General features: G+C 33.6%; 1 protein-coding gene, 1 long non-coding RNA gene and 1 pseudogene across 2 annotated transcripts; 2 read left to right on the forward strand and 1 right to left on the reverse strand.

Moving 5' to 3' along the window:
* Positions 1-26,644: 26,644 nt before the first annotated feature.
* Positions 26,645-30,622, forward strand: LOC128209892 (putative nuclease HARBI1; annotated as a pseudogene).
* On the reverse strand, positions 30,451-32,463 carry LOC128209893 (uncharacterized). Its single transcript, XM_052914153.1, has 5 exons — positions 32,171-32,463; positions 31,806-31,945; positions 31,217-31,376; positions 30,927-31,014; positions 30,451-30,750 (listed from the first exon to the last, which is right to left on the reverse strand). Exons 1-5 carry the CDS (start codon positions 32,461-32,463, stop codon positions 30,646-30,648), a joined length of 786 nt encoding a protein of 261 aa, XP_052770113.1. The 3' UTR covers positions 30,451-30,645.
* Positions 32,464-33,332: 869 nt separating this feature from the next.
* LOC128209894 (uncharacterized) lies at positions 33,333-39,496 on the forward strand. The gene is made up of 5 exons (XR_008257073.1): positions 33,333-34,312; positions 34,641-34,703; positions 35,188-35,250; positions 35,462-35,524; positions 39,370-39,496. It is a non-coding gene; the product is annotated as an uncharacterized LOC128209894 (long non-coding RNA).
* Positions 39,497-72,089: the final 32,593 nt, after the last annotated feature.

Raw genomic sequence — 72,089 nt, forward strand, 5'->3', positions numbered from 1 at the left:
ACAACAACAGGAAACAAAACAAACAAACATGTAAAAAGGAAATACAAAGACATATACAGCTCGTCTTGTTTTTGGTGACAATTTATGAATAAAACCATTAGGCATTGTTCTTTCTTATTTCAAAGGCTTTTAGACAAAAATTGCTAATTTAACAAGAAGTGATTTTTTATCAGTTTGCAGTAGAGAGATAAACTTAGCCATACTAGGATGTTCTAAATAGTATCTGGGTATAAAGTTTCTACGAACATCAGCATACATTGGACATTTTAAGACAAAATGGTACTCGTCTTCCAGATCGTTTAAATTACAAAATGTACACTTTCTTTCATTTCTTACAATGTTACTATGTCTCCCAACTTCAATATTTAATCTATGGGACGATAGTCTTAATTTTGCTAGTACCTGCCTGTACTTAATGTTGTCTAATTTATAAATATAGCTTGAGACTTCGAATGTGTCTTTTAGTTCTTTATATATAAATAGTGAGCTACAACTTTCCATACCAACTCTCCAGTCTGAAATATAAATATCTCGTAGCCTATTTCTAATCAAAGGTACAAATACAGTCATATTAACTGATTCTGGATAAAGCCACACGTCATGAAATCCCGAATGTTGTAAAACATCTCGAACATTTGAGGCCCAATTTCTAACAGCACGGATTGCAATTAAAATTAAGTTTAATGTTCACAGTAAATCAGTATGACGAATTTTGTCAAATGCATTATTCCGAACACTTATTGGAAATAATGTCCGGTTTTTGATCTGTTACGCTCAGCGACCACAGTCGAGTACATATTTTCAAGACGGTACTACGATACATACATTTTCTCAGTAAGCCACTGGCTCATTTTTTTACCGCATATGTAATTACATGTACAATGTGTGTAAACCCTCATTTAAAGTCTTGTTCATTTGGGCTGTTTTTGTAAAAGTAACTATCTATTTCACTATGTTTACTTTACTTATAAATATCACTCCTTTTATATCATTGTCATAACTCTATCTAAAATGCAGGACGATGTGTAATGTAGGGACATGTCATTTATTTCCCATTCTTTGTATTGTTGTGTACCCTGAAATTGTTGCCATGCATATCATTTTCCTATTCATTTCTATGTTATGATTATAAATCAACTGTATATTCATGTATTGTATGTTATTAATATGTAATGCTCTCCATTGTTGGAGGAATAAAATGATCTATCTATCTGTTACCCGCGCGTGATGCTACGTCAAAGGTACGTCATGGATTTTACCGAGATTATAAAAATAAACTGCATATCAGTAAAACTTGTGAATTTCCGGTATTGGCTCTCTAATTTTAATTGGTTCACGGAAAATACCAAGTAAATTTCCAGCACTCAGTCGTCTATATGATCAAGATTACCAGACATAAAGAAATATATATCAGACATAAAGAAACAATTTCCCGTTTGAAGATGTTTCCGAGATTAATCTCAACAATTGAGCTTGAAAAAAGTGACTCTTTAATCAGGTATTAAAACAGTTTTTGCATGGGCATAATAAACAAGTTTGTTTACATATTTCAAGGCGAATTCATACATTTTTATTTAGCTCTAGCTACCTGCAATGCTGAAATATGCCGGAATAATTTCAAAACATAAGATTTATCCGATCAATTTATTCAGTATATAAGTAAAATGCATACTAGATGATATTCCGTCAGAATCTCAATTTTAACGCTCAAAATTTGCTTTCATTTAGAGCGTGACGGAAAACCTTTGTATATGTATGACGTCAGTTCCTGTGTTAGCATATTCATTACATAACGTCTTCAAACCTTTGTACAAAATAAAAAATATCACTTTAAACAAAACAAATGGTATATTATTTTAAATAAATCTTTACCATATACGAAAATGAGATAAAAACGTAACTTGCTGAAATACAGACAATTATGCAAAAGCAGTCCTTTTGGATATTTTATAAAACTTGCGGAGGGATATTCACTATTCTGATCATCAGAAGTAAAAGGAATGTTAAATTATAAATTTTAAAAACAATCTAGCATGGTGGTTATTAGAAATGAGAAATAAGGTATAACATGTGATACGTATATGCATAAATTGGGCCCAAAAGGATTGCGACATGCGTATATAACTAACAAATAGCTGTAGATCTCAAGTCATTTTTTTATGCATTATATCATATAAGAGATGATTCTTAACCAGTGACATATTCAAATAAAGATGATCACAAATAAGATTTACCACAATAAATACAACTGTTCTGGTATATTAAAAAGGGTTGATAAATGTCAAAAATAATGGTTCTTGTGAAGGATACTGAGTTTAATTTGAAAGAAAAGTGCAGAAATATGGTATTTCTACCTTATGGGACTATAGTTGATCAAAATAAATATTTCAGCACTCATCAGTTGATATTTGTTTGCGTTTTCAGCTAATAATTACACGGTTACAATCTTGTTATCAGTAATAGATATTTTCCATCAATGCAATATTTAGTGAATGGTTAATGGTGTGCCACACACAATTTATTTTTGTTATACATGTGTATGTATTGTTTTTGAATAAGAGTGTCACTTTAAACCTAAGCACGTAGGGCCCTTCAAAACAGTCAAGTCTTTATCAAAGAACATTTTAAAGCACACGTTGATCGAACTGTGTTTGCATCATATTAAATAGTATAATTAATACTTGCACCACATGTTTTCTTCAAAGTTTTCTAGATTTAATTCATACAAACATAAAAAATAAATTTAAATAAACACACATGTTCGTTATCAACATAAAACAAAATATATTGTTTATTTCTAACAGTCCATATTGCATAGATGTAATGTTGTGTAGTTGTAAAGCTGAAAAAAATGTTTGTTGTCAAAATGCCACGTCTAAATGTGTCGTTTTATTTGCAATCATATGTCGATTATTTAAAATATAACATTAGACACAACATTAGAACTTATTGAATCATATTTGATGATAGCCACTAGTGCGTGTATGGGATGTGATATAATGTGCAAGAAGCCTAGTAACATGAGGTAATAAATGTATAAACTGTAAAAGTGACATTAATCTCCAGTAAAATTTTAAAGTTGGTTTAAGGACTAGCGTGTGTAACAAGAATTCAGTTGAAACGGCATGGACAAACCGAGTAATCGAAAAATCATTTTGAAAGCCATTCTATAACCTCCTATTGAAAACAACAAAACCAGTACTATTTCAATGATATTATTTTGAAAGACTCAAAGAAGCATTTGAGTAACCGATTAACACATACAGCATGAGCTTGCAACATAAGCAAATTATTTTTAGATAACAACATGCTTAACAAAATTGACCTATATGCAGTAGAGTTACATGATTATTTTTGCGTGAACTTGTTCTTGAACTTGTAGATATCGCAATTTAGTTTATATACGCAAAACCTATTACAATTTACCTATTACTGCCCGTTCTTTTGCTTTCAATGTCATTTTAGCCAAATCATGTATGTTTTTCCGTTATCCCCCGCCTTAATTCTACATTATTGGGAGTATTGTATGACGAAAAGTAAACATTCAGAACATAAATCTCATGAATGCTAAAATTTAAATCAAATTTGTTTGAGTGTATCTGGCAATCAATTTTCCAGTCGAAAAAATGTACGGTATATTTTTTACTTAGTAGTCTATTTCATCACGTCTAACACATCATTTATCTTTCCTACTTGCAGTCGCATCATCCGTCCCCGGGATACCCTTATAAAAGCGGCACGTTCACAGGATATTTGAGTTTAGACACTAAGGGCAAGCTGCTATGTAGAATGTTAAAAGAGGCGTTTAGGAAAAGGCTGATGTTCGTCTTGGACAAGGATGGAGAGATTAATCTGGATTGTATCTCTTTGTATAATGAGTCGGTGTATACCTTATTGAGGTAATAATAATCTTATAATGTATAATAAGAGTCACCTTAGGGTATTCAGGATAGGATTGGTGTTAACTGTTGTTAGGGGGAAATGTTTTGAGTGCCGTTTCGTTAAGGGGGCACATGTATAAACGTTTCGGGATAGTATTTCTTTTTAATATACAGTAATTATATGCATCTCAAATTTATAGCATGTTATAAGTGGTAGTAAGGGTAAGCCATTTTTGATAGCATATACCGGTTTCATATAAGTGGTGGAGTTCAATATAGGTATAATAAGTTAGGTTTAATTGACGTATAACTTATAGCAGTTAGTATTTGATATTTAACTTCAAACTATGGATTGAAAATATAAATTTTTAAAAACTTATATTTAAGCAATTATATCAACTTCCCTTTTTCCCGAATGAATTCTGATAAAATTGATCGTAAAGAAATATTGCAAATGTTTTAATAAGATGGTTTTAGAAACAAACACAACTAATCGCTCAGTGATGGATAAATGCATATCTAACTTAAACTTCGTTTGTGAATCTCAGCGAACAAATGCGGATAGGCATATTTTCACTTTTACAGTTGCCAAAAAATGTACGATTGTGGAACATTGCATCACATTCAAAACCTTTCATAAATAAATAAACTGCAATGTAGCTCATACGTTAAACATATCGTTCATATGTCTCAAAATCATATAACTTAGTACGTGAATAACACTTATTATATTTTAAATATTTGTACACTCAGATTGACTGTTTAATTCAAATAATCATTACACTCTTATAGGAAATGTTAACTATGTGGCATTCAGCAAATTCTGTAATTGTAGAACGTAGACATGATTATAGGTGTATAAAACAACTATGGAACAATTTAATGTGTACAGAAGAATCAGTTTTCTTTGTTGTATTTAAAAGAAAGTTGAAATTCTCATAGAAAACTTTGTAGGTATCACTTGCCCGTCCTTCTGTACAATAAACGAAATTATCCGAAAAGTGTTGCTTGCGAGTCCTTTTTTAATAAGGCGGTCACAATGGTGTGATTTCAAAAGTTTCCTGGTACTATTAAACTCTCTCTGCAAAACAAAAGTTAAACTCCTATGTTTTGAGGACGGAAATACCCTTCGGCGTATCACTTTCGGTTTTCGTTGCATACATGTATAGTTGAAGTTTGCTTCTATTTTTAGTAAGTTGACACAAACGGCATATGATGAATACACAAGGACATTGAAAGAGGAACTGGCAGTCAAAGGCATCACAGCGGCGAACATAAATCTGACGGGGAAGTTGGAAGAGTATTTTACTGTGGATGGTTGGTAAAATTCAGAAGTCTTATGTTGTCGAAATACTCTGTCCAAATGATAATGTCCAATGTTCAAGTATATGCATGCCCATTCGAGGGGTTTCTCCCTATTATCGAACTCGCGTTTGTGCCTTTTACGAATTTAGTTTTCAACTACTTGACTACTATGTAAATAGCAATTGTTAATATATAATATTCATAATAACATTATTTTGTTTCGTACAAACGATACACTTGCTTGTCCAGTTTACACACTTACATGATTTAAAAATCTTGAAATCGTTATTGATAATTATGACTTCACTAGTATTGAATTGTGTTACGTTTTTAAAACATAATGCAACACTTTTCTATTTTCTACCATCTTTACGATATCAATTGAATATATTTTCCTTCGCATCTCCGTGTCACAATAGTTCCTTTATGTTTGAATGTGCACGTTTTATTTGCATGCAATAAATATGTTTTAAAGTGTATTCAAACAGCACGAAAATTGGTATGACAATATACGTAGTAAATTAATATCATCCTATCCTAAATTAATTTATGAGAACGAGTTTTGTTGTCCGTTATATTTTGTTGAATTTTTTAATCGTCAACAGAGTGTTATAACATCGTGTCCGATTATTTCATAATTGCTTTAGTAGCTTCGTTTTCATATCGTTTAGCTGTTTGAGATAATATCATGTGATATTCAATAAGGTGATGCGACGTATTTATGTACATGTGTTTTGCTTTGAATATTATTATACATTTAATATATTTAATTAGTTCAAGTTCAGTACTGCTCGAATCTGCTGAGTTCTTAATGAGATGATAGCGGGATTTGCAGGCAAGGGCATAACAAAATAAAAACAATATTGAGACTGAATGAATCTTAACAACGTCCACGGTCAAATGTCTGTCTGTTTTCCGTGGTCATCTGCTGTGGATATTATTTCTACCAAATACTTTGTGTTTAAAATGCTTTAGCGTGTTGTAAAGGATAAGTTAAGAAATTGATTTATCTATATTTAAAAAGGAGAATGTTAATTGTTGTTTATCGAGGACAAATTACTGCATGATTGTTTTTCTTTGTCGGCAAATACACGCTCATATTAGTACTGTTCCATACGAAGATCAATGGAGGCCATCCATCGGAGTGTTTTGCTAAAGACAGCAGGACGCACACAACCGTGCATATATTGTTTATTATACTTATCACCACCTTTTGAAGACATTCTAGTTTTACAATATTTGAAACTCCAATTGTTATATTTGAATGACAATTAATTACGTAAATGATTATTCTTCTCACCATTGTTATTAATATTGCTTTGTAATTTTGTTGTCCATAATTGTTATGTTCAATACTATTTGGTATTTAACTAAGGACTTTACACTTAGTTTAATTGTAGAATGCCATACTTGTCCATGCATTTAGTGCGTGTATTGTATCATTTCCATTTTAGTATGTATTAAATTAATCAATCATGAATATATATAACAAAATACTGATATCTACCAACGAAGAAGATGTAAATACACACAACAAATCGGACATGCTCAGATTGTCCTCTATAGAATGCTTAAATTGTAAAAAGGCAAACATGTTTCATAAAATGCATACAATACAATTTTAAGGCACATGATAAGCAGTCAATACAATGTCCTTAATTGTTCGAAGGACAATACTCGACACTCGAAAAGTATTAAACGACCTAAACAAAGCGTCACAAAAAGACAAATAAAGATGTTTACATATTATTGTTTGTTAATATCAATAAATGGTGGGTTAACTTCTTTTTAAAGGTCAGTTAAAACAATTTTGCTTTGGGGTTAAGCCAAATTTTGAATGCTCGACCAAAATGATCTCAAACGTAATATGTTAGTTTGTTTTATTAACGGTAGTATTCGGTTGCGGATGGTCCCGGTTCAATGCTCAACCGAGACATACCAAATGGTATTGCGATGATGATATACGATTTTATGTTGTTATAATTGTAATGTTTTGCGCGCATCAAATACTTTATCACTCAGTGACTTGTCATTCACTAATTGTTATAGGGCGATAACCCAATCACGTACTATATATATGGAACCCCAAGTAAATTCGTCAGTCACTTACCGTTCCATGGCGATAACCACAACATGTATTTATATATTGGTATCCAATAAAGTTCGTCGGGCAACAACCGTTCCAGGGCGAAAACCCCAATAGGTAATACTATCTTAAACCCAAGCGGGTTCGTTTGCTACCAACAGTTCTAGGGCGGTTACCCCGACATGTTTGTATAACTTGACCCCGAGTGCCTCGTCTGTCACCAATCGTTTTAGGGCAATTACCCCGACAAGTTAGTATATCTTACCCCCGAGTGCTCGTCTGTCAGCAACCGTAACCCCGACATGAATTTTTATCTTAACCCCCAGTGACTCGTCTGTCACCAACCGTTTCCGGGCAGTAGCCCCGGCAAGTATTTATATCTTAACCCCAGTGACTCGTCTGTCGCTTACCGTTCCAGGGAGGTAGCCCCGACAAGTATTTATATCTTAACCCAGTGACTCGTCTATCGCTTAACGTTCCAGGGCGAAAACCCCAACAGGTATTTTTATCCAGCGGGTTCGTGTGCTACCAACCGTTCCAGGGCGGTAACCCCTACAAGTAATTATATCTTTTTCCAAGTGACTCGTCTGTTACTAACCGTTCCATGACAATTACCCCAACATTTATTTACAAGTATATCCCCAAGTGAACTCATAATTTACAAACCGTTTCAGGATGGAAATCCATATATGTATGTATACAGCTTTTATTTTGCATGTATATTCTAAATGTGTTGTATGTACGTTTTGTGTATCTCGATTGGTGTATTGTTGTCCCTAGCCTTTTGTCTCTTGAGAGAGTGTTTGCTCAAGTGTTTGACTACTGGGCTTTACCGTACAGTCTCTATTGTATAATTACAATTTGATCAAAATCCATTTTTTTGTTTTGTGCAACCTGCATTTGTTTTACCTTCATGCAAAGTCGTTGATCTGTTTTGTAATGAAAAGGCTTAAAACGATATAAGTAGATACTTTTTCAGAAGTAATTTGCTGAACAGAAAGTTTTTTTATCATATATCATTAAAAAACGTTTAAATAGTATTTTAAATGCAGGTATAAACGTGTATATCACTTTTAAATGTGATTGCCTAAGTCAACTCCCTATGTTCTTACTACTTTAATATTAGACCTATATCAAACATACCTTATCGACATCATCATTAAGTCCATCCATAGGACTGCAGTAAAATGTTAAGTTATACAGAAATACTAGTGAATAATTGCAAGGAAAATGTAAATGGAAAGAGAAAACCGACGTTATACCAAAGGTATTGCCACGCGGTTTAATACGATATAGTTTGGATAAAAGAAAAGTATATTATGTTGTGTTATCTTTTCTTGTATTATTAAATTTTACTTTAAACGTACTTTCAGAAGCTACTGCAATCGAATTGTATTAAACTTCGGTATGCAATATATTGTATCTGTTTCATAATGTAATCCCTGAAAAAACTCCTTACTTTGCTTTGTTTGCAAAAATGAATGTGAATTATAAAAGTCCCTTTTATTATCCAATATCATGTCTATATTGCGATATTAAATATTAATCGGAAAATAAAGATGCATATGCTAAAAGGCTTGGGTTCCAATTTGACATTTAATTTCCATAATACACCTGATTGTATTAAAGATATTTGTCTAATGTTTTACTTGATTGATCTTAATCTTTACGGTTTGCCCAGTCCCCACCTTGTTTTCTATTATACACATGTACATGCAACTACCTTCGCCCTAAAAGTAAGGTACAATACAGAAACACATGGTATCAAAATCGCGATATAAAGCACGTCGCTGTATCAGTTACGAACGGTTACGAGGATCTCCAGAATGTTTTTATTTCTACTGCATTTGCACTGCCTGTTCTTATGCAAATGTTATACTTCAAATTATTCGGCCAATTAATCTATAAGCAAGTGTCAACAAAAAATACAGATACCTCTTCAAGTATGTTCATTTCACTTAACATTATATAGTTACCGCCCATATTACAATGCTGACACCATTTGATTAAATATTGGCGATCTATGTACACGGGTTTGATAAACATTGTTGTAAATAATATACTTTTAATCGACTGGTATTTGTTGACTGTTCCTTTAGATAGGTTAAGTGTGATTGTATTGCCTCGCTTGTTCCTGTATTCCAGAAAGGAGACAGTACTCATTTTATGAGGTCAAGGGAGAACATTCTATGATTGAACAGCAAGTCAATCTAACACGCGTTGTATCATCATTATCCGTATACTGTAAGATATAACCTTTTTTAACAGTGAACATAAACGACCAAGTATCAAAAACAGTATCGTCTTATATGTTTTGCCATTAAAATACAAACAAACCTGAAACGCATGCATACCGTTTTCACTCAGAACCGATATTTGATTTAGACGCTGTTGAAGAGCAAGTTTCTAGCTCATGACCTAAACTATATTATCAAGCGGGAGGAGGTGACCCCTAAGAACCACAACTTGCAACTCTAAAGCAAATCGCTGAAAAAAAACACCGTAAAACGTAGTAGCTTGGATAATTGATCACGTTCGACCAATACATTATACGTTAATTATTCGAAGACACGGGATTTACACTTTAGAAAAATCGTAAATATTGCAAGACGAAATGCAACATCAGAATGGAGCGACACGGACGAGCTAATGCTTGAAATATACATATAAGCGAAAAGGGTAAAATAAAAAAAAAAACACTTCTTAATACAGATATTGTTTATATTGTTCCAAATTGTGTGCTTAAACTTCCTCTTTTCGGTCGTTAATTATGCAAGGAACAGACTGAAACACATGCTTAACAAACAAGTAAATTAGAATCAAAATATTAACAAGAGTAGAAATACAGAACACAGGCAGTTGAATGTCTGTTGAGAATGGTGGCATAACGAATGCAGAACGAAGTAAACAGTGACGTCAACGGTCGGACGCGAACATTACCGCTGCAGATCGAAATAATCAATGGCGTTAACTTAGATTTTCGATTTGGACAGAGACTTCTTATTTACACATTGATATGAACAGTGGCGTCACAGATGTAGATCGTTTTAAAGTGTCGCGTTACAGGTGCAGTCTGTCTGAACAGAGACGTTATATGTGTAGGTCAAACTGTAAGGTGGTTTCACAGCTACAAACCAAACTGAAAGGTTGCACCACAGCTACGAATCAAAATGCAAGGTGGCGTCACAGCTAAAAATCAAACTGAACGGTAGCGTCACAGCTACGAATCAAACTGAACGGTGGCGTCACAGCTACCAATCAAACTGAACGGTGGTGTCACAGCTACAACTGAAACTGAGCGGTGGCGACACAGCTACAAATCAAACTGAACGGTGGTGCACAGCTATAAATCAAACTGAGCGGTGGCGTCACAGCTACAAATTAAACTGAGCGGTGGCGTCACAGGTACAAATCAAACTGAACGGTGGTGTCACAGCTACAAATCAAACTGAGCGGTGGCGACACAGCTACAAATCAAACTTAAAAGTGGCATCACAACTTCGAAGTGATCTGAACGGTGGCGTCACTGATACATATCGCAATGAACGAGGGCATAATCCCTACTGTACTATAACATACTATTTCGGGTCTCTGACCAAAAATTGGGGTCTCTGGCCTAATAGTTGGGGTCTTTGACAAAATAGCTGGGTTCTTTCAATTGTGATCTTATATAATAGTTGAGGTATCTAACATAATATTCGGAAAGTTTTACATAATAGTGTGGGTCTCTCAAATGGTATCTGATATAATAGTGTGGGTCTCTCAAATGTAATCTGATATAATAGTGTGGGTCTCTCAAATGTTATCTGATATAATAGTTTGGGTCTCTCAAATGTTATCTGATATAATAGTGTGGGTCCCTCAAATGTTATCTGATATAATAGTTTGGGTCTCCCAAATGTTATCTGATATAATAGTTTGGGTCTCTCAAATGTTATCTGTTATAATAGTTTGGGTATCTCAAATGTTATCTGATGTAATAGTTTGGGTCTCTCAAATGTTATCTTATATAATAGTTTGGGTATCTTAATGTTAACTGATATAATAGTTTGGGTCTCTCAAATGTTATCTGATATAATAGTTTGGGTCTCTCAATGTTATCTGATATAATAGTGTGGGTCTCTTAATGTTATCTGATATAATAGTTTGGGTCTCTCAAATGTTATCTGATATAATAGTGTGGGTCTCTTAAGTACCGGTTGGCACTGAGTGCAATCAAACTTCAGGAATATTAAATATAATGTTTCTAGATGCCTTGGAAGAATAAGAGTAGCAAGAAGTTATGTAAAAAAATCATATATTATACTTTTTAGCTTATATTTAATGATGTATACAAAATATGTCACCATCTGTCCATATTTTTCACAGTTCAAATACATAGATAAAAGCAAACGAAACTATTTTTCAATTGTCTGATTAATTTATAAAATCGGAAGGCTCGAAATCTAGACATTTTTTGTCGGTTTCGTATTCTAATAAATTTGATGACAAAAGCATGAAAATATAAATGTATGGTGTGTATGCATATTTGCCTAGGTCAAATTTCGATAAATTGTTGTTGTTTTTGTAAAAGCGTAAAAAGTGACAAAACACTTCAGTATGTTTAATTTCAAACGGTTTACGTATCATTAAGAGAGCATTGTGATGGACTATCGGAATATGTTTTAAGTAAAAAACGAACAAATCAGATGAAACGCTTGTCTTAAATTAACTTTATCGATTCAAACACATTTATGTAAAGAATCATATAAGCCCAACAATGCAGGTGCTTTTAAACGTTTTACAATAAACGTACATTTATACATGTAAAGTACAATCATATGATGACGATATGTATACCTTTATGACGTCATTGGAATGGTATTACGCGATCAGATGGTAGCGCTTAAATATGCAAGACCCCCAATTTCTCGAAGTTTCGCTGTTTTTTGTTTGGCATATTTTGAGTAATTTGCAAATATGTTTTGGACGTTAAAAGGACACTCACTTTATGGTAACTTGATCAACCTTTTTCATTTAGTAAACTTAAAAAAAGCAGCTTAAATAATATTTTTGCCTCTGTTAAGCCTAACGTGTTTGTAAGAATTGAGGCAAATATTAGTAAATAGAGAAAAGTGCCGTGAATGGAGGAGTTTATCGGGTGAGCAGAATGACTTTTAAATGATTAAGTTTATTGAAGAAAAGGGGGACAACTGTTTTTCCCTGACGACGTTATCACACTCGGTATCCATTTTTAAATCGGCCCCGAAATAGTTCTCAAAACTATTAAACTTTTGTTTCAATACGCTTGCAGTCAAAGTCATTGCAATTGAATACGTCAATAGCAATTCAAAACACAAAGTGCATGAACATGAATCAGTCACCAAACATTATCTGATGATGTAACTATTATTCCGCAAGACACAGTGTACAGTACATAGGTCATGATTCAAGTTCACACATTCGTGTTGGATGTCTCGAGCAGAGCCGGCGAAGAGATAATTCATTTCTGTTGTAAGTGAGATTTTGGCATTCGCCACAGAAATGGATTTTACCATCGTTTATTGCTGCACAGTTTTCACAATTTTCGGGTGGGGTAAGATTTTCATATCAAATGTAGATATTATGGTCGATTGTTTTACCAGGGTCAATATTATGCACAGTGATGGGACTTTATGGGCGAGTGATTGATGAGGTCGGTAGTTGGCGGACTATTGGTACGGTACTAGACAATATGTGTGCGTTTTCTTTTAGAATTGAAAAAAAGTCCATTTTCGCGGTCACATGACAAACTGACTGTAGATAAACATCACGTGATCTACTATCCTAATAAACTAAAATGTACACTGCACCTTGTTATTTGACCGATTTGTATGCAAGTGACAAGATAAATGACATTTTGTTGTCAATGTAGCATGAATGGTGAAAAGAAATAGTAATAAGAATGACCTGTTAAATATATGCAGGAAATGTTATCAGTAGTCAATGTGGCAGACTCCGCCTCTGAAATCGTAAAGAGATCTTTAAGCGACTTAAGTTGTATAAACAACTTTTAAGTGCTGTGCTGCCGTTATGAATGTACAAGTCAGAAATAAAGTGTCAGTCAGTATATCTATGTTTATTAGGGTAAACGAACGCGATGATAATACACAAACTTACAATACCTCGATAACGGTACTTCTGATACATACTCGAACGTGAGAATCGTAACTAATAATATTGAACTAATTATAAGGCATACAACTCAACATATCAATTCAATAACAAACACTCTTGTTTCCTCACATGATCTCATTTCTAACCTAGTTACACGCACTCTATCGAATTCATATGATAATGTTACCCCTGAGTCATAACTTTACCCGCTTATCCAGTGCAAATATGGAAGATGAAAGCAATAGGAAAATATTTATATTATTTGTACATTTAGCATTCGAAGTTTGGTTCTGGAATGGTCCTTTTTATGTTATTATGCTTTAACTTCGGTACGACCTTTTTAAGTTAGGTTATACATTATAGGAGTTTTGTTACAAACGGTGTCTTAAATCTTAAACTGACTTTGACAAACCCTTTATGTAATATATTCAGTATTAGATAAGTAATCATGTACCTAATTAGTATAATTGCTTACATTTGTTTTGTTTAGACGGTTAATGAATTATTCAACTATATAACGCCATATCGGTTTTTGTACTGTATTAGGGCATACAGACTTACCTTGTGTTTTTATGTCGGTAATAGAACTGTATTAGACCATACCGACTTACCTTAGTTTTGTAATGTTAATTATAGAACTGTATTAGGCCATATATACTTACCTTAGTTTGTTATTTCAGCAAATAAACTGTATTAGACCATAACAGCTAATCTTAGATTTGTAATGTGTGTAATTGAACTGTTTTAGGCCATATAGACTTACCTTAGCTTTGTTGTGTCGGTAATTAAATGTATTATGTCATACCGATGTCATGGTATGTTAAGCGTAAGGTCCTAATTTAAACCGCTCAACCGTGTAAAAAAGGAAACAAATGTCCAGCTAATAACAAACATGATATACCGCGCCGGGAAGAGACAAATATACAGACAATATTACGCATTTTATTTAATCAAACTTCTCTTATCTATGTACAGATCAAGCGGTATTGTAACATAAAGACATATAGAGACAAAAGTAACACAATTGCCATATACAACTTGGGGTAGCAGCTATTAATTAGAGAAAAATGAATAACTGCACCATGCAGTTGAATGATTAATTAGTCGGCACGCTGTTTTAAGCTTAAACGTCGAAAATAAAATTTAAAAAAGGGGAAAAGTAAGTTAAAGCTTCGGAGTTAGAAAGTAGAAGTCTAATTTCCGTACATTTATCAACTTGGATTATACGGTAGATTGATTCATGAACTGATATGTTTAAAATTTATTTAATCATAATATAACGACTATTAATAACAGTTCATTATGGTATTTTATTAATTAAAACGCGATACATTCAATTTTTTCAAATATACTTTCTAGCATAGATTTCAAATAATTTAATAATAAGGAATATCCCCAGGTCTGCAATTGTAATCAGAAATATATAAATATTATATCTAACCAAATGTAATTTACTTGTAATTACATGTGTGATAAATATACAAAATCTTTAATATTCTATGTTATAAAATATAATAATTATTTTTCATTTTTATAATGTAAAAATGTTTATTATATATCTATATGTTACTATATGCCATCTAATTAATTGTCTTTATTCTCGATTTTGTATGTTTTTGCATTAAATATTTAGTGAATACCTCTCATACCGGTCACATTGACATAAATCAAAGAAATAAGCCCGGTGGTTATTTACCTTATTCTTTTAATGATATTATCTTCTGAGTCGAAAAGTGTATCTGTATGACACCTTTTAATTAAATCCATTGTATCAAGATCAATCAACATTGTAAATATACCCGTCAGGTATTTTATCATTATATTTTTGATTGTAGTTTACACAAAATGATAAGATCTTGATAGGAAGTGTGTGTTACATGCGCTTAGAAAGAACGGTATAATGTTACATAAGTATTGTTCACAACCGTCTGCTCTCCCGTTTACCTGAGATTTTGACATAGAGAATGGCACGAGTGTTTTCAATATCGTTTAAATTAATAAATCGGAGAATTTCAATGTCAGTAGAAATATGTTGCTAAGTATAAAGTAATAGGAATTAAGGAAATATTTGTCATGGATTACGGGTAATCTTGACGCAATTAAAGACTTGACGCTGTAAGTAATCTTGATGTTAACAAATTGTTGAGCGATTTGCTTTTGTACTTTATATTGTACCCTGACTATGTATTTTAAAGAATATTTGTCGTCATTTTTTGAGTGAAATCTCGATTAAACCGAGAGTGCATATATTGGATGACGTCTCGATCCAACCGTATTTATAATGTGTATATATTAGTTGAATTATCGATCAAACCAAGAGTGTAACATGCATACATTGTATGAAGTCTCGAACAAACCGAGAGTGTAATATTAATACATTGGATGAAGTCTCGAACAAACTGAGAATAGTACGTGCATACACTTGGTGAAATATCGAACAAATTGAGTGTAATATGCATACATTGGATGAAGTCTCAATCCAACCAAGAGGGTAATATGCGTACATAAGAAGAGGTCTAGATTAAACCGATAAGGTAATGTGCATACATTTGATGATATTTCCATCCAACCGAGAGTGAAATATGCGTACATTTGAAAAGGTCTAGATCACACCGAGAGTATTATATGCGTACATTGGAAAAGGTCTAGATTAAACCGAGAGTGTAATATGCATACATTCGACGAAATCTCGATAATACAGAGAGTGCAATATGCATACATTGAATAATGTCTCTATCCAACCGAGAGTGCAATATGCATACAATGGATAAAGTCTTGATCATACGGAGAGTGTAATATGCATACGTTGGATAAAGTCACCAACCAACCGAGAGTGTAATATACATACATTGGAAGAGGTGTAGATCATCAGGAAAGTGTAATATGCATATATTGAATATAAACTCGAGCATACGGAGAGTGTAATATGCATACATTGGATAAAGTCTCAATCCAACCGATAGAGTGGTATGCATACATTTGATGAAGTGTCGATCATACGGAGAGTGTAATACGCATACAGTTGGTGAAGTTTTGAACTAACCGAGGGTGTTATGTACATATATTGGATGAAGTATCGATCAAACCGAGAGTGTCATATGCGTACATTGGATGAAGTTTCGATCATATGGAAAGTGTAAAATGCATACATTGGATATGTCTCGATCATACCGAGAGTGAAATATGCATACATTGGATGAAATCTCGATCATACGTAGAGTGTAATATGCATACATTGGATGATGTCTCCATTCAACCGAAAGTGTATTATGCATTCATTGGATAAAGACTCGATCATACGTAGAGTGTAATATGCATACTTTAGAAGAGATAGAGATCATACCGATAGTGTAATATGCTTTCATTGGATGAAGTCTCGGTCATACGGGGAATGTAATATGCATACATTTGATGAAGTCTCCATCCAACTGAGAGTGTAATATGCATACATTGGATGAAGTCTCAATCCAACCGAGAGAGTGATATGAATACATTGGATGAAGTCTCCATCCACTTGAGAGTGGAATATGCATACATTGGATGAAGTCTCAATCCAACCGATAGAGTGATGTGCATACATTGGATGAAGTCTCCATCCAACTGAGAGTGTAATATGCATACATTGGATGAAGTCTCCATTCAACAGAGAGTGTAATATGCATACATTGGATGAAGTCTCAATCCAACCGAGAGAGTGGTATGCATACATTGGATGAAGTCTCCATTCAACAGAGAGTGTAATATGCATACATTGGATGAAGTCTCCATTCAACAGAGAGTGTAATATGCATACATTGGATGAAGTCTCCATCCAACTGAGAGTGTAATATGCATACATTGGATGAAGTCTCAATCCAACAGAGAGAGTGATGTGCATACATTGGATGAAGTCTCAATCCAACCGAGAGAGTACTATGCATACATTGGATGAAGTCTCCATTCAACAGAGAGTGTAATATGCATACATTGGATGAAGTCTCCATTCAACAGAGAGTGTAATATGCATACATTGGATGAAGTCTCCATTCAACAGAGAGTGTAATATGCATACATTGGATGAAGTCTCAATCCAACCGAGAGAGTGATGTGCATACATTGGATGAAGTATCCATCCAACTGAGAGTGTAATATGCATACATTGGATGAAGTCTCCATTCAACAGAGAGTGTAATATGCATACATTGGATGAAGTCTCAATCCAACCGAGAGAGTGGTATGCATACATTGGATGAAGTCTCCATTCAACAGAGAGTGTAATATGCATACATTGGATGAAGTCTCCATTCAACAGAGAGTGTAATATGCATACATTGGATGAAGTCTCCATTCAACAGAGAGTGTAATATGCATACATTGGATGAAGTCTCCATTCAACAGAGAGTGTAATATGCATACATTGGATGAAGTCTCCATCCAACTGAGAGTGTAATATGCATACATTGGATGAAGTCTCCATTCAACAGAGAGTGTAATATGCATACATTGGATGAAGTCTCAATCCAACCGAGAGAGTGGTATGCATACATTTGTCGAAGTCTCGAACAAACCGAGAGTGTTATGTGATTACATTGGATGAAGTATCGAGCAAACCGAAATGAATTGTCATCGTATATATTTAATACAGAAATGCATTCTTAATATTCCTTTCTTTGTTTAATAAATTTTTTGTTATACGTATGCCTAATAAAATGTATAGATATTAACCATACTGACATGTGGTTTTATCATATCAAAAAGCTTTTTCGTTGTGTCCGTGCTTTTTTTATTTAATCATCAGTAAGGTTACCAGTAGGTAAAGCTATTATTGTAAAAGAAGCAGCGTGCGGAAATATAACAACGATATTTCAATAAATGCGCTCTACTTCTGTTCTTGTCAATATAGAATAAGCGATTACTATACACTGATATTTAATCTCCAGAAATATAAACAAACGGTATCAAACATATTTTAACTCAATATTAAGTTATTCCGGTATCCAATGCTCAAAATGTGCATGTTTTGTTATGCGTAACATTGTGTAATGATACTAATTAACCTTAAGATATTGCAATTTGGTCGGATGAATGTCAGATGAATGTGTTTTTGTTTTTTTGTAATTCTTCAAATCAATTATGAACTTCATAAAAAGTTATTTCAGTGTATGATTGCAAATAATTTGTTCGTACAATGCAGATGAATCGTTGTTTGTTCATGTCAAACAAATGTTTAGCAGTTGCCTTTGAAATTACACTACTTTCTTCCAACACAATTAATATGAATATACTAGCAACTAAAACAACCTAGACGTAGACATTACCGTGTTAAGAGGAACATAATACAAACACAAAACAGAGTGCAAACAACATACAACACAAACTTACTTAGACCTAACACTTTTGCATAAACAAGATCAATTTCATATGAAGCACGTAACGAGATACATAAACAAAAATTACAACCTTATTTAGACTCAACCTTAAACAAAGACAGGATCATTCCATATCAAAAACGCGATTTATACAAAACAACAAAGCGATACCACACATGCATCAATACATCTTTGATAATACAAGTGGCAATCCTTTTGAACGGAAGAGGAAATGGAAATAGCAGTCGTGGGTTTAAACAAAATGATGAGCATTCAACTTTAAACTTATTCTGACTAAATAGCATGGTCTTCAAGTACACCAATTACAAAGCACATATTATGTTAAGATAATACTGCTGATTGCCTCGAATGTTTCCTTTATATTTCCACTTAAAAAATAAAGCAAAGTCAGATATCAAACCGAAGCAAGGGATATTGTAGAATTGCAATATGATTAAAGAAAAAGGCGTACGCAAATATAAATACAAAGTGTAAAACGTAAATGTAGTTTTAGTAGTAAAAACTGTGTTATCCCAAACACAATTAAACATTGGATTATACTATACCGTTAAGTTAATGATGATGATACGTTACAGTAAAAGACAAAATGAGTACAAACGAAAATATACATGGAACAATAATTCGCCTTTTATAGATTATGGTTGAATTTTAAACCTGTAAGCAAAACATTTGCTGGTGAATATTATATACTGTATCAAATATTATGATCCACTACAGATTTATGTCCATGCAATATTTATATTGTTTTAAGTGTATAGAAATGCGTTATGATTTTTGCATTTAATCAGGGTGCTACCAATGTTTACGTTGCAGTTCGACATTAAATTGGCAATTGCAATTCAATTTTGCGACTTATGTGATATCACAAATGTTGACCAATATCAACATACTTACTCTTCATTCAAATGGTATCACGATTCTGTAATCCATTCGGAATGTGCACATGTACCTACAAGTAAATCAAATCAGAACGCGCCGCCGATATGGGCGATAAATCGGTGGTAGAATATCCGATAGGGTATATTCAACGTTTAAACCCCCTTGATACTGGATTTATACAATGGGCATATCATTTATCGAATCGGCTTACTTGAAACGAACAATCGTATTCACACAGATACTTAATTATATGATACTATCGGTCCTTTGTATTTGAAGTAAAATAATCTCTTTAACATCAAACATTATGTTAACAGATCTCTGTACCTTAAGAAAGTTTTAATTTAAGCAAAGGCGTTATTTGTTTCATAATATAATAAAGGTTAGACGCCCTCGGTGTAAAGTGCCATATTCAAGAAACGATATGAAATCCACATTATTCATTATCTAAATTTGATTGTTTGAACATTTAAAATTCTGATGTTAAATAAGTTTCAAGCGAACAGTTTAAAATGTCATCAAAACAAGTTATGTGTGAGATGTGTTGTAAGGAACAGGCAGTTGGATACTGCAACATATGTAGGAATATAGGTGAATCGTGTTTTGAAATTCATAAAACAGGAAGAGCATTTAAAATCCACACCCTTAACATGTATGGAGAGGATGGTTGCAGTCCAAGGCGAATTATATGTGATATCAAACAGGAGATGTGTAAACACCATCCAACTGAAAGGACGTTTATACGTAAAACACATGAATCTTTGATCTGCGGTAGATGTCTACAATCCGATCATTTTTCACATGGTGAGGATGATTTTGATTTGTGTAAAGGGGCCACACAGCTTGATTGTGATCAGGTCATAGATACGTCCGCAGCTTTATATATAATAAGGGAGATTACAGGTGACTTTAGCGCCTAAAGGGAAAAGTCCATCAAAGAAACAAAACAAATAATACCAACGTGGTAAAAGTCAATAAAGAACTTGATTCTTTCGAAATTAAACTAAAAGGAAAAGTGGGAGATTTCAAAAGAGGTTTCAGTCAAGAAACATGTACGACTAACGACAAAAACCTAGACTCAAACTCAATGGGGGGTGCTAGTCAAGAAATGCAAATGGTATGTTATGATATTGATTATATCATCGTAACGTAAATACGTTGCATCATGCAATGACGATATTCTATTTACCAAAGAGCAATGTACTGGAGATGAATTATAGTAATCGTCTTAAAAGTAATTGTATCCGTCGTCCGTTGCGCACCGTCTGTCTACGTCCACACTACTCAAAGCATTTATTGACAATAAATATCAGTGGAACTCTTCTCTTCAAAAACAGTAACAAAAATATATACAATAAGTGTGTTCCAATGCTTCTTAAAACTGCCATTGATCAATCTGCCGTTTTTGACAACAACGATCACAAATCAATGTTATACTTGATATCCAAACACGTACCTAAACCAATTGTTCACACTATATATTCCTCAACAAGCACATTTTTTTACAATAATTTCTGTTTTCTCAATTAGCACATTTTTCACAAATTTGATATAAACTTTCACAGAAATATTTTAATTTGCCTTAGATTACTGGTGATTTTTACATATAATTAAGTATTTCGAACCTTAAATCAAACCTTAAATGTGAACTTGATCTTAAGGAATGCGAATATGTTTTGAACGCAAAATACCACTTTATTTCTACTTTATGTCCAACATTTACAAATGGGCAGCCATTGTTAAAATAATGGGCATATTGTTTTATGTAGCGTTGTCTATATGTTACCATGTTTTAACTATTGATTGGTCATATCATTATACAGACACGTAAGGAACCTATCGAAGCATTGATTCAAGCGAAACTGGACGCAGAAAAAGCAGAAATGGTGAGTTAATTTGAAAACAAGATTTTAACTTTAGAGTTACACATCGCGTAGCCGTTTTGCTAAAGTCACAAAAACATTCTCAGAAATTTGGTATGGATTGTTTTATTATTTTTTTGCCTTGTACCTTTGATATAAGTGTAATATGTCACAAAGTTTGGTAACATCAAAAGCATGTATATATGTTTAATCACCTTAGGGCTGTGAGTGGTCTAGTTGCATAATTGTTTGCCTCGCATCAAAAAGGTCGTGATTTCGATCACAACTAGGGTTTCTTTTTCATGGCCTCTCATGACTCGGTACTGGTTTATGCCCAGGAAACGGACTCGAGAATAATTTTATAAGATTTCGTCACATTCGAGCTAAAATTAATTAGTTTATACTAATCACACACGCAATTACATACAAACCATGTACTCCTGTGTAGTCGGTCATCAGATATCTGGTTACAACAATAATCAAAGAACCAAAAGGTCAATGCACTTTTTACTTTTCTTTGTAATAATGTATTTCAGACTGTTTTTCATCTGTACATATGCATACCCGGGCACAGACTATGAACTGATTAATTATTATAAACAACAGTTCAAAGAAACATACATTGATAATTATTATATCATTTCCAGCTTTTTGCCTCTCTGTTTGTCTTTAATCAATTATTATACGTGTAAAGCTAATTTTAAGAATGTCTTGAAATGTTTGATTGCAGGCACGAAAGAGATTCGAGAAAGAATCACTGCAAGCGAAACAGAGCTTAGAAATGACTGAACAGGTAAGATCAATAGTAAAAAGGATGATAAGAAAAATACAATGATCCATTTAAAAATGCTAAATGTCAATTCAATATATGTTTTATCTAATTTAAAGTTGTTATATGTGGTATTTTAAAGTAAATCTAACTAGAAAACAGATATTTTTATATGAATAATATGAAAATATAGCCAACCAATATTTTTGTATGAGTGAAAAAAGCAGCAGCCTAAAGTAATTGGGCGATAACCATTTTTATATTTATGCCGATCCCCCGCCCCACACACCTGCAAAATAATCCCAATCTAGCTCCTATAAACAAACTTCCATTTTCATCCATCAATTCTTACTATAGTTACACCTTGGCCCTAACCCTAAAAAGCAATACAGAGCTTGCTGTTCGCATAAAAAAATATATTCACCGTCTTTCATTACAATACATCCATTCTTACTTAAGGTATTGGGTGGAAACCACTGTTCTATGTTTAGGAACAATGTCCTTGACCTTGCCCAAACCCTGTCAACATCACAATCGCAAAAGCTCGTCATCTCTGCTTCCCATACACCAACTCCATCACTATCCATTAATTATTACTTAAGGTATTCGGCAGAAACCAATTTTATTTGTTTAATTTTCAGTGACTGTGACCTTGAGCCCAATCCCCTTAAAGGCTTTTCAAAGCAAGTTCTTTATATGAGCTTCTAACACTACAACTTTCATTACTAAAGATCACTAGCTTAAGTAATTTGGAGAAAAAACATATTCTTACTTAAGTGACAGCGTCGATGAACCCTCAAAAACATTCCCCTGCTAGTTCTTCTAATAACCTAACTACACACCAATTTTTATCACCATCAACCAATTCTTACTTGAATAATTGCGCGGAAACCGTTTTCCATTTTTAGTAACTGTTACATTAACCACTGCCTTGACCCAGCCCCCTTCAAATGAACTCAAGAAGTTCCACAAAGGCTACACAACAACTAACAACATTATCCATCAATTCAAAACCGCATCCCATCAATAGCAATTAAAAGCTAGCAATTCACATAAGCTACCTACACACAACATTGTTTAATATCCATCAATTCATACTTAAGTCAATAGCTGAAAACATTTTATTACATTATTGGTAACTCTTGACCTTTACATTGACTCAATCCCCCACAAAAGCAATCCAAAGCTAGCGGGAAGAAACCATGTGTCATATTTATAAGTGCCAAGTCGGGGCCCAGCATGGGAGCAGCGGCTGTGTTGGCCCTTCCTCTAAATGCAATAAAGAAACGCATGTAAATGAATCGTAATGCGAAAATCATTAAAATAGTGTCCAAATCCAAAGTTAGGGAAAGGTCAGCAGCATAGAGTTAACGAGAGTCAATGTTTTTGAATGGCAGTTTGAATGGCCCGAATGATATTCTATCTGGTACGAACGTTATTAGATGTGAAGCATATTTCCGTTTAGTGTTTGAAGATAGCGTTACCAAATGTAGAGACAGCATCGTTATCCAGATCCACCTCCTGTGAACTATTTGAACCTGGAATAATAAAACCTTACTTTAGCCATGTTGTCATAAAGACGATTTATGCCATTGTTTTCATGAAGGCGCGAAACATTGTCAGCTAGTAAGTTAAAACGGTCTGGAAGCTGCTCGAATACTAAAATTTGATAAAGCACAGAGCCAGAAAACGCGCCTTAGAGAATCCATCACTGTCGGGGTCCTTCATGAACCTTTATTAATAATCTTGCATGCTGTAATATTGTCACAGTGCACATAGACCAGTTGGTTAGCCCATTGATACGACCAGCGTCTAACCGCTATTTCTAACGAAAGTATTTCAATGTGATTAATAGATAATGATGCAGTTTTGGTAGACCATGGCATGTATATGAAGATGTATTGATTAAACGAACCACATGCCTTTTACAAGCATCGATGCTAACCAAAACCGCCGACCTTTCATCAACTATTTGCATGGTGCCGTTAAACGCTTTCATGAAACTAAGCTACCACAGTATATAGTTTATCTCTGTGTTAACATAAGTTCGGTGTCCACTTGCCAAAAGAGTGTTTGAACGGTCGATTAAGCGCCTCATTTGAAAACGACCGCCATAAATGCATTGAGTTATCCAGTTCATTTTTCTAACTGTTCGTTGAATATGCCGTTTAGTTACTTTCCTAGAATTGAATGTTTTTTTGAAGAAGCAGATGTATTTCACAAAGTTTATGTTCGGGTACACGTATTGTCATATTCACTGAGGTTATCACAAGGCCGAGAAAAGTAAGTTCTTGAAAGGGCCCTTCTAATTTGTTGTAGTTAATGTGGAAGCCAAGCTCGCTGACCAATGCCATTAATTCATGAAGTGATTGTTGGCTTTGCTCGAATGTATTGCCTACTATCAGAAAATCACCGAGTTAGACAATGATAGTTTTGTAGCCTCTTTTATCCATTATCGCTTGCACGGCTTGTGTTATTTTTGTACATATCTCCGGGGACCGTGAAGCCCCGAATGGATGTTTAGTATCAACCATATAGGTAAAATTCTTGCTTTTGTGAAAACGCCATTTTAATTAAGTGGCTTGGTAATTTAATGGGTGAATTGGAACACTTCGGTATGCCCTTTGAAGATCAAGTTTAGCCATATAACTGTAAGGTATAACAAGCTTAATTGCATCCTTGATTGACTGGTTCTTAAAATGGTTCCTATCTGCAAAGTCATTTACGGTAAATCCTAGCGGGCGACTACAATCCTGAATAAGTCTTACTTTCGAAGAATCACGTTTCGGTATAGCTCCGAAAGTGGAGACAATTAGCGGCTTATCATCGACAATTTCGTAGTGCCCGTTTTCGAGTTCTGATACGATTTGGGCTTCTGTTTTTGCACGCACATTTTAGTATTTATGGCCGATGAGTAATTTTCCACTTCCACAATGCTTGCCAGGTGATCATTGTCAACTATGTTAAGTCCATATCTGATTCCCGAAAGTAAATATTCACGATCTTGGTATCTCTGTTAGCTTCTATAATCACCAAATGCAATGACATGTTATATCACACGTTATGTTAATGTTATTATATCTATGTTTCTTATTGGCATGTTATTAAGGTAATGTTTACATTTTTCATAGAGAATATTTTAATAAAATTGGCATATATGTCCATTTCCGTAGGTTAAAGTTGTTTAATTCAAAATGCCTAGTCTTATTTTTAAACAATAGACAATTCTCTAACAGAGAATGGTGACAAAGATCCAGTATTTCTATCTTTAACTGTGTGTAGTGCTGAAACAAGTGTAACAAGACCGGAACCAATCAAAACAATTAAAATCCTTTTACAAACATGTTGACGAATCTTATCGCATATATTCAGAATGATAGCAAATATGTTCTGGTATATAACACATGTAAATTATGACAGCATATACAGATTCAACGCATGAATCACTCCTTTTTTGAATAGACGATTTGGGTTTATTTGGAATAGTTCGATATTTAATTTTCGGCTTATCGTTTTCAGAGAAGAATAAAATTCGAAAAAGAGTAACTGCAAGCGAAACAGGTCATAGAACAATCTGAAAAGATAACAGCTGAAGCTGCATAGCAGTGTTTTATGTCATACAAGTAGATTAATTTGAATATAAAGTTAAGTTTAAACTATAATGCATAAGTTTAAAGATTTGATATATATTCTAAATTTGTTTATGTTAAGTGGCATGATCTTTTAATAAAGTTAACTATTAAATCATATTATTGTTTGATATATTATTTTTATATGTAAATATAATCATCGATCTAAATGAATTTTAAATTACTGAAGTTATTTCAAATGGCCTTAATAAGTGTTATACTGATAATATAATGTTATAAAATAGGCTAGTAATTCTACATATGTTTTCACCGAGGCACATAGTAACAAAACAGTCGGTAACACGAAAAACAAAACGACTCTCTTTCAGACAAAACCAGCATATTTCTCATAGTATGGCGAATTCCGACAGCCAATGAAAATGGTCCATTTCTAGTGTTAGTTCTACGATTGTTCCCATATCGCGTCAATTACCTGATAGTTGATTTATACTTAATGATATTTGACACTGTGGGTATGTTCCGTAAATTTAAGACGTATTAAACATCTGTGCAGAGCACGTTAAAAAAACACAATAGTTGCCATTGTACGGTTTATATTTTCAATCGTATATAATGTTTAGTAATCGTCTTTCTCTCTGATATAAAAAGTAATTAAACATTTACAGACCAGGGGCCGGTTGCTCAAAACCTCAGTTAAATTTAACGGCTCATTAAAGTTTTAACGGTCCGTTTAATTTTAACTATTATTGGCATGAGGTTGCTCAAAATAAAGTTAGAATTTAACGGCGGGTTTAACGGTTGAACCAGCCGTTAAATGTAACGGAGGAATAGACCTACGTTAAAACATTAACGGAAGGTTTCCAAGATGGCGGCTCTATTTGTAAATCATAGAAAAGTGAAAGAATTTCGGCACACTGCACATGTACAGAATATGCTAGACAATGAGATGTATGCCAGATACAGATATACGAATGGTGGAATAGATTATCTAGAGGATTTGCTGAAGGAATCGCTGGAAAGAACGACAAGAAGAAACAGAGCACTTACTGTTAGACAGATGATTCTGATTACGTTGCGCTTCTTCGCCACAGGAGCATTTTTTAACATCATTGGTGATAGTATGGGCTACCACAAGCGCACTGTGTCACGTGTTGTAGCCCAAATAACAGAAGCAATTTGTGGTCACATACATCAGTTTGTGATGTGGCCTGATGCCAATTTTTCGAGCATGGAATATGACAGAATTTTTTAAGAAAGCTGGTTTCCCGAATGCTGTTGGATGTGTAGACGGAACACATATCCGAATCCAGGCGCCATCCGAAGACGAACCAGCCTTCGTGAATAGGAAAGGCTTCCATAGCATCAACATGCAGGCTGTATGTGACATCAAAGGTATAAAACTTTGAGTTTTCCACTTTTGTTTTCAGTATTTCCATCTTTTCTTTCGAACGCTTAATATAATAATTATATTGTCAATTCGGCCAAAACACGTCCGGTTAAAGGGCGATACTAAAAGGCTGACTGGAGCGCTGAAAGTATACATAAAGAGGGAAAATGCTTACCAAAAATGTTATTAATGCTGGCCAAAAAGTTATTAAATAGTGATTTTATATTTCTATTAATTAATACAATAATTCAAGTCGACGTACTATATTAGTTATCATTTTTTGTTAAATAAATAACTCTTAGACATAGGTAACATATGGTACCGTACTCAAAAAGATTTTGTATACAGAGTCTATGCATACAGATTGTGAAGAATTTGGAAGGTGCAGGACGAAGTGAACCATTACCCAAGTGAACCACTGCCATTTGCGGATTCAACTCTGATTATTATTGCACAGTTTAATTGTTTAATCATTTTTCAGGAAAATTTACAATTGTAAATGCAAGCTGGCCTGGGTCGTGCCACGACGCACACGTCTTCAGAACGTCGGGATTGGCAGCCAAACTGACGATTGAACATGTGGCGTTTTCAGATGGTGTCCTTTTAGGAGACAGTGGGTATGAACATGAAAAGTTTGCTTGAATCCATTAAATTTCCAACTTTATATATCGCAGTAACTTGAAGCTAAGGGAAATAACCGATACTTTGAGTTTTAACAGTACTTTCATTTAGTTTTTCTTTGCGTTTAAATCGCTTCATGATGGCGGACGGCCAGGGGGGACATCGATCTAAAAATATTAGATTACCCTGGATATCGGTCGTCCAGGTGCTGGAAAAGTGCAAATTATTCCAGCGAAATGGTTAGGGTCATTCAAGCCCATATTCTTATAAAACTAGGCTTGATCGACCCCAGCTGTGCTCACATATTGAAATGAACGTCAAGATCAGTCGATGTAACAACTGTTTGAAGAATGGAAATGTTTACCGTCCAACTCCGAAAATACGTGAGAAAAAAATTGTTTTTTTTTTTAATTTCCAAGTACTCGTTATTTTTTATAGCTAATGCCATCTAAAACCAATGTGTTATGTCTCATTTTTTTTCAATTTATTTTTAAAAACCGGTTTAATAATGCACCAGTCAATTGTAACCAAGCCCCCCCCCCCTCCCCGGTCCGGGAATAGTGGGGACTTTGACTTTCGGTCCAGCCAAGCCGGGCCAAAGTCCTCTACCTGTGGGAAGGAACTGCTCGTGAAACCCCCGCCAAATGCCCCTGAACCCACGGGAATCTTATGTTAGGCCCATTCCCGGGAAGACAAAACCACTGCATTCACTCGGCACTGTGGAGCCACCTAGAAGGTAAAAATACGGCCCATTTCCCTGGCTTTCCCCGGTATACCCCCGGAACTGGGGGCTGTGGTTAAAATTGACTGGTGCATAAGTCATTGACAAATTTGTCCAAATGACAAAACATGTGTATCATACAGGATAAGACATGGTTGAAAAATGCCTCTGGTAATTATTATGCGCACTGGGGCAATTATCAACCAAAAGCTATGGTCAACCATGTATTATCTTTATAATTTACATAATAATGTAATAATTATAAATATATAATATTTTTATAATATTTATTTGTCATCTTAAGTAAACCTCACCATGAAGTGTTCCCTTACTTCATAAACCTTAGAATATTTTTTTAAAATATTTTTTAGAATTATTCAAAATGCCAGAAATAATACCTGTTTTCTGACTGAAGCATAAGAAATGAAATACACATGAAAACAAAGGTCCTTATTGATATATACATCAGAAAATGATGCTTTTGTGATACTGTCGGATTACAGCTGATTAATCGGATAATGGATGGATCAGGGTCTCCGATTAATCGATTATGAAAATCCAAGGTGATTGCCCATCACTACTACATAGATAAGATTGATTCTGTTACAGTAATAAGAATATGTATTAAAGGTTCTTTATTGGATATATTACTTATGAATCAGAGACATCCATCCTTGCCAAGTTGCATTATTATGTCTTATTATATGCAGGTACGCCCTGAAGCCATTCCTCATGACCCCTTTTATTAGGGTTGACAGTGAATCAAAGGAAAGATATCAACAGGCACACACTCGGACAAGGGCCTGCATCGAGAGAGCATTTGGCAGGCTTAAGAGGAGATTTCATATTTTACATTCAGAGGTACTACTTGTGTATATGAATAATGGTTGTATATTAATTAATGTTATTTATTAGTGTTTAAACTACATGTTGTGTGCCTTACTGTTGACTAAATTTAATTTCCACTTAATGTATTGTGCTAGTATTTAAATCATGAACATATTTTATCTTGTAACTTTTAATGTATCTGGTTATTTTTATAATGAAGCCTATAATCTTATTGCAACCTATGCATTTATACTATAACATGTGATATTATGATCTTGAATCTTTCTTGGTCTTTTGTTTATATGTTATTGGATAATCTATTATGTCGGAAATAGCTAGTGTTATTTATGATTATCATAACCGATTTTAAATAAGATTAATTTATCTTATCGTATCGTTTCTTAATAGTTATAGTATTAGTACACGCACTTAAACAAACACCAAACCGATCATGCATGTACGCGCACACGTTCAAATATTCACCTTTTTCAATTAAATTATATTATTTTACAGATACGCCTCAGACCAGAAAAGGCATGCAAGGTAGATGTGGCATGTGTAATCCTACATAATATTGCAGTGGACATGAACATGCCTATGGACGACGATGAGTTCATTCAGCCACAGAATGGGAATGATGGAGTACACCAAGATGGTGGTACTGGCGTTGCCACTAGAGACTTCATTGTGGAAAACTTCTTCTCTGTGTAGTATCGATATATATACCACTGCTATCATAAATGCTCGTTCATCATCACCACTGCTCGTTCTTCATCACCACTGCTCATTCTTCATCACCACTGTTAGTTCACCACTGTTAGTTCATCATCACCACTGTTAGTTAATCATCACCACTGTTAGTTTATCATCATCGCTGTTAGATTATCAACATCTTCATACACCTCTTGAAGTAAAAAATAATAATTCTTACATTGTTTGCTCTTCATTCATAATTGTTTGTGTATTGTGTAAAGGCACTTATTAATGAAAAACAACACCGGTTGGATACGTGGATTTTTCACGTGCTCACTTTATTTTGGCAAGTAAGGTAAATCGCTCAGAATGGCCTAAATATTGCAGACAGACGATTCACATTGAATTAAACACATCATGTAGGTAACTTTACAAGCTCGTACATAAATTGCAAACAGTCAAATAATAAATAAACGCCATGAAAACCAGGATGAAATAAACCACATCACATGTTCATGTTTAACTCTCGAAGAAGGTTGTCCGGATGAATCCGTCTATTTCCTCTGTATCAAGTTTTTTTTCATATTTTTCCATCACTCTCAGCTTCACCCGATTGATTTCCTTCTGTAAAACAAAACAAAACATAAACAACTTTGCCGATTTGGTAATACAATCTTTATTATTTGGCATATATAATTCATCTAACATATAATTGTTGTGGTTGAAACCCCTTTTGCATTGAACTACATGTAAATTTATACTTTATGTAACATCCTCCGTACCCTTAGTCTTTTTCATACCTCTTGCTGTGCCAATTCCACCTGATTTTGAAAGTATAAAATTTGCCAATCAATGAGTTCCTCTGCTTTGGTCTTCCTTCTCTTGACACTATTAACAATAAGGATTATGATAATAAGGATCATAATAATATGATGTTATAACAGTGAACTGAAACTATTGCTAATTGTGACAAAAATTATCAAATAATGTGTGGATTCAAACTGTTAATGTTGAAGTTTACTCAATTGGTGTATATTTCATATATCGTATTTTTACAATGCAGTTGTTTGAATACATGGCAAATACTTACACACGTTCCTGTTTGTGTTCTTGGTAACTGCTCTTTGATGGTCCTGCAGTAGGCTGTGCCGCCATCATGATCTTGGATGGCGGGGGTAACTTTGATGACCTAAGGCTTTCACTCTCCGCATCTTCTTCATCTGTTAAATTTGGTATAAACGAAAGACCATCTGCGAAACAAAATAAATGTTGTAACAATTAAGATAAGGGAGGCAACTGTGTCAACTAGAATTATAATCAGAGTCGATTTTTTTTCGGACGTTTTAGCTTAGACGAAGTATTTGAAGGTGAAGGATGTGAACAACGAGGCACCTCTAATTTACATTGGAATAACGACTTTATAGCAAAATCACCGTTTGGAAATAGATTAAGGTAAGAAATCAATATCGTTTTATGCCTTCTATATATGTATCTTAGCCTGTTACCCGCCTTCTTCAATTATAATCAATGTTTTCCGTTGGAGGATTTTGTTACTAAAAATAGAAACACAATCTGTATACGAGGCTATGATTTGTTTATTTTAACTAAGAGATTCCCTTTCATGTATCAGACGACATTATGTTTTATATATCAACTTATCATGTTTATCACGAAATTACCTGGCTCATCAGAGTCCATTCCACCTATAACTCCATTGAAACTGGCATCAGCATGTATAGATACAATTCTATTGGCTTTATCTGTAGCCTTCTTTAGCGTGTCAGTACCCCGCCCACTCTCTCTCCGCTGGAGCCTTTCACTGTTATGACACAAATTAAACTATCAATAAAGAGTTTGAATAAACAAATTTAGTGTTCCTGGCCTAATTTTAAGCTTTACTCTGAGTAAAAAATAACCTTTTCATTTAAACATGTATATTAAGTTGTTTTATGAATAAAAAATGCATTTAATTCAGTACATCTGTCATGCTGAATATATTTCAAAATATTAACAATAACACTTTTTAAATATAATATCAGACTACCTTGTTATCTCAGCCTTGGCATTTTTTCGCATGTTCTGCCATTTAACACTGATTTCATCGCCAGTCCGAACAGCACACCCCAGGGCAGAACATTTGACACCTATTTCTTCCCATTTTCTTTTCTTTTTCTCATTAGAAATTTTATCTGTAAATTTGTTAGTCAGCATTTCCCTCGTCTCAAAGTCTCCCATACATTCCTCTATAATCAAAGTTTCACTAGCTGTGAAATTAGGTTTTTTTCTCCTTTTCTGTTTTTCAGTCTCATAAGCAGAAGACTTTGTGATGTCGGCCATCTTGGATGCTGAATGATGGTGACAGATGAATTATGGGACAGGAAGTTGGATTTAATTGACTGCTAAGCATTTAACGTTAGCGTTACTAAACGGCAGCGTTAAATAGCTATGAGCAACATTAATTAAACTGACGGTTAAGTAACAGTCAGTTATGGATTTAACGGATGGTTAAGGTAACTTACTGTTAAATTTAATTGAGGTTTTGAGCAACCGGCCCCTGATTGGCACGGCGTTAAGGTCTTATAGGGCCTATACACCAGATTGACACCAAAAAAGTAATTTTTGTAACGAATCTCACGACAATAAATTAATAAAATGTTTTTACTCTTTGATGTCATAATTGTTAAAGAAATACCAAAATGTAAATAAAAAAAAACATGAAGGAGACCGGGTTCGAGCCGGTGTCACCAAAATTGCAGTCTAGTGATGTATCCCCTGTGCTACGAAGGCATACAAAAAAACGTTTGAATATTTAAGCTATATACCTATATCACGTGATTTCATCGACTAGAAAATCACGCATGATAATTAATTCTACTAGGTATACATACCTAGTAATCTTTTTTAATGAAATAATACGAAACAACTGCGAAAATAAATAAAAGTAAACTATGTGATACTTCAGTTAGTTAGTTTGAATGCATTGTACACATCGATACAATTTTTTTCGCTATTTCATCATATCTTTTAGTAATAATTGTGTTCACAGATAACGTAGCTTTCAGTCAGCTTTGTAACAAACTCTTTGAAATAATTTGTATTGATCTTGAGTATCATTTCAATATTCTTATTTTCAGTGATACATGTACTTAAAGGACGATATTGTGATGGCTATGAAACAATAGATCGACCAATAACAATAACTCAAATCAAACCTTTGCATTAAAGAACGTTTTGGTTTAAATCATTATATATTGAACCTTCATAATCATATGACATGGCATCAAAGCAGATTCAGTGTGAAATGTGCGGTAATGAAAATGCAGTTGGAAATTGCAAAAGTTGCGGATACGTTGGTGAAACTTGTGTAGATATTCACAAGACAGTAAATTTTTTTCAAACGCATACTGTCATTATGCACGAGGCTGTTAAAATGCATGAGGATGGTACAGACAATCCAAATGTCATATTGCGGGACATCACAGAAGAAAGATGTGAGCAGCATCCGACTGAAAAGGCGATATTTCTTTGTAAAATTCATGATTCCACGATGTGTGGCCGATGTGTTCATTCGGAACATCGTCCTTGCGGAGAAGAAGTCGTTGACTTGTTGAATGAAGTAGTTAACATTGACTGCGAGAAAGTCAACACAATGAAGTCATTATTGATGGAAATAAAAGATGAGATTCTACTTTTGAAAAATGAAGCAGAACACAGTAAGGAGAATTACAAGAAAAACGCTGATAAATGTGTGCAAGAATGTATGGGATTTGAAAATAAAATTAAACAACGTGTACATGAATTGACAAGTGTCATTAGAGACGGAATAACGAAGAAACATAACGAAAACTTGACCATTCATTCCCATATTACTAAACTGTGTGATGAGAAAACCAAGTGGTGTCGCGATTTAGATAGTAAAATTGATAGTTTTGTTGACAAAAATATGGCTGGACACCTGTATCTAATGAACAGACATTTTGAGAAAGAGGTTTCGGATGCCAGATCCCACCTTAAAGAATTCAAACACAAACATACTTTCAAAGGGTTTGACTTCAAATAAAACAAGGTCATACTAAAATGCGTGTTTGAAGATTTGGAGGAGGTTTGTGAACATCAAGAAGAAGTTACTGGGAGCGACGATGGCAATGCCAATGATTTTGGCGCATCAACCACAAAAATAAACCAGGTATCGAGTGTGGTGTCGTTTGCTTAAGTGCTACAAACTGTAATATTTCTTACCGGCCACATGTCGCTTTTCATCCAAAATGCACGTTGACCATCAACAGCAGTTGTTCTTACTCTTGAATTATTAAGTTATATGCACATAATATTTTATGTATTCATTAATTACAACTATGATTTAGTCTAGATTGTTGATCTTTATAGGACTGCATTTTTTTTTAAAAAACAATATCATAATTCAACCCAGTCTGTCCGATTGGAAAAAAAATGTTAAAACGTGCATCATTTTTAAAAGCCCATATACTGTTCTTTATTTAAATGTTTGATTTTAGACTCGGCGGGAGCTCACTGTACTGTTGAGTCAAATCAAGCAAGACTTAGATCAGTCAGAAAAGGTTTGTAAAATTGTATCCCGCCTTTGTACTTTAACATGTGTCCTTAAACACACAATACATTAGATAGCTAAATACATGATTAGTTTATTCTTAACATGTGATAGGCGGCATTATATCAACGCATGTTTTCTATCGCATTTCGAAGTGTGTCTCATTATATACTTTGTTTTAAATCTACATTGGTATTTGTCAAATTGTGTAAAGTTTTTTATTTATTTTTTATTTTGGCTATTGCATAGCACACGAATACTAGTGTCCAAATCATTTAGGCCGCTTAACTGAAATATGATTAAATCATATTAATTCGTTTACCTTTTCAAATACTACCTAATCGGATTTTAAAATTAAAGACGGGGAAAGACGATCGTCTTAATTGGTTGCTGAAACAAGTATCTGGTAGTTACCTTGATATGTATGTAATATGATGATAGTAAGTGTTGTTAGTACTTAAATTTAATTTAGATAATTATTCACATGTTAACAGGCAATGAATGCACTTTGTGATGAGCTGAAACAAGTGAAACAAGACAAAGATAATTCAGAAAAGGTGAGACCAGTTATTTAAATATTATAAGTCTTCGCGTACAGATTTATTCAGGGAAAGCACGAATATTTAACCGTGCACATTAGTCCTTGCAATGAAACGAATGTATTGAATAAATTATATTTTGTTCAATCATATGAATTTGCAATAAAAGCTATAGTCTATGTGTACTGACAACTCAAATAACAAAAAAAAATCGCTTTCATGATTTCAGAAAAGACAGATACTCGAACAAGAATTACTGAAAGCGAAACAAGGCATAGAGGAATCTGAAAAGGTAAGCTTTTCACAGAAACCTATATTCCTATATATAAGATATTTGACAAATAGAAATTATTCATGACGCTTTTTGACGCTGAGTAGAACGGGATATATCAACCTAATCGAACATATTCAAATATCTATTAAATCGTAAAGAATATGTTAGTAAACCTAACTTGTAATTAGTACATATGATAGAATATTCGAACACGTATCCAGACGAGAAATGAACTATGTAATAAATTGCAACATGTTAAACATAACCAAGATAGTTTTGAAAAGGTGATATTTTAAGAAACAAGTTTTTTTTCAATCGTATCTTACATCTACATGGATTGTTCTTTTAGTAAAACACAATACCCCTAGCAAATAAAACTTCGATATATGTGTAATAATTGGTTTCAATTCACTAAGCATTATTTTAATTATTGTTTCATCTGAAAAACTTGCATTCAATATGCAACAAGTGAAAAATAAATATAAATAATCCGGAAAAGCTTAGAAAAACATGTCGATAAGGGACTGGTTATATGAGCGTCATTCCGCAATTATATTTTTGCTAATTACTTTATCTCATTTACGTTGAATGTTGAACCATCTTCTGGTAATATAGATATCATATAAATTTCCACGTGCAATTCGAAATAAATTTTTAATAAATCCCTCTTTAAAAATCGGCATTTCCATGTCTTGTGATCTTATTTAAGCATAAATACTAGCTGAATTATGTTGCAATTCAAACAAACATTATGAACTCTAATTCGTACGAGTTAAACAAATTGTTATCTATTTGATGAAAAAAAGAACAACAAAATATTTTTTGAGAACTTTGAGGTGGTAATTGCAGAAGTTTTGAATATTCATTGAATAAGCAAATTGATAATTTTTTGTATTTTTAGAAATTGATAACATTTGTTTGGTCAGGTTATGTAACAATTATTTTGGTTGCAAGTAAACCCTTATATTCTTGGTTATACTATAACGAATATATAATATCTGATCAAATTGCTCTTTGTCGATAAACCTGAATGTAATGAATATCAATCGGAGAAGCCAAGAAGCCAAAAATGGAGCACAATCCTTGACTCTACTTTGCACGAAGCGAACGACATATTGCGTACTAGCAAGGGCCCTGTTGAAAAACACAACGCTTAGGCCTTACATACACTAAGCCAGAGACACATAACGTACAAACAAGGGTCCTGTTAACAGGCACAATACCTTGGCCTTCAATACACTAAGCGAGAGCCACATAAAGTACAAACAAGGGTCCTGTTAACAGGCACAATACCTTGGCCTACCATACACTAAGCGAGAGACACATAAAGTACAAACAAGGGTCCTGTTAACAGGCACAATATCTTGGCCTACCATACACTAAGCGAGAGACACATAAAGTACAAACAAGGGTCCTGTTAAAAGGCACAATACTTAAGCCTACCTTACACTAAGCGAAATACAAAAAACGCGCAGGCAAGGGCAAGGGCCCTGTTAAAAGGCACAATACGTAGGCCTACCATTAACTAAGCTAGACACATAACGTACAAACAAGGGTCCTGTTAACAGGCACACTACCTTGGCCTACCATACACTAAGGGAGAGACACATAAAGTACAAACAAGGGTCCTGTTAACAGGCACAATACCTTGGCCTACCATACACTAAGCGAGAGACACATCAAGTACAAACAAGGGTCCTGTTAAAAGGCACAATACTTAAGCCTACCTTACACTAAGCGAGATACAAAAAACGCACAGGCAAGGGCAAGTGCCCTGTTAAAAGGCACAATACCTAGGCCTACCATGCACTAAGCGAGAGACAAATAACGTATGAACAGAGCCCTTTTAAAAGGTATAATACCTAGGCCTACCATATACTAATCGAGAGACAAATAACGTACAAACAAGGGCCCTGTTAAAAGGCACAATACCTAGGCTTACCATACACTAAGCGAGAGATACATAACGTACAAACAAGGGCCCTGTTAACAGGCACTATACCTAGGCCTTCCATACACTTAGCGGGAGACATATAGTACACACAAGTGCGCTGTTAAAAGTCACAATACCACGGCCTACCATCCACTAAGCGAGAGAAACATAATGTACAAACAAGGGCCCTGTTAAAAGTCACAATACCTAGGCCTACCATACACTAAGCGGGAGACACAAAACGTACAAACAATGGCTCTGTTAAATGTCACAATACCTAGGCCTACCATACACTAAGCGAGAGACACATAACGTACAAACAAAGGCCCTGTTACAAGTCCCAATACCAAGGCCTACCATACAGTAAGCGAGAGAAACATAACGTACAAACAAGGGGCCTAGTAAAAGGCACAAATACTTAGGCCTACCATACACTAAGCGAGAGACACATAACGCACACACAAAGGACCTGTTAAAAGTCACAATACCTAGGCCTTCCATACATTATGCGAGACACACATAACGTACAAACAAGGGCCCTGTTTAAAGTCACAAGGCCTTACATACACTACGCCATAAACAAAACACGTACATACAAGGGCCCGGTTTAAAGGCACAATACCTAGGTTTACCATACACTAAGCGAGAGATACATAACGTACAAACAAGGGCCCTGTTAAAAGTCACAATAACTAGGCCTTCCATACACTACGCCATGGACAAATAACGTACACACAAGGGTCATGTGAAAAACCACGATACCTAGGCCTACCATACACTAAGCTAAAGAGACATAACGTACACGCAAGGCCCTTGTTAAAAGGCAAAACGCTAAGGCCTGCAGTACACTAAGTGAAAGACGAATATACAAATGAAGGCCCTGTTAAACGGCAAAATTATGAGGCGTAACATACAATTAGCAACAGTTACACAAATTATAAATAAAATAAATGTATAAAGGATTAGTGCTAAGGCCTACCATGAATTAAGCGAGTGTCACATAACGTACAAACCACAGTGCATTAAACACTTTTAATCAATACAATATGGTATAATCGCCTTAGAACGGTCTCAGAGTCACGAGTTCATGGATAAATATGAAAAGCACACACTTGTAAGAGTCATTGGTCGTCCGAATGCGGTATTAGATCATTGTTCAATAGAATATATGATAAAGTATTATCAATTGTTGCACATATTATAATTTGTTTAATATTTTTCTTTATGTACATGTGTGTGGAATCGTATGTCGCCATTTAACCGAGCATGTAGACAATTGGTTTGATATATGATAGAACAATCGTTTGGTAATGTAGCTAATAATTGCTTCAACATTTTTTTTCTAATATAAATGAAATATACAAAAAAACATCTGTCCAATATAACTTTCATATTCGACATACCGATTATAACTGATTGTGTGACGAAAGTAATATGCTTAGTAAAATCATTAACATTCTATGAGCTGCTGCATTGCCCACCAATGTATTAAATACCTGATGAAACAAAATAATATTTTGTGAGAGTATATATGTATACATACTTTTGCTTACCCGCTGGATTTCTCGTTGTCACTGTGCAGATTGTATTTTATGTTTCTTAATCTACAAATATAAGACACGCTAGTAGGACCATAGTAAATAGTTATAAATTTAACTTCAACCTAGCTGGTCTTGTGATTCCTTTTTACTAAAACTAAGGAAATGTCTCTTTGGCCACCTGATTGGACTCTTGTTAAAACTGTAAAATTGGAATATTGAACAACATACGGTCAAATTAGTTTATGTCTTAGTTTTGTCGTGAACCTGGTCCCATATATTCAGGGGAAGGCAATATAACTGAACCATTTGAATGGATTATATGTTGCAAGACCCAAAATGGATTAGTCATTTTTATAGAATTCGCTAATGTTTTGCCGCTACGCTTTCAGACAAGGAAGGGGTTTGAACAAGAGTTACTGAAGGCGAAACAGTGTATAGAGAAATATGAAAAGGTAAGATATCAATGCAAGGGTTATTTTGTCAAATATATGCATAAATATATGACATTGAAGAAACCTAAGCTGACCGGTCAAAAAACTGAAATCCAAGCTTCTCTAGTTTCTAGTGTAAACTATAAAGAATATCCTAGAAAATATAACTGATTCAGTTCAGATGTGTAAGATCATTTAACACGTGTTCAGACAAGGAACATGCTATGTGATGAGCCGAAACGAGAATTTTAATAGGTGAAAGCTTCACAATCATGTTTAATGAATCAAATCTTAGACAGGGAGAGTACTTGTAGTAAATCACGGAGTAAAAACATGCTTATTCCGGTAAACAGGCGGCCATTTGTATTCCCGACAAAATGAAAGCAATCAATAATAGTGGTTTTATCTAAAATGTCGGCTACTTGAGTAAAATTCAGCTGAAAATTGGTGAAAATGTTCTACTTTCGTTTGTAAACATGCATGTGTTTGATGAGAGAATCGGTCTTATAACTCCATAAGAAATATGTTAACAAAATAATCGAAATACGTATGAAGATTAAACACATTTATATGGCACTGCATTCCCGGATAAGCCCTCATAATTGTGATATTAGATAAAATATCGAGTCATACGTTTAATGATGGTGTCCGTTCCTTTATATGTGGCATACATTATGGGTTTAATAGTAGGATCAGGTTTCTAATCTTATCCGAGGTTCCGTTCATCTCTTCAGTTATTCATATCACGATGGTGTTAATCTATTATCGGTATTTATTTCATACACGTAAATCGTCAAACATCTCATACAACGAGTTAAACGTTCTGAAAATATATAGATACATATCAACACTAATAAGCATGGAATTAATAGTATAGTTCCTAAAGGTGAGCTGAACTGTCTTTATATCGTAACAGCCATTAACAATCTGTATTCACATGTTAACAACGTGCAGTGGCCGATAAAATTTAATTGCTAAAACTTCTCAAACAAGACAATATATTACAAATTCACCGTATAATTATATTTGACGAACATCACAAACAACAATGCACATAACCCAACACATCACAACAAAATTGATCTTACCAATGAAACTGAACACTCAAAACAAAAACAAATCAAACTCTCTCACGTTGTCTGTATTTTTCCACGTCGATTATAAGCTGTAAACCATACCGTCATTTGTAAGTTATTCCAATATACTTAAGAAAAGCATCGTAGGAACTATCATTAACATTCCATTAACATTCCATTACAATAAATGTGAACATATCAGGAAAGTACGTGACACAAATAGACATAGGGAACGAATGCAAACAAAAACTGAACCTTGTGTATGAATATGTATTGAAATAACTATATGATGCAAAACATGGCTGACTGATGATTTTTGCACACAGTGAAACCGGTGTTCACATTACTAGTTCCCACCAAATCCTTGATGTATAACAACAATAATCACAAGGCGATCTGGCCCGTAAAAACATAGTGACTCTTCCAATTTAGTTGTCTTATTTAGCCAAAGTAAGGGCTTTCAGCAAAGTCTGCGACATTATAACTCACATTTTGAAATACATTTTCAGTTAAAATAATTACTGAAACTGTTTCCTTGTATTGATAAGAAAATGAAGTTATTCCAAAACATTCCCAGCAGACGATAAAAATATGCATTTCCTTTTAATTCAATACTATTCACTTAATATCAATTATGGTTTCTAAATAATTTAAACTTGTATGATGATGAAGTCAAAATATAATTGTATACACAATGGTTGTATGATGTTGAACCGACTGACTAATATTAATAATATCAAATTAATTCATTTATTGAAAAATTGTAATATATAAAAAGGCGGACATTTGGACAAAACTGGATTCTATTACCGTAACAGAAAAACTTGCTCAATATTACAAGTCGGTTCTCTTACAATAACACTACACATCAGATGTTAATGCAGCTATCCCAGATACTTTTAGCGAAGTCTTTTTTGTCCATACCGTACGGGTACTGCTGCTTTCGGGACACGTGAACCAACCTGATTTGTCATTTTTCGGACGTATTTTGGGAAAGTGCGATTTGAAGAAGACATGAGTGCACTTTGAAACTTAGTATCGTTCTTGTGTTAGGGTATTTAGTTGTTTTATGTGATGGATGATATAATCAATGCTGTAGATCTAATGTAGATTTCAATGTAATTAAACCAAATTAATAGATAGGCGAGAAAGTCAATGGAGGTTTGGGCAATTGTTTGAAGGTTTGGGGCTCAAATCTGATCGGGAACATATGTATTTGTGTATTGGAGGTTTGGGGATCAAACTCCAAGCAGAAGCATAGGCGTGCTTGTGAGCAGGTCCTTACTTGTTATATATAATAGTTGTTTAAGGTACCTACAAGCGTAATGCTTTCTTGTTGTTTGGTTTTAGCAAGAAGTTACAGAGATTTGTCTGATTAGTGTATTTTCAGTAGCCGACAACAATACGTTTAACAATACTTTGTCATACTTATCAAATGATACACATAGAGAGAGAGAGAGAGGGGATAAATAGGCGTGATAGTTAGCGCACCAGTATTAGTAATCCCCCGAGAGGATAAATAGGCGTGATAGTTAGCGCACCAGTATAAGTAATTCCCCGAGAGGATAAATATGCGTGATAGTTAGCGCACCAGTAAAAGTAATCCACCGAGAGGTAAAATATGCATGATAGTTAGCGCACCAGTATAAGTAAATGTATGCAGGTTAGGTCTTGGAATCATCAAGAAGTTACATAGACGTGATAGTGAGCGAACCGGTGTAAGTCATTGTAGTAAAGGTTTGGTGTTCGAGTTCCCGAGTGGTTAAATAGGCGTAAAAGTGAGCACACGGCTGTAAATAATTTTAAGAATGTTTGTAGTAAGGTTTGGTGGTCGGAGCAACATGAGTTTAAATATGCGTGAACGGTAGCACACCGGTGTAGGTTGTTAAAGGAAAATTTGGTGTTCGAGCCCACGAGAGCTCAAAAAGGCGTGAATGGTATCGCACCGGTGTATATAATTTTAAGAATATTTGTAGTAATATTAGGTTGTCGAAGGCAGAAGAGGTTAAATAGGCGTGCAAGGTAGCGCATCAGTTTGGTTGTTAAAGGAAGGTTTGGTGTTTTTACCCACGAGAGGTTAAATAGGCGTGTAAGTTAGCGAACCGGTTTTGGTTGTTAAAATAAGGTTTGGTGTTTAACTCACAAGAGGTCAAATAGGCGTGTAAGATAGCGCGCCGGTTTTGGTTGTTAAAAGAAGGTTTGGTGTTTCAACACATGAGAGGTTAAATAGGCGTGAAAGGTAGCGCACTGGTGTAGGTAATTGTAGGAGAGAGGACATAGCCGTGCTTGTAAGCGCACTGATCTTTTTGTAATTATAGGAATGTTAGGGGCTCCAACTCCGAGCAAGAGCAAGTCTAATTAATCCGGTTTTATTGTGTAATTGTAGAAAGGTTGGAGGTTCGAACGCTCGGAGGCAAACATAGGCATGCTAATTAGTTCCCTGTTTTTTATGTAATTGTATAGAGGTTTTGGGCTTCGAAACTCCTTGCCGGAACATAGGTAGGTAGTAGGCGCACTGGCGTGTGTGTTATTATAGGATGGTTTGCATTTGGAACCCAAAGGGCAACACATGCGTGATAAAAAGCGCACTGGTCTTTGGATAAGTGTTGCCATATTGATAAAGTATATATTCGAATTCATTTACTTTACTTATTATATTGTGTATGAAATAATTAAAATGCGTTGCATATAACATATATAAATAGTTATAGTCATCCAAATTTCGTCTGTTTTAAGGAAAAAGCTGTATTCAAGGAACAAATTCAACACCTGAAAGACAACATTAAGTGTAAGTTATCTTTAATTAACTACGTATTGTACAGGTATCAAAACATAAATTAATGGACGATGCATTACAAAAAAATATCCGTAGTAAGTATTTTATAATGATATTAATTACATTGTTATGTATCATTCATTGCAAAGATTGGTGTCAATAGTTGCGAATATTAAGTTGCATGTCAACTGGTATGTGTTGTTGTAGATATGATTAATATAATCAATGTTTAAAGCACAAAAAGATGAGGTTTATCTAACCTCCCGGGACTAATTATTGAATTGTGATCAAATCTGTTATGGGGCTAATATTTATGAAAGTAATTTTGCTTTTAAGGGACTCAACCAACTGGAACAGTTGAGGTCAAGTACAGCAACGATCTATTCGTTAATCCTTTAATCGAGTTGAGTTTTACATTCCCGGATGGCATTCAGACGGTAATCATTTTGTATACAATTCTTATTTTTAATCACGTGTTATAAGCTAACAGGTACTTGCAAAGGTTTGTACTGTTAGAATTAATATATAACATAACATACAGTTTATTGTAAGCTATGGCATCCGGCCCATTATACAGTTATTCATTCATATACCTTTAACAACATAGAAATAATACAATGATGAACACGACATATTTTAAAGCAATGAGATATCAATAATATTCTTGCAAACTCCTCTAAACAAATGTTTGAAAATGCAACGAATCAACATGCTTGTACATCAATATTGCAATCATACTCATCCGATATAAGAATAAAAATAAGATGCATATATGATAATAAAGCACAGGTAGATACCACTATAACGAGTTATCATTATGTTTAAGAAATGTTTCTATAGTTATAAAAGCGTTATGAATATATTTTGAAATCAGTAAAATACTATTTTTTGACATTTCTGACATAATGTTGTAGAAAACTTCTTGCGTGGGAATAGACAAAACCCAGTTAGGTTTGAAGTACACATTTCCCATATAAGCATACAACGAACAAATAATGAGCATGTGATATTCGTCTTCAATGACATATATATGTTCGGACTAACAATGTGGGCAAACCTAAATTCACGCTCAATATTCAAGTGTCGACCCTTTTCGATCATCAACGGTTAACTTGAGCACCTAAAGTTGGACAAGTGTCTCTTCAATATAAATGATAGATCACATGATTAATATCGTTCAGGATCAAGAGCAGTTTTGAAATGTTTATAATGGACTGCCTTAGGTGAAGCCTCTATATATAACTGCAGTTGGTGCACAACACAATCTGTAAGTCTTTCAATAAATAGCCTTAAGAAATGTTCTTGGTTTCAAATCTCTTGTGAAATCCACGCATAACCAAAGCTGTTTTCAAATAACAAATTATTCACACTTGTTGCCCATGTTGAACGACCTGATTCATACAGTGATTTAAGCAAAAGATAACTCTGTCGTGGATAACGGTTTGCTGGCATGTGTATCAGTTTTAACCAGTACTTTGCAACGTGTTGTATATTGTATAGGGTTTCTTCCACACTCACTTAATGCAAAAAAGTTAGCAACAGGCTGGTTCAAACCACTAAACAGTTTACAGAAGTCAAATTGAACTTTCTCCGTACATTCAGAATAATGGAATCCCCATATATCGGCACAATAACACAAAATAGGTTGTACAATTGAGTCAAAGAATTTAAAAGCGTATTTCGGGTGTAAATAACCAAAATATTTTTGATATCTTAATATATTTGTAATGGCTTTTGTGGCCTGTTTCGCTAGTGTTTCCCTAGTCAGTGTCCAGGAGAGCTTAGTAGTGAAAACGCTCCCAAGTATTTATACTGGAATACAACTTCCAATTGAGTACCACAATATTACAATTTTTCATAATGTCTTAAAATACCACCGTTTCGGAAAACCATTACTTTCGATTTGTCAGTATTAAATTCCATACAAGTTTCTTCACAGAATGATTCAATAAGGGTTATTTGTTTTTGTAAGTTTATAGCTGTGTCTGCGAAACTCGATACATCGTCGGCAAACATAAGAGCATATAAATTACCTATTGTGTCAGTTACAAATATCCCATTGGTAGAATTAGCCTTAAGATAGTGAACTAAGTCATTCATAAACAATGATTATATAACTAATGATGGCACACAGCCCTGCTTTGTCGCCATGGAGCACCGGAAGTAGTCCGTAAAACCCCCTGTTGCTGTAGACTGGATATCATCGTTAGATATAAGAGCCTGGACGTTGAAATCTGGTATTTTCACGCAAAATTTTAATTATTCGAACATAGATTGTAATATCACTAGAAATTTACCACGGAGTCCATTTCTGTACAGACGTTGCCATAGTTTTTTTATGTTGACAACTATCAACAGTCCACGTAAAAGACGTAAAATCTCCCTCGTTGTCGTGATATGTGTGTTTGAATCAATGAATGCAACGTGAATATGTTGTCTATAGATGAGTATTTACTTCTAAACGTCTAAAATATGATCGTATGAAGTGTGAACATCAAACAAATGCAATGTTTCTTTGTATATTTAAAAAGTTATCCTAACTTAAGGAAAGGCATAGTCCTATAACCGTTATACAAGTCAAAGTAACAAGCTGGTAAAAATCAAGATCATGTCATAACTGGTCACAATAAGGTGGTGTTGTGCTAAAAATTACATTTTAACCGATATTTTAACATTATAATGTAATATGTTTCGTTTTAACTCTTTAATAGGTGAAAGCAATGCATTCATACACATAACGATGTGCTTAGTATTTCCATTTTTCCTAAAAATTTTCTTTCTTGCAGAACATTTTAAGCCTTGAAAGACAATCGCCTTGTACGCGGATGCTGGTTTTGCATAAAAGTTGATGTCACGAGTCGTAATAAAGTCAACAATTCATTTAACAAGTATAACCCGTTTCCCTATATAAATATTATTCACTTTGTTCGACTGTTTTATAAATAGTTATCAATACTACAATATTTTATCAGCGACCGGTTAACAGTATGTACTGTTACCTGCGCGTGAGGTTACGCCATGGGTTTTACCGAGATTCTAAAAATAAACTGCATATCGTTTAAACTCGTGAATTTCCGGTATTAGTGTTGTAATTTAATTGGTTCACGGAGAATACCAAGGAAATTTCAAGCGCTCAATCGTCTATATGATCAAGATTACTAGACATAAAGAAATCAATATCAGGCGTAAAGAAACAATTTCCCGATTTGAAGATGTTTACGAGATTAATCTCAACAAATTGCTGGAAAAAAGTGACTCTTTAATCAGGTATTTAAACATTTTTTGCATGGGCATTTTTGTATCGGCCTCGGGACAACAGTTCAGAAGTTATCCCCTCCACCTTGGGACAACAGTTTTGACTGTTACACAAATGCTCATGCGAGAACTGTATATTACAGATAATTGACGAGTGTACTAACTTATTTTAAGACGAATCTAATATATAGCTCTAGCTTCCGGCAATGCTAGAACATGCCGGAATAATTTCAAAACATAAGATTTATCCGATCAATTTATTCAGTATATAAGAATGATGCATACTAGATGATATTCAGTCAGAATCTCAATTTAAACACTCGAATTTTGCTTTCATTTAAAATGTGACAAAAAACCTGTGTATATGTTCATAACGTCATTTCCTGTTTAAGCATATTCAGTACCGAACGTCTATAAACCTTTGTTTACAAAATCAAAAAAAAAAAATTGCCGTAAAGAAAACAAATGATTTATTATTTTAAATAAATATTTTCCATATAAGAAGATGAGATAAAAACGTGGCTTGGGAGAAGAATTATGCAAAAGCAGTCCTATTGTACATTTGCGAAGGGATATTCATTATCAAAAGTAACAGCAGTGATAAATAACAAATATTTAAAACACAGCATGGTGGTTATAAGAAATGGGAAACAAGGTATAGCGTGCAAACGTGAAAAAAAGGATTGCGACATGTGTATATAATTAACGAATAGCTGTAGATATCAAGTCATTTTTTATGCCTTATATCAAATGAGAGATGATTCTTAGCCTGTAATCCCGCTACAATATTTAAAAAGATTTATTGTAAATGACATATTATATTTAAGATGCACTCTTACCCAGAAATAAGATTTACCGCAATAAACACAACTGTTTTGATATATTAAAAATGATTGATAAATGTCGAAAACAATGGTTCTTATGAAGGATAACGAGTTTAATTTGAAAGAAAGTTGCAGAAAATATGGTATATTATTGCCACGGGAAAATAGGCATGCATAAAAAGGTCACATATCATGTTGATATCCGCATAAGGATAATTGATAGCATTAATGTCTCTTTACACTTAGAATAGAATAAACCATGATGCACAACCAGTGCAACTAAATAAATGACATGATTCCTATTCAACTGAACATTTGGATATAGGCGTAGAACAAAATAAATATTTGTTCCATGCGTTAACTTTATGCATCCATGTTAAATTTAGCCAGTAAATGATATGTTTCAGCCAATGCAGATAGTTGTTTGCTTTTCCACATTAATTCTTTAAAACATATTTTACTGATTGTGAAGATTGATATTGTCAGATTGTACTTGCAAATACATAGAAAAGTTCGTCATAATATTTCATAATGCATGAAAGTGTACATCCCTTAAAACTGAAAACTTAACAAGGCAAGCATATCATATTTGATTTGGTAACATGATTGAAATGTAACTTTATAAATGTAACAATAGAAACAATCTACCTCATTATCATTAAGTACATTTAGCAAATACATACATTACATACATAATAATTAAGGATTGAGGAGATAGCTTAGAACTAATATGTATACCTCTCTCCTAACGCACACGTTGAACGAACTGTGTCTGCAACCCATTAAATTGTATGATAACTGCTTGCATCACATGTTTTTAACGTTTTCTTGATTTCATTCCTATACAAATATAAATTTAATTAAAATAAACACATTCATATACCATTATAAACTTTGACCTGCCCTATAGGAAGTATGTTTTGAAAAGATGTATACGAAAAGCTTGTATGCCATATGGAAATTAAATGATGTTCAGAGGTCAAATGAATTACACTTATCACAGTATGTACATTAAAACCATTCCTACCATAAAATCCAAACATGAGTAAAAGTAATATGAGTAAGAAAACGAAAAGCATTAGTACAATGCTACTAATTTAGTTTCTGATTTGCACAGCTAAGTTTATAAAAACAAATCGCGTATATATGCATTCCTGGTTGTATTATATATATAAGATAATTGTATCGAGTGGTAAAATCAACTATAAAAGCTGCTTTTTAAATCAGTTGTAGCTGCTTCCGTTTAATATATATTTCATTTTAACACCTTAAGTTTGCAAAAATGTAATTTGATTTTAAATCCGATCGCATACGTTTAAATAAGATTTGTTTTAGAAATAAACTTACCGGGGATAAGGAAAATGGAAATCCCATTTTCAAACGTTTTCTTGTTGATGAATCCTTGAATATTTGTTTCTGTACAAAACATTGACGAAATTTCTTTTTTGTTCGAATATAAATTCGATGCTTTAGTACATTTTTACTATGATTCCAAACTATTTGACTTATTTAACTTGTTAAACAAATTTCAAGGGAAAATATCAAAACAATTAACTAATACTTTTAAATAGCCTCCACACCTCATGTTAACAATGAAGCGTGGTCTTCACCCCATCTCGGAAACGACCCGTGTACAAACGAAGAAGAATATTCTCAGAAAATGAGTATGCTTTGATATTCACGTATTATATACCCACGTTCTATCATAAAACGAAATATACAACTGGTTGATCGGCTTTTAATCTAATGTTAAATCACTCATGATTGGTTTCCTCGTTTAACCGTTCAAATATTTCTTCAGTAAATAGTGACCTCTGTTATGTTGTTAACGGGTCCATGATCTTTTTTATTCGTGCATAAACATTTCTAAATAGTAATGTACATGCATTAAAAGTGGTTAAATGAATGTTTATGAATAAATGACGGTCTACGTCATTAGAAATCAAAGGTTTGCGTTGGGGACGTCCCTCGGGTGTAGCAAACTGTTAATCGATGACGAGGTGTTTAGAAATGTAAATATAATATAAATAAAACTACACGAATACGCATAACAGTATTACAAACAGATTTTCTTCAGTGTAAGTATATTTTATTATACACGTGAAAATATGCTTTTGTATGAAACTTGTGAAATAAAATACGATCTAACACTGAAATGACGAAAAATAGAAATGCTTGTTGTTAAAATGCCAGGTCTAAATGTGTCGTTTTATTTTAAAGCATATGCCTATTAGTTTAAAATAACATTAGACACAACATTAGAATATATTCTTCCGGTTTGTAAGCGCACCGTGCACAAGCATTGCGAGTAGGCCCACTAGCCGATACATTGTAATTAGAAAGGCCATGATAATAATTTAATGTTTATCTTTCGGAATATATATTTCTACTTTTCTATTTATAAATCTGTATTTATTAATGCAATATGAAGAAAAACTCGTACTGTATATATGTATAGGTTAGAGTTTTTAAGTAATTTCTTCGCGAATAAGTAACCTATGGAAGCGGATTACTTAATTAATTCTAATCGACTTAGTGTTAGCCCATCCCAAATTGCATCAGCTTCAAAATTAAGCAGTGCGCGTGTGACGTCATTTGAATCAGCGTTGGCACTGAAAATCCACCTTTGCATATACAAACAGTAGGAGTGGCTATATGCGCATGCGCAGTTAAAGCAATTTACTTTATCCTGAAAGTCGTCTTCAGGAATAAGTAGCGATTTTTCACATTTAACAAACGAGCATTTTAAAAATCAAGCCCCCTGATTGGCTGACAATGTAAGGCAAACACTTATATATAATCATATATAGACAATATGAATTTGGATACACTCATCCTTCATTTTAGATCAAAGAATCGTTAGTAAAACTTGACACAACCTGGAAGTTCTAGCTATGATAATAATCGAAATGTCTCCAGGTGTGTAAACATTGTTTTTGTTTTATAACTTTGTATCAATTACATAACATTCAAAACATCTGTACTAAAGCCAGGGCAGAGAAAACCAGCAAAGTCACTAAACACTTGCCCTTTTAACACTTCTAATCAACGGAAATAAATATATATTGTAAAAGTAAAAACTTTAGCAGACACGAAATCCCTTCTTCCTAAACTGCAAGTGAAATCCAACTGAACGAACTACTTCAGTATTGATGGCCACCCACTTCTGTAGTAGGTCCGGGAGAAGATCCACTTCTACCGCCAATCCTTCGGTCTGTTGTCTGGTCATTGTCAGTCTGCAATAATAGACGTATACACAAAAATGTCTCTACAAAGAACATCATTTATAACGTATTCACATAAATCCATTCGGTTTACACTCCTGGCTAATGACTTAGAATTTTTACATTCGTATGAGTCAATAAAACAACAATTTTACATTTGAACTCGTACTGGAGACGTAAGCGTAAACTTTAACGATTCATCATTGGCGATTCCGCTATGGATCAGCCTGTTAATACTTCCATTCATAACAATACTAAAATATAAACTAGCACTTGTGATTGCACCGTGTTCATTGTACGCTGTGTTTTATCTATGGCGAGTCCGCCATCAATCATCAAAGCCGAGTTTTATAATTTTATAACACTATTTGAATATGTACTAGTACTGTAACTGACTAACTGGTGAAGCCAGCGTATACAATGGTTAGAATATAGCATTGATTTTCATCAAAGAAAACTGTTGATAAGCAATCATTAAGTGATACGCTTAACTATTAAGAATTTCAACTTTCGCGCGTGTTTAAAAGTCCACCTTCTGTCACTCATTCAATACACACTCCCTGCATCATTGACAATAAGTCAACCAATGAGGTTGAAACACACCCCGCTTCTTCTTAATCATTGAAAATTTACTTTATATCATCTAAGTATTACTTATTCATCTCTGGCGTTTCCGCCGTGAATCAGCGATGCCGCTCATATGATCTTCAGATTATCTTCCTTAATAATGCAAACATTCTATAGTGCAGTAACATTAAGCGTATCATAAATGTGTACAACCATCTTTCAAACCACATTGTTACACTATCATATGACATTCAATTTTTTACAGAACTAAATACAATCCACAATACCCATTTTTTTCCTAATGAACACATTTAATAATGGCAAGTCATCCTAGACAGGCAACTCATCTGTCTAGCAATTATAATGGCAGCCGAGCCAAATGTTCAATTATAAAAAGTACAATATCTATATTTAGAAGCAAATACAGGGCAAATCACTGAATCTTACACACAACAGTTTTACTTATCTCACAGTTTATTAGCAACTCGACTTATATGATATTATTAAATTATTATCCTTAAAATACTAATTTTAATTCCAACATTCTGAATTTTTAAATCTTCGAAACCAAATACTCCAGAACTGTTTCCGCAAGGTGTGTTAAAAATATCACTGTTGTCAAAACAAACCAATCAATTACATTTACAGCCAATGAATTAACATATCCTAAGAAATGATTAGATGCATTCAAACTGTTTCAGAACTAAACACAATCCACACATCCCATTTTTGTCTAAGGAAAACATATTATAATAGCGTGTCAGCCAAGATTGGCAACTCATCTGTCTAGCAATTATATAATGGCAGCCAAGGCAGATGTACTTAGTCAATTACAAAAACAAGTAAAGAAACAATATTTGTATTTAATAGCGAACACAGAACAAATCCCTGAAACTTACATAAAACATTCTTACTTATAATCTCAGTTTGTTAACAACTCAACTTATAATAAAATTAAAGAAGTATTTTTTGAAATTTGTTTTTAGTTTAAAGCTGCACTCTCACAGATTGAACGTTTTGACAACTTCTAACTTTTTATTTTTTGTCTTAGAACGGGCCATGTTTTGCGAACATCGATGGAAACCAGTTATATAAGAATTTGCTGTTTCCACGACAAAAAATAAAGAAAAGTTGTAAATATGGTATATCTGTAAGAGTGCAGCTTTAATGCCAACATTCTGAATTTAAAATCTTCTAAACCGAAAAATCCAGAGGAAATCGGCAATGCTTCAAATCGTCCTCGTTCAATTCAGAAAAGATTAAATTTTATTTATAATACTTATCTTTATGTATTGACTATATGGCCAAAACTACGGCTGACGCTGACAGGTAATATTACACCAGAAAATCACAATAGGCGGGGGAACACCATCGGAGCGCGGCACTTGAACAGAAAGTGACGTCAACTAAAAACAGCTGCCATGAGGTGAAACAGCTCATCTGTTCACAGCCACGTGGTAGAACCGCGGGATCCGTGTAACCCCGATCACATTGTGTTGCATTGTTCTCCTACGTGTTTCTCGCACCCCCCCCCCCAAAAAAAAAAAAAAAAAAAAAAAAATCTCACCTAAATATTCTTTAATAGTATCTTATAAACTAAACATCCACTTTCTTAGTAAAACTTGAAGCACTGATTTTAAAATGGAGAAAAATTCATCTAACACAATTAAACTGAATTAACTCATAATTTCTACATGTCCCATATTTCCACTGCATAATCTGAATCTGAATCTTCATGTTACGCGTCGTTTCAAATAAATACAACAAACATATTTTTAATACGACTTACCCTCTATAAGTGGATTATAATCATGCCTTGTCCGGTCACGGCAATAAACATTGACTTTTGCATACTGCCCGGTACGACCTCAAATTTAATAATCAATTGTATCGATTTGAACGTATCTGTTTCCTAATGCGGATTGCTTTTACATCCATATGCGCACGAAATACTCGTGTGTATGAAACACTCGTGCTTATAAAGCGCCATCTGGAGGTTATTCCTTTATAAACATGAGAAACTAATTGTCTTCTAATTCATTTAAATCAAACGTAGACAATTATATAACGTGTTTGCAATATCGTTATTAAATGTTTGTTTGTTTCCATTTAAAACATTATGTGCATTCAAACATTAATAAATACATTATACAATACACTGAGCGCAAAAGTACGTATTTCAATGGCTAAACATACAGAAAAGTGTTTTAAATCATAAGCTAAGATAGGTATAGTCTTTGTCTTAATGTGATGACACGCAACCATCATACGTCGTATTTTTTAGTGGCTAATGTTAAAGAGCTTCATGTCGAGTATGGAGTCGGAGACTTCCGAAAATATTTGTTTATAAGAAATGGATAATTATAAATTAAAACAATCATTATGATCCTCAAACGAATATCTATTCATATCAAGTGTATTGTGGTAGTACACAGAAAATTACATTAGCATTAATAATTAATGGATAATATGATTATATTGAAAGCAAAAAGGGAATAGATGTGTAACAATAAACTTATTTTGATTGAATTATCATGAATCAAGATATGTAGCAAAATGTGGTCGGTTACACTGAGAAGACACTAGAAGACACCAGACACTAAAATAGTCTATGTCACAACTATACTATTTTGCAGCGTACGTCATATTCGTTGATGACATCATGCGTACCAATTGTATATTTTTATGTATTTAAAGCTCTTGGGGTAAACTAAACCTTGATAACTTGACATGCAAAACGACTATTTTGGCCGCGGGAAATTTCACCATGCACATAAATGTCACCTATTATTTTAAAATCCGCATAAAAATAGTTGATAATAGTTGTAGTAGTTGTTAATGTATTTTACATAGAATATAATTAACCAATTCTAATGTCACTCGATACAATGGGTGAATGCTAGGTTTGCATGTACTGCGATGCTCAAACTAAATGAATGACATGGTTTCTATTAAATTGAACATTATACTATATGCGTAGAAGAAAGGAATCTTTGTTCCATGCGGGATGATGTGTTTTAGTTGCAAATAAATGTCGGTAGTAGCTGTTTATTGAATTTAAAACAGATCTTGCCTTTGTTAAAATTATAAAATATGTTTTCATTAAAAAACAAAAACTTCAACGTAGTTATTTAAATTATATCAAAAACACATAAAAAAATTAGACAAACATACAAAATATAAAAATAATATGGAAATATACCATGTTAACTTTCGCGCCCATGGTAAATGTAACCAATATTGATATATTGTCGCAATAACATTAATTATTTAAATGTCATTTAGATAGCTATTAGCTATTACCTCATAATATGTTTATAAAACACATTATACTGATTATGAAGATTTAAACTGTCATGTTTTACTTGCATATACATAGAAAACTTTCGGCATAATACTAGATAATGCATGTAAGTATACATTCCTTAAACCTAACACGGTATGAATATCAAGTTTTGTTTGGTAAAATTATTGAAACATAACCTTATCAGTATAAACAAGGGAAAATAGGAATTATTAAACTCATCTATGTATAATCCTTTGTTGCAGTAGATATTTTACTAAATTCACAACAAAAGTATTCGCTATATTTCTGAGCAGCACAAGCATCATATTTACGATGTTTATATCACAGTTTATATATAGCATAAATTACATTCCGATCTTATATAAAGGTACCAATTTGGATTCCGCGATTACATCATGCTCATTTCAAAATATAAGGTTGCAATCATGTTTATTTTGTATATGTACATTAAATCACGTCTTATACAACGTTCGTCTTCCCTACTTGCAGAAGCACCATCCGTCCCCGGGAAAACCGTATAAAGGCGGCACGTTCACAGGACGTTTGTTTTCCGACTCTGAGGGCCAGCTGCTATGTAGGATGTTAAAGGCGGCGTTTAGGAGAGGGCTGATGTTCTTCTTGCGGAAGGAAGGAAAAGTTGTCCTGGATGGCGTCTCATTATATGATGGATCAGTGAACTTGTTCAAGTAATAATAATCTTATAGGTATAATAAGAGTCAGCTTAGAATGTTCAGGAGAGGATTAGAGTTTTTTGTTGTGAAGTTAAGAAATGTGTTCTGAAAGCCGTTTCGTTAAGATCATGTATGAACGTTTTATGCAGGTATTTCTTTTTAATGTACAGTAATCATATGAATCACATGTATAAAGCATGTTATAAGTGGTAGTAAGGGTACGTCATTTTTGAAAGCATATACCGCTTTCATAGGTCTGTGGTCGAGTTAAATATAGATAAAAACTTTAAGAACTACTTGCAAATGTATTAACGTCCCTTTGACCCAAATGAAAACGGCATTTTTGAACCTTTAAATTATGACAAATAATAATTGATTATAACGATGAATACATATTTTCTTAGAAATAATAAAAACTGATCGCTTATTACGGAAATGGCAATCCTAATTCTTGAACTTTTTTGTTTCAAAACTATGTGACTGTTTAATTAAAATACCCCATTCATCGCCAATCGTTATTTCACCGAAGAAGCGTGGTGAAGTAGGCAATGTAGTTCTACTAAAATACGGCGATCAAAAGTATTGATATCATATTGCTCATAACAGGCATAGTTAAGATGTGTTTAACACTTATTGATACTACTTCTTTTACTAAATGTAGTACTGAATGACTACTTATCAACTATTAACTATTAAGCATGAAAAGTGTGTGTAGGTAAATTTGCGGATGATAACAAACTAACGTTATAAATGGACTTTTTATATATTTACTCATACAAAAGAATGCGCAAATGATCCAGAACATTAACGCTTAATCAACATGTTTTGGTGTTTATAGTATAATAACAACCATATAAACGATTCACGGAACACAACATCGCCGTCCATACGACTGAGTATTTATGTTGTCCTCGTATAAAATTAGGTCCATATTCGTAACGTAACATTCAGTATGTAACCTTAGTCTTATCATTAACTGTCTTTCCTGCACTACTAATCTTGACGTGTTTTCAACCCGTTTATACGTATTAACGAGATACGAATCAGTAAGAAAAGCATACCCATTCCATCAACTTTTCTTTTTTGTATTTGATATAGTGTTTCAGTCAGTGAACTACCAGTTGCATCATATATTATCCAAAGGCACACGTTAAGCTCGGCAGTGATGTCGCCTTACGATTGACACCATAGATTCTAGAGTGTTTGCAGTCAAATCATAAATATGTAGACATTAGTTTGAATTGAAATTGGAAATCATAAACAGTTATACAAATAGTGTTACCTTAATATCAGTTGCTTCTCAGTGATATTTCTAGTAAGATACAATGCGATATAGCGAAATAATTAATGTATCTTCTGCGTTAAGGGCGTATTTTTGCGTTCTCCGCGGGAGGTCTTTAAATTGGTCAAATTGTACGTTAACGCTGGTTCGTATTGCATCACCTTAAGTTACGCCGCCTGATACAGTAAACACAAACGGACGAGCGTTGAGCACCCCATTATGATACTCTTGTTAAATAATTATATTGCTTGTATACCGTCCTTATGTTTTATGACTTATACCATGTGCACTTAATGATAAAATAGCATATGAACAATGGGTTGTCTTCACGCAAACTATTCATGGAGTGAAATATAAAAATACAAATGCAGTACAGTTAAGTCACCGTATTGTACCGTAGAGCTCTAGTAATTCAGACGGTGGCGAAAAATTTCATATTTAACATACCTCATGTGTGAAAATAAATGCGGATGAAACTACTTTATGTTATGCCTTTCGATGCAATACGAAGTTATATCAGTGAAAAAAATAAGGAGTGAAACTATCAACTTTCAGAACTTCTTTACAGTTACAGTGTAGATACTTCCTCTTGATCAACACTAATCACGTCAGCTTTGAAACACAAAATGTTGTCAAAACAATTAAAGATTGCATGAGGTTGCATAAGTTTAAATAAATATATATATTTGGCAATAAACAACTTACCGTTTATTAGAAAAAAATGGTAATCATGTTTTTCACACTTTTCATGAACCTTGAAGCTGAATGTGCGAACATTTGCTTTAATTAAAACCGACGAAAACAACAGCTCGAATATAAATTGGATGTTATGTCAATGCTATCAAATATCTTTTTAATACGATCTTTCAAATGTTGGCTCAATAAATGGCCACATAGTAATTTGGTTATGTACCAATGCCCTGTTTAATTTGAAACTGCTTTCGTTATTATTCGATGCATAAAAGAAAGTTCAATAATTAATGTTCATGAAATGTTTGCACAAACAAAAACTTTTGAATAATAAACTATAAACAATCTGCTAACTTTTCCCCAACGCTACGTCATCAGCTATAATTTTGCGTTAAGCGCGTTAAGTGTGTCCGTTGGGTAGCGGCGGATAAAAAATTTTTTAAAAGTTTTTTTTAGAAAAAGTAAATACTAAATAAACTCCGAAAAGAAACTTTTTTTTTATTTTATTGAAACATTTTTTTAATCTCGGCCTTGATTAAAGAAATACTATAGTTTTACTCGTGGATTCGCCCCTCGTAAAGATACGTTTTTCCATGAAGCTTTTGAAATAAATTACGATCTTATACTGATTTGAACAAATACCCTCTATTTCACTGTCACAGTTACCGTGAAATTTAACATTGTTGAACACTGCAGCACTGAATTCAAGAATTTCAAAAAAAAAAAAAACTGCAATGCAGCTCTTTTGTTTAAATACCTCAAATAATTTCCCCAGTATTCAAGCTAAACAAGTTACTGATTTATACTGTTAAATTAAACTTTTTAATTACACACTATAATTGAAATGTATTCTTATATAAAACGACCTCCAATTTGTGTTTGCAAATCCTAGATTTCGCAAACTCAAGTACCCTTTAAATACGCTGTAATCGAATACTGACCTATAATTTAGTTAGAAGGCTTCATTAAGGTGTGATTTTGGTGTTTTTTGTTTGCGAAATGTTTTTGGAAGTTTGTCTAATTGACCCATTAACTTCGGGCCCCAGCGGGGTTTTTGCAGAAAAACACGGGTTTTTTCACACTCCCGCGGGATTTTTCTCCCGTTTTTCAAGAGCTGGGGAAAAATCCCGCGGGGTTTCAATAATACACGATTCAAATTATTTTAGCTCAAAACAACATCTTATATCAAAAGAAACATTATGCTTCGACACCGGAAGTAAAATAACGCGAAACAAAAAAAACCCGCTTTTCAGTACGGGGTTTTTCTCCTGCGGGATAAAATTCCTACATTTTAGCAAAAAAAGAAATCAATTCAAGCTTTATGTTTTTGAGATTTTATACATTACTTTAATGTAAATACTAATTTGAATGACTATTCTTTTCATTTCTTTCATTTGAGAAATCTATTAATTTAATGCATATTTTACGGGAGAAAAACCCAGCAAAAATCAGGAATGCTATTTAACGAAAAAGAAAACACCGACAAAAGCCATTTCAATTTCCAGCGGTTGGATGTTGTTAAGGAAGTGAAGTTGTTTTACATATTTATATTGAGTCAATAATATTAAGTTAACATGTGTTTTTAATAAAAAAAAATCAGATTTTAATAATTAGTTGTTTGTAACCGTCGGCATCGTCGATATACAGCCGTTATAGCCATCAGTGATCTTCCAGTTTATTTATTGTCTACATGATCACTTTCATTTAAGACTTTAAAATTTCATTTAAGAACTACCAAGTGATATATAATTTCGTTTAAATAATGGATAACTAACCCCAAACCCCACTCCCCTTCACTGCCACTTAACATTTTAAAGCTGCACTCTCACAGTTTTGCCGTTTAACAGATTTTTTTTTGATTTTTTGTCTTCGAATTACCCATTATTGGTATCTTGAAACCAGTAGTTAGACTGATGTCAAAATATATGATAGCAGATTTTTAAATTTCAGTCAGAAAACTTATCTTTTATCTCTATAAACCGTTTCTAACGGTTCAAGAAAAATGCATGAAACATAAAATTTTAACTTATAAAGAAAAAATCTGTGACTATTTTTTTGTCAACAGTCTTATATGAAAGGTTTGAATGTACTTTCAGGTTCCATGACAAAAATTAAAGAAGTTGTCAAAACGTTCAATGTGTGAGAGTGCAGCTTTAATAATTATCTATAATCATTTTATTGTCTAGGAAAAATACCATTAATGACTACAATTTTTTTTTGCTTAACAAAAATCCTCCCCCCATAGACACACACACAAGTGACACAACCCATTTAATACTAATGTAATACTTTTGTAATCTATACCCTGTGTCCACAATGTTTTATACTGAATGTTAAAGGGTTGGTAAAACAGTATGGATAAGGGTGTTCAATATGGGGATTAAACCCATGATAGACAATGCACTAGCATTGTCGCCTACTCAGCCCGGTGGCTGACCCCGGTGGCTGATTCCCACCCAGACATACATTAAAGGGACTTGGACACCAGATGATCCCAAAACAAGATATTCAATATTACCTCAAAACAAGCCTAGCCGAATCAATACCAATTATTATGAGACTGATATTACATCATTTAATGTGTTTAAAAGATTTCATCACTGTCTCTCTCTCTGAGACAAGTAATCTTTAAAAAATAGCACATAATGATTTTCCCGTTTATTAGTATTATCATATCTACTTTAAGCATGTAAAGGTCACATAAACATATATACAGATAAATACATGATTGCTATTTCTAAATTTACTTAGATTTACATGGTAGACAAAGTGAGTAAATTTCGACTTATATGATTACATAAGTAAGATTCAGTGCACGGTACACTGTTGAAACATAACAGTTTGATGATAAATTTTGACAATTTTCACTTTTTCTTGCAATGTAGAATCTTGAGTCCGGTCCCTCTATTATCAGATTCTGTGAAATTATTGCTTTCAAACAATTGTAAGAGCTGCATGGTGTACTGAATACAGTAGTTTAATGAATTCCATCCACTAGCTGAATAAAGGATGAACACACATTTTAAAACCACATATCAGAAGTTTTTGGAGAGCATTATGTCAGCAAATTTAAATGCAAAACAGCGTTGGAAAATAAACAAGATTTTTTTTTTTACATGTTTTATCAATGATACATGGCGATCATCAACTTATTATAAAAATCAGAATTAAAAAACAACAACATTTAAGCATTTATTAAAGCTGCACTCTCACAAATTGAACGTTTGACAATTTTCTAATTTTTTGTCTTTGAGCCATAGTTTTCGAAATTCCATAGAAAAAAGTTAAATAAGACTACTGAAAAATTAGATTGTAGGTCTTTATATTTCAGTTCAAAAATTGATGTCTTATGCAATAAAACATTAATTTTCAAACATAAATATGAAAGTCCGAAATTTGATATTTTGGCAGCAATCTTTTATCACTGATTTACAGATATTTACGCAAAAATGTGCTCTTTCCAAGACAAAAAAATATAAGAGTTGTAAAAATTGTATATCTGTGAGTGTACAGCTTTAACTGTCCATTTAAAATTGACCAGTACAAATTTACTTTGATATTAGTATAATACTGTTATATATTTATAAATCAATATAAAAACAATAGTCTAAGATCTAAATTGATAATAACTTTAAAAATGAAAAAAAAAACGAATGAAGAAACATAAGTTCAAAATATGCAAATAAGCTGTACACTCACAGATTTACGGTTTTGACAGCTGTTTTATTTTTTTGTCTTAAATGAGCAAATTTCTACATTCTTTTTTGCAAATCAGACTGCTGACAAAAGATCAGATCGCAGATTTATAGATTTCTGTTCGAAAATTAATGTAATGGCATTCAACATCACTTCTTGAACTTAAATAAGAAAGTATGCAGTCTTATGACACTATTTTTCATGCATTTTCGCATAAATTGGCTCTTTCCAAGCCAAAAAATAAAGAAGTTCACTTCAATCTGTGAGAGTGCAGCTTTAAGTCAATCTTAATCTTAGGGTCATACATCATTGACTAAATTCACTCTATTGGTCAGTAATCCGATTAGCTGTACATATTATTCTCTGATTCAATTAGTCTGACCAATATTAACAGCCTAGTTTCAGTCTAGCAAATAAATTCAACACAAGTTGTTTAATTCTTCTGAGACTGACAAAGAATTAAAAACCCACATTCATGAAAAATATGTTCGATATATTAAAAAAAACATCCTTAAATATATATTGCATATAAACAATTAATTATCTATTATAAAGTTAACCTGAGTTACAATGTTTTATCTATAATTGTTGCCATTTATATTTAATAGTTATATAATTATCATGTCTATCAAACAAACCAAAAAAATGTCATTAAATATTTGAGATAAGCACAGGCTGACACAAAAACTAAATATTTAAGTCACAGCTGACATGGCAAACAGTTCCTACCATGATATATATATATATATATATATATATATATTTATACACATGTATGTCAATAATTCTCGAAAATTGTTCCACCGCCCCCCCCCCCCCTCCCTCCCCCATCGTGAATCTGCAACCAAAATTCACGTTTTTTTACCCTAAAAACAGGTGAGACTCAATATCTTTAGGGTATAATGTGAAGAAGGGTATAAGATGTACAAGTTCCCCAAGTTTCAAAGTGACAACTTTGATAGTTTTCATGTAACTGACATGAACGCAAAACTTAACCCCACGGCAAGGATAACAATCAAGTAATGACAATTGCTGCTTGTCATTTTTTTCAATAATGTATGAATTTAACAGTGTTTATTAAAGGGACTAGACACCAGATGATACAATTGCAAAAAATAGATAACTGTCAAAAACTTACATACAATTGATATACTAGTGTATAACTTTTAATCTTACTTTAATAGCTATATAACATTGCTTAAGACACATAATTTCACAGCTTTTGCACATATTGTCGATATGAAACTTTCTGGGGTGTGTTTACCACATATAATATCCCAGTAAGTTTAAAAAAGCATTAGTATATTTATCTGTATTCATAAATGGATATAATATAAACTTGGAAAACTTAATTCACTATTTTTACACAATGAAACCCAAATGAGATAGTCAAATGATTGCTCTGTTTATTTTAATCATGTAAAATTATTTATTATATACCCATCATTTATCCACACGTAATACATATTGCAAAATACAGTAGTCTGTATTCCACTCTAGTGCACTACAGCCGTTTTCAACTCTTGTGACGTCACGTCATAACAACTTTACAAGTGTCATTGCGTGATGTTAAAATGATGTCATAAAACAAAATAATGTGTCCTTAAAGGGACTGTGTCACAGATTTGCACCAAAAAAAGTTTTTTCTGTAACGAATCTCAGGACAATTATCTAATAGAATGTGTTACGCTTTGATGTCATAATTGTAAAAAAAGGACCAAAATGTAAAAACAAAAAGATTGTGTCGGAGAACGGGTCAAACCCGCGTCGCAAAAATTGAAGTCCAACTTCACGTGATAACACCTTCTAGCCAATCACGCATGATTGAATGAATTCTACCTTGAACACATACCCAGTAATCTTTTTTAATGGAAAAATACTTAGTAACTGCTAAACTTAAATAAATTGTAAACTATGTGGTACTTCAATTATTACGTTTCAATGCATTGTACACTAAATGCCAAGTTTATGTCATTTTTCGACAATTTGTTTTTTTTCGCTATTTCATCATCTGTGAGACAGACCCTTTAAAATGACATTAATTATGAAAAGATGTGGCTTTTAAGTGATGTAACAAGTAAATTAGTAATGTATATATAATAAAAGGGTTATTAGTATGGCGTTTTGATCCGGGAGACTTGTGCCTTGTGAAATCCGAATCTGGAAAAATCCACTCAAGTTAAATACAACCTCCCTGATCAAAACACAGTACTAATAACCCTTTTGTATTATCAGCCTTCTAAATGATCACATCGACAGTTCTAGGCTTATTTTGAAGAAATACTGAACTTGCCAACCTGGTGTCTAGTCCCTTTAAGTTTATGGCTACATTGCACACAAATAAAGTAGGTATGTTGCATGAACATAATCTTCAATAAAAAAAGCCTATTCAAAATATAGTGTTGAATACTTCAATAATGTTTCAAATCTAATGGAAATCAGCCCACTTGAGGTAGTCATTCTTTTTTGAGACATTAACAAAATAAAAAGACAATAAAAAAGGTCATATGCTCATTGACTTAAAGAATCCATGATAGCAAATTGATTGTTTAGTTTTATTCAATTACATAATTTAATCAATGACGTTCTAATGAGTAGGTCATATTTATGGAATAAGACAAATAACTATATCTTATACATGTGTATGTCAAAACTTTGCATTCATATATACATACCATTCAACTTTGTCTTTGGTGTTTGTTGCATTTGCAAGTCTAGAAGAAGATGATGATGCTGGTGTTCTTAAAGAGTGTGTTGCTGGTGTCCTTGTACTTCGAGTAGTTTTATTCGGGTAGCTGTTGTTGCTGATGTTTATGTTTAGGATGAATTTGTTCTTGAAGCCGATGTTTTTGTAGTTGTCCCTGCAGGAAGTGTTGATGTTCTGGGGTTGAAGTTGTTGTTCTTGAAGATGGGAATGGTGTTCATGTTCTAGTAATCAGAGTTGTTCATAAATCTGGAGTTGCTTTTGTTTGTTTTTGTCAGAAGTATTGTAGTTCTTATACGCAGGGTTGTTCTTGTAAATTAAGTTGTTGGGTCAGGGGTTGTTTCAGGATCCCACTCAAATATGTCGAAGGCCTTAAAAATAAGAGAATGTGAAGCTGTGACAAGTTTTTTTAAATGACAAAAAACTTTCACATTTGAATGATATTTTTTCTTATTAAATTTAGGTTAACATTTTATGCTAAAGTTTAGAATGTTACAGAATATATATATATCCCTCCTTAGTTGAACCTCCACTTGAAAGATTAAAACTTAAATTGTCACTATCAAGATGTGTTTTATTACCCCCAATTAACCCCTTAATTCACTCTATTTGTTAGGTTTAGAAGTGTTACTATGGAGACCTTTAAAGCCAATATTTTTAAACTAGTATTTTGCTTCAAACACTTGTGATTATTTTGATCACTGATATGATAACATGGACATAATAAGGCCTATACAAATCTTTGTTTACACCCATCTGAATTTATTTTTTTCTTCCTAGTTTTTTTTTGCGTTTTGATCAAAATGCGTTTTTTTTCAGAGACCTAAAATAATACCCTGATACAGGTCAGTTTGCTTAAGAATTATGGTCGTCCAAGAAAAAGTAATGCCTACCTATCTACCCTTTTTTGTGGGGATGTTAGTAGAAACTAAGAATATTTGTTTCGCCTAATCAAGGATTTAATTTGAAGACAGTTTTGTTGCATACTGTATATATTTTTACTTTATTACATTGCATTGTGTGGGAGTAGGATTTGATATATTGGTGCAAGGTATTTTGATTATAACAATTCCAGGAAGTTTATCAAAATGCTAATCTTTATGCAAGATGTGTCATGTTTGGTGTCATTATTTTGCTTTTATAATTCACTTTTATATTTAATAATATATTGATAAATTTGTATCAATGTAAAAGTTTAATTTTTATTACAAGCAAATGAGGAAAATCACAATAGTTCCTCAGTTGGTAAGATCCATCTACATTTCATGTCAGTATTTATCTTAGCTCCGCCCCTTTCACTGGACTTGACATTGCCCCTTTCACTGTTTTTGACATCTGATTGGCTGAGTTAAAATTGCCTTTTAATGTTCTTTATAAATGACAGTTTTATACAGGGAAAGCCTGGTTAATGTGACAATCATTATTCTGAAAATGGTGCTATAAATATGATTATGAATAGGCCTATAATTTATTTAAGATAATAAACATAATATGCAGTTATGCACTTTAATTGATCAAAATACATGTTCCTTAATTATGCATAAAATATAAATCCTTATAATATTGGAAGAGATACATGACTGTCAATTTAGAATTGAACTTAAATTTCATAGCATTTCACAGAATAGGTTAAAATAATTGCTTATGGTCATTTATAGGCTAATAGCAAAGAGGGAAAAAAATAAGAAATATATATAATCATATGGAAAGGAAAAATTGAGGTGAATTTTATGTGAATATCTTAAATGTATAATTCTCCATTTTGCTAAAGTGGCTAATTGTTATTTAATTCAGATGTTTTTTGGGTTTTTTTTGTACATTTTATTTTGGCATTTTGATATTATTTCAAGGATATTCTGGATATGCAGTTTTTATGTCTTTTGTTTAATTAAAAAATTAGTTTCTATTTGTGTAAGAAAAGCCAGGCAAAACTATAATTATTGTTATTATATATGCAATTGTTTAAACCTGGGAGTAAGATAACATATTATTGGTCCCAGTTTAAACATAATTTTGCTTCAAGTGTTTATTCATTATTTTTACCAGCTTTCTTTGTACAGTGCACTTAAAGCTGCACTCTCACAGATTGAACGTTTTGACAACTTTTTATTGTTTGCCTTGGAACCAGCCAATTTTTGCAAAAATCCATGGAACCAGTTATATAAATAAAACTACTAACAAAAAATCCAAAAATGATATAATATGCATTTTCCTTAAAAAACATCAATTTTTCAAACAGAAAAATGTGAAAACCTACGATCTGATTTTGTCAGCAATCATAAATTTATTTGCAGATATCTAGGCAGAAATTTGCTCTTTCCAAGACAAACACAAAAAAGTTGTCAAAATGGTATATATATCTGTGAGAGTGCAGCTTTAATGTCATCTAACACCTAGATTTTAGAGTAATTAACAAGTCTTACTTTTTGTTTTTAGTTTTAAGTTTAATTAGGTTATTATAAGGGCCCTTTCCATATCTTGATTAAGATTATTTTTTTTGGAAAAGTTTAATTATGTTCACTACTACTATTTTCTAATTGTGGACTTTTTGTTAATAGATAATTTTATCTTCATTATCTCAACAACAACAGGATCAGAGTGGCATAAATGCAGCCACAGAGACAATTATAAACAAAAGACTTCTAAAATAGACCTGCCACATATGAAAAATTCATATAACTATACATGAAATAGACTTAAATCATACTGGATTTGCAATTGCAATTGTGTTATTTGTTATCGCTGATTTAAAAGGAACACTATTCTTAGAATAAAGGAGTTGAAATCCTGAACAGAAGTCTCTGACTGTTGAAAAAACTACATCAGCCAACCTCAAATACTCTAAGGCTGACCAACAGTAATCTTTCAGTAGGAACTGAAAACAAGGAGGCACACTAGGGGCGCTACTGTGCTATTCCCCAGTCATTCAAAGTACCCCCTGTGAACGCGTTAGCGGACTTGCGCCCAATTCTTAGCAAAATATTGTGCATGAGTGTAGACATTAGACATATATATTTAAGATATATATAATCCAAATGTGAACTTATTTGACAGCTTCAAGGAATGGAGAGAACTCAGCGGATTATTTTGTTTCGCCAAGGCATGTAGGAAAATGAAACCCAATTTTTTCATCATAAATTCTGTTTATTCCAGTCACTTTAACAATAGTAAAATCTTTCAACTAAAAAAAAAAATTTAGTGTCTGCAATTTCAGAGTATCATCCACTAATGATATATTATCATTTATCATGGTGTAATTAATTAAGTCATTTTGACATCCTACTGTTAGTTTTAAAATAATATACTTAAGTAATAATTACCCGTACATGTACATCACCATGACAGTCACACCAATGGGAAGACTTATTTAGGGACTGACATTATAATTCACCAGTCAGTTGTAACCACAGCCCACCCCCCCCCAGGTCCGGGGAATAGCCGGGACTTTGACTTTCGGTCCAGCCGAACCCGGGTAAAATCCCCACCCTGCGGGGACAAACTGATGGTTAAACCCCGGCCAAATGCCCCCGCACCCCAGAGACTCTATATAAGGCCCAATCTTGGCTTAATTTGGCCCTATGACAAAACCTGACCGCGGTCACCCGGCCCTGTGGGACCACCTGGAAAGTAAAAACACGGCCCTTTTCTCCGGCTATCCCCGGTATACCCCCGGACCTGGGTGTGTGGGGGGGAGCGTGGATACAACTGACTGGTGCATCCATGGGGAGACTTATTTAGGGCTATAACATTGGCATACAATTATATAGTAATTAGTTATCCTGACATGTACTTTACACAGAATCGCTACATGGTGACAGTTACTCTGGGACGGACATTACATTTACATACACTATACTAATAGTATTTCTGACATGAACATTGCAAAGACACACCAGACACCCTTAGGGTTACTTAATTAGGGACAGACATAACACTGATATACAATACAGTAATTAATTATCCTGATGTGTACTTTACATAGAATCCCTACATGGGGACAGTTAATCAGGGACGGACATAACATTAACATCACTATAGAAATAGTAATTCTGAAATGAACATTGCAAAGACACACACTATGGGGAAAGTTAATAAGGGCCTGTCACACTAAATTGACATACACTATCTAGAAATAGTTATTCTGAAATTTATAAACATTGCAAAGACATACCCCATGGGGACAGTTATTAAGGGACGGACATTACATTGACATACACTATAAAAATAGTTATTCTGACATGAAAATTGTAAAGACACACACCATGGGGACAGGGATTTCAGGAATAGACATTTCATTGACATACATTATAGGAATAGTTATTCTGCCATTATCATTGTAACAACAAATGCCATGGGGACAGTTATTCAGGGACGGACATTACATTGATGTATACACTTTTATAAGTACTAGTTATTTTGACATATTAACATTTTAAGACAAGCGTCATGAGGACTGAGTTATTCAGGGACAGATGTTACATTGACTAGACTTAATTGACATACACTATAGTTATAGTTATTCTTACATGAACATTGCAAAGACACACACCATGAGGAGACTTATTTATGGACAGACATCACACTTGACAATAACCATATACTAATAATTATTCTGACATTTACTTTACATAGAATTGAACCATTGGGACAGTTATTCAGGGACAAACATACATTGACTAAATGACATTATACTACAGTAATAGTAATTCTGACATGTACATTGTAATGACACACCCAATGGTGACAGTTATTCAGGGACGGACATAACATTGACACACACTCCAGAAATTGGTATTCTTAAATGTACCTACAAAGAATCTCACCATGGGGACAGTTATTCAGGGACAAGCATTACAATTACATACAATATAGTATAAATAGTTATTCTAAAACGTACTTTATAACAAAAAATGACACTATAGTGACATTTATTCAGGGACGGACATTACATTTGACTTTCAATATATAGTAATAATCATAATAGTCATTCTAAAATGTATGGTACATTACAAAGACACGTGCCATGGGGTCAGTTATTCAAGGACGAACATTACACTGACATATACTATAGTAAGAGTTATAAGGACATTTAGTACAATGAAGAGATACACCCCATGGGAACAGCTATTCACAAACAGACATTACATTCATGTATACAACTTACAAATTAATTATTCTGAGGACAGGTACATTGAAAGTAATCACATCTTTGAAACAGTTATTTAGACCAATATAACAGTGACATATACTATAGTTATAGTTATAATGACATTTACATGGAAAAACACACACCATGGATACATTTTTTGTGAGGGAAGAATTTTACATCTAACAAGCACAACTATGCTACCAGAAAGTCCAAACAGTAACAAAAATATGTCAAAACATGCACAAACCATTTTTTAGGAGGGTGGGGAGGCCATGAATACCGGAGGCCTTACCTAGGGTCCTTGGGGTACAAGTCTAAAATAATAGACGTGTTATACGGGTTTCTTCCAATCCCTAATGTCTAAACGGGTTTGTGTAAAAACCGGAGGTGTTTGAAAAATATTGAAATTGTATGAAGTGCAGTATTTTATGGTTGAAATTGATCATAAAGGTTTATATTCATAATTCACCATACATGTAAAAGAAGTTATTTTGCACAAAACAAGCATTTAATGCATTAAAACACATTTACCTTTCCAATAAAATGAAAGTTGACTGACACAGACAACAATTATGCCAAACGGAACAACTCGACACAATCGTAATAAGTCGGCCACCTCCGACAAGCTTCGAGATAGACCGTCAAACTCATAATTATTCGTTGGATACTTATATTTTGTGTACGGAACTAATATAAAATAACATAATCTGGTAATATAACTTGTTTTTATGATATTTAATGGACGCAATATGCTTTAACCCGGAACAACTACCCACTTTTGGTACAAAACAATTTGTACATTAAGGATTTGCCATATCAAAAATCATAAAAAAATCTGTCAACATACAATTATTTGGACTACTTGAGGTACGGGATCATTTGGCAGGGATTTTATCGGCAGTTTGTCCCCGCAGGACAAGGATTTTACCCGGGCTTGGCTTGACAGAAAGCCAAAGTCCCCGCTTTTCTCCGGACCTGGGAAGGCTGTGATTACCGGAGGCCTTACCTAGGGTCCTTGGGGTACGGGATCATTTGGCAGGGATTTTACCGGCAATTCGTCCCTGCAGGACAAGGATTTTACCCGGGCTTGGCTGGACAGAAAGTCAAAGTCCCCTCTATTCTCCGGAACTGGGGAGGCCGTGATTACCCGAGACTGGGTGTATACCGGGGATAGCTGGGGAAAATGGGCCTTTGCCCGGGCTTAGCTGGACCGAAAGTCAAAGTCCCTGCCATTCCGTGGACCGGGGGGGGGGTTACAACTGACTTGTGCATAACCAAGAGTTATCCTACTTCTTAGCCACAGGTGCAAGTCACATAATCAATAATCGCCTTATATATGGGATAAGTGTATTAAGCTATTCTTATTAAAATTGTTTGTGTCAAGTAGATCTACCTGTGTTCTTAGCTGATCATACATAGTCAACAGTCCACACAAAAATGCAATAGAATAAAATATATATGACTTACGATGGAAGTTAGAGATATATCCATTTTGCAAAACTTAGTGTCATTCAGTCATTCTGATTCATCGTTCTGCAAAGCTCGATGATTTTGTTTATCTTCTATGAAAAACAAAATAATTCGTCTGACACATTCGTAATTTTCCAGCATGATACATGTACCCTGGTATTGATTATTGTAATTGTATGTTTGTGTTAAACCGGTTTAAAGTCAGATTCAAGTACCAATAATTAAACAATTTTAAGTACCAATAATTCAACAATTTTAAGCAATATCATCTTTTTAACGTTACGTATAATTTTCATTCCTGCAGTATTTTTAAAGACGGTTAAAAAAGGAAGATTTTTTTTTTAAAAAAGGTTACATTACACTATTTCATAAGTTTCGAAATTAGTTAAATTACCTTTAATAATATCATTTACATAACTAACATGGTTGTTATATTAAACATATTAGATACATATGTAGTAACATTTGTTTTTGCTTTAAATGAAGTGCAATAATCGCGTTTTAAATCATAAATAGTCAAAACAGGTTTTGCTGGGTTTTTCTCCCATAAAAAACATTCATAAAATTTCTGTTGTTCTTTAAATATAAAGCAAGTATTTAAAAATCCTTAAACAAGTGATAATTAACATCATAACAATAATTTAATAGCTTAGAAGTGGGGTTTTTACGGATTTTGCATTATCGGTAAAATCGTGGAGTTTTATCCCGCAGGAGAAAAACCCCGTACTGAAAAGCGGGTTTTTTTTGTTTCGCGTTATTTCACTTCCGGTGTCGAAGCATAATGCTCCTTTTGATACAAGATGTTGTTTTGAGCTAAAATAACTTGAATCGTGTATTATTGAAACCCCGCGGGATTTTTTCCCCAGCTTTTGAAAAACGGGAGAAAAATCCCGCGGGAGTGTGAAAAAACCCGTGTTTTTTCTGCGAAAACCCCGCTGGGGCCCGAAGTTGGCCGGTCAATTAGACAAACTTCCAAAAACATTTCGCAAACAAAAAACACCAAAATCACACCTTAATGAAGCCTTCTAACTAAAGTATAGGCCAGTATTCGATTACACCGTATTTAAAGGGTACTACAACTAAAACTAAACTAAACTAAACTATATGTGTACAGAAGAACCGGTTTGCTTTTTTTATTTATACGTTGCATTTGAAACAAAGAACAAATTATCGTATAATACGTTGTAAGTATGAGTAACATGTGTTTGTATATCATTAACGTTACTATCCAACTAATGTGACTCGCGAGTTCATCTTCCTACATAAGTGTGACCTCAGATGTTACCCATAAAATAAATAGTGTAGGTATAGGTATAGTCTACCGTGAATCTTACAAAGTTGCGGATCACCTTCGCATTACGTTGAATACCTGTATACATGTAGTTAAATAATTTTTAGTTGGTCGAAGACATACGATGTATACACACAGACATTGAAAGTGGAGCTATCAGCTAAAGGTATCACAGAGGCGAATATAGATCAGACGGAGGAGCTGTACGAGACATTGACAGTTGACGGTCGGTAACTTGCATTAGTGTTATGTTGTCGAAACACCCACTGCAAAGGATTATGGCATATATTAAAAAGGTGCATGTTGTTATTGTATATAGATTGTGTATAACATGATATGCCAAACTTGATTCGATCTCCCAAAAATCGAAATTGCATTTGTGCATTTAGTGAACTTTGTTTTGAAATGCTTGTCGAAAAGTGGGAAAGTTGATTTATAACTGAACTCTTCGTTACGGCATCGATTTCTTTCTATTAATGTTTTGTCATGTTTACATAAGATATACAAATAAATATTACTTTACTACCAACAACATGAGTCTTTTTATGAAAACTTAATCGAACTTTTTATTTATTAAATATCATCTTTTAGAAATTGAATCAATATATGTAATATATGTAATATATACGTTTTTTGGCAATTTGCATGTAAGCTATTAGTATAAAGTGTATTAAAATTAGTCAGATCGTGACAGTA

This window comes from Mya arenaria, chromosome 11, assembly GCF_026914265.1.
Source record: "Mya arenaria isolate MELC-2E11 chromosome 11, ASM2691426v1".
In the NCBI taxonomy this organism is placed as follows: Eukaryota; Metazoa; Mollusca; class Bivalvia; order Myida; family Myidae; genus Mya; species Mya arenaria.

Bases quoted from the DNA above. Each gene is read 5' to 3' on its own strand.
- LOC128209893 (XM_052914153.1), bottom strand. From the start codon at position 32,463: ATGGCCGACATCACAAAGTCTTCTGCTTATGAGACTGAAAAACAGAAA. The intron at 31,946-32,170 runs GTAGTCTGATAT...GTGTCATAACAG, and splicing joins GCCAAGGCTGAGATAACAAG to TGAAAGGCTCCAGCGGAGAG. The intron at 31,377-31,805 runs GTAATTTCGTGA...TTTGTTTCGCAG, and splicing joins AATGGACTCTGATGAGCCAG to ATGGTCTTTCGTTTATACCA.